The sequence below is a fragment of the Eubalaena glacialis genome, chromosome 12 (assembly GCF_028564815.1).
Source record: "Eubalaena glacialis isolate mEubGla1 chromosome 12, mEubGla1.1.hap2.+ XY, whole genome shotgun sequence".
Taxonomy (NCBI): domain Eukaryota; kingdom Metazoa; phylum Chordata; class Mammalia; order Artiodactyla; family Balaenidae; genus Eubalaena; species Eubalaena glacialis.
Genome location: NC_083727.1, coordinates 16,391,955 through 16,449,949, shown reverse-complemented (window position 1 = coordinate 16,449,949; position 57,995 = coordinate 16,391,955). Strand labels below are relative to the sequence as shown.

Genomic DNA, 57,995 nt, shown 5'->3' with positions numbered 1-57,995 from the left:
CACCAAGTAACAGCTACGAGGAGAGTCCACATTTGTTTTGTGACTTTGCGTTCTGGTATGACAGAAACATGAACATTTTCAAACCGAAAAAACTTGGCCCTTCCACCTGGGGCGGGGGAGAGGGAGCGGGACCCTGACCTTGGCAGCTCCCCACAGAACCCTCAAGTTTCAACAGGGCTCCTTTTCTGAGCAGACTTCTGAAAGGCTGTGTGGGGGACAGGAGGGTTGTTTTTACACGAAATTAACTGAAAGAATTCACCAACTTCAGAGGCTTTTTTCCCCCCCTTGAGACTTTAAAATAACTTCGTTTCCTCATAAAATTTCCAAATAAGGGAGAACACGGGGGTGGGAGGCTGCTCTCCGCAGCCTCAGGTCACAACCCTCCCCCTTCAGCTGTGACGGTCTTTGAGCTGCACCACTGCCAGCAGCTACTTTTTCCTTTCTATTTTTAAGACCTGAAAGTATGAACAATTTCATCTTAGTTTTCTTCCTCAATCTTGACTGGAAGTCACAAACAGCACAGATGATTAGTAACACTTTGAAAATCTTCCCAAGTCTCCTGAGCTCTGACAACGGCCCGTGTGGCACGCTGCTCTGTGCTCAGTGTCAAGGCCGTGGAGGTGGGTTCAGGCCCTGACAGAACAGCAGGAAAGGAAGGGAGGGGCACCTCACAAGTGGAACAGCGGGGGTCAGATCAGGTCTTCTAGAATCAGCCAATCCAGAGGGAGGGGCTCTGGGCCAAAAAGGCTGTAACCTCTGGCTGGAAGAGCCCCCAAGGAAAAAACTAAATGAGAAACAGAAGAATGAGAAAATGAGAGGGTGAGAGCTGTAGAGAAACGGCAGCTCACGTGGGCACTGTGTTTTCTAGTTACCAGTGCCTCCTGGTATGTCACCTTTGGGAAATCCCAAAGCCCCTGGGACGTGGAAAGAGTTCCTCACGTTGCAGGTGACAAGACTGAGGGAAAGAGAAGTTTTGATGGTGTACCCAGGATCCCACAGCTAATGGATGGGAGAGACTAGACTCCCAAGGGCGTCCCAATTCCCGCCAGAGGGTGCAGTCCAGGGCCGCTCGGCGGCCACAGAGCAGGGCCAGCCCTCATTCAACACATGACACTGACCCCCAAGTCCGTTCCTGGGTCGCCTTTGCCAGCTCCTGGGAAACCTACCACAGACACCCATGAGAAGTCGCCCGCCGTGCTGAGGAGAAAGTTCTAAACAGAGTGCCCGCCGAACTCTTCTGGTTCAGCTCAGATCTAGAGGCCCTCAGGGAAGCTGTCAGAGCTTGAAGAAGTCACAGAGAGGCAAAGACTTCAGCCCATGAGATTTGCGGTTTGCGTCTGGCCTTTTTTTTTTTAAACGGAATTATCATTTTTTTAAATTGTGGCAAAATAGTCATAATACAAAATTTACCATTTTCACGATTTTTAAGAGTGCATTTCAGCGGCATTAAGCAACCATCACCACCATCCATCTCCAGAGCTTTTTCATCTTCCAAAATGGAAAGTTTCTCCCCATTAAACACTAAGTCCCCACCCCCTCCCTTAACCCCTGGTAACCACGGTTCTACTTTGTGTCTTTATGAATTTGACCGCTCCAGGTACTTCATATAAGTGGAATCATACAGTATTTGTCCTTCTGTGACTGGCTTATCTCATTTGTCGTAATGCCTTCAAGGTTCATCCATGTTGTAGCAGGTGTCAGAATTTCCTTCCTTTCTAAGGAAGGAAATAATAATACTCCATTGTGCATATATAGCACATTGTGTTTATCCATTCATCCATCCACTCAAGCAACCCAAGTGGCACTTGGGCTGCTGCCACGTTTTGGCTGTTGTGAATAGTATTGGCCTTTTGTTTTCCCCTCGAACGTGTCTCCTGCTCTTGTGTGCTGTTGTAGGTTACTTCGGGTGTACACACAAGTATTTACAGTCCTGATGGGTATCCCAGGGCAACTCTGAAGCAAAGTTTAAAACAGAACCCTCTACTAAATGCCACTCCCAGACGCAAGAGGGAGGGGATATGGGGATATATGTATATGTATAGCTGATTCACTTTGTGATACAGCAGAAGCTAACACAACATTGTAAAGCAATTATACTCCAATAAAGATGTTAAAAAAAAAATGCCACTCCCAACCTATTCACGTGCCAGGTGTTGGCACTCCCATCTTGGCAACGTCTGGCCCTGGAGAAGAGGTCATATCTTAAGGTTCATGGCCAAGCATTCTAATGGCTCCAGGGAACTGGCCAAAATTACATTCACTGCCATCAGGTGAAGACTTATTTCCATGTCCTCATAGGCCTTCTTGAAGCCCACAGGGTCATCCTCTAGAGGAGACGGCATTTGGGGCCACTGCCAAACGTTCCTGATCTGCCAGGAAACTAGACACCTGCCCCAAAACATCTAGTCTAGAAGATACTTTCAAGAGCACAGAGACAGGTTTCAGATGTGCCTGAGAGCTCTAGCCCTTCTGAGTTCATAAAATTAAAACATCTTCAAAGACCACAGCAAGAGTTTTTACTTAAACTGAAGAGTTTCCTCTCATTAATCTTTCTCCCACAAAAGCCCTCTTTTTTAAAATAATAACAGAAATCTTACTGAGAATTTTTTTATGTGCTAGACGTGGTGCTCATGCTTGACAAATTCTCATTCAGTCCTACGACAACCCTTCAAGGGAGGTACACAAAAGCCCTCTTGACATTAACTACAATTTTGCTAGAATGAGCAAGACTTCACCCAAAGGAAATTAAAGATGCTTACCTAATTTTTTTCCACTGAGCTCTCAAAGTAATTGAAGGAGATGATATTGCTAGGATGCCACGCATCCAAGAACTGCCCTCCATCCTGCCCCCCCTTCCCCGTGTGCTCTCTCTCCTCCCACCCCCGGACCCAAGTCTGACAGCGTTCTGTCACACTGAAGGATGGCCAGGGGACATGCACTCACCAGCAGGGCGTGTCGAGGGCCCTCACAGTGGATGCTGTGCTCCCCTCAGCAGTGGTCACACGCTGTCCTCCCAGCTGGCCAGGTGTCCCGGAGGCCCGGGGAACCACTTCAGGCCAAAGCTCCACTTCCTTTCACCAGAGTCACGTTCAGCTGCAAAGGTAGTTTTGCTTTGCACTTAAAAAAAAAAAAAAAAAAAGGAAAGGAAGAAAGCAATCAGATGAGGTAGGGAGATAAAGCCTGCGCCTCAGCATGAGTCACTGAATCAAGGTTCAACAACCACATGCAAAACGCGCTCTGTGAGGGCAGGGCTGGCCACAGACAAAAGCATGAGCTCTCTGGCCTCCGACAGTGGACACAGCTGCTCCCACTCATGCCTCCAGAGGAGAAGAGCATCTGAACCTAGATGCTCCTTAGGAGGGTGGGTGCTCACAACTTCACAAACAAAACTACAGCATGCAGGAGCCAAGAGGGGGCAGGGCAGGGAGAGAACAGACATGGCTGTGGAGACTCGGTGCAGGGGGGTGTGGGCAAGTCCCTGCCATCACAGGGGTCCCAGGCAGGTCACAAAGTCCTTCCAGCTCGAGGATCAGGGCACTGGCCTCTGTTGGGGATTATATGACCCTGGGTTCCCCTCTCTGCAGCCCTGTATGGGGTGTGCAGCCGCTTCTCTCTCACTGTGGCAGGAGGAGCCTGACCCTGGACACTGTGACCCCAGCGTCCTGCAGCCCAGCTTGCTGCAGCCTCAACGGGTACAGGCAATAGACCCCGAGCTCTGTGGTTATTTCCTGCATTGGAGGATGCCCATCAGGGGTCAGAATAAGAGGAAGGAACACAATCAAATCCCACAGCAGCCCACCTGCCAGCAAATTACAATGCCCCTAAAGTGACTTGTCCAGAAATACACAGTCAGCCAGATGGTCAAGCTGAGTTTAGATCCTGGGAGTTGGTGCTGAGGAAATGAAGTCACAAGTTACCAGACTTTTGCTGCTTTTCTTTATTTATTCCCCATCTGTCTCCCACAGAAGATTGGACGCAGTCTGGAATATTAAAGCACCTATAGAATGGATCATCTAAATAAAAAAAAGTACAATCAGAGGAGGGGAGGGATAAATTAGGAGTTTGGGACTAACATCAACACACTACTATATATAAAATAGATAACCAACAAGGACCTACTGTATAGCACAGGGAATATACTCAATATTTTGTAATAACCTGTAAGGGAAAAGAATCTGAAATATATATATATGTGTATATATATATATATATATATATATATATATATATATATATATATATGACCGAGTCACTTCGTTGAACACCTGAAGCTAACACAACATTGTAAATCAACTATACTCCAATTTTTTTTAAATGATGAAAATTCATAAAATAAAAAATAATAAAAAATAAAAGAATAAAAGTACAATCAGAAATCATTCAAAGAAAAAAAGAACATGTACTAGAACCTGGATGAAAATAGTCACTTCATTTGAACACTAATCACAGCTTTGAAATTTTGGGCACAATGGATTTTCTAAAAACAACTGCCATTTGTTCAGCCCCTGCAGTATATTTGCTAACTTTCCATCAAAGTTTCCTAATCCCCACAATAGCTCTACGCATAGGAATTATTATTCCCATTTTTGAGATGAGGTCATCAGAGTTGAGGAAGGGTAACTAAACTGCCCAAGTTCACTCAGTAAGTGGTTGAGTCAGGATTGAAACCCAGGGCCATCAGGCTCCAAAATACACTCTTTCTTTTTTTTTTTTTTAATTTAGGCTGCGCCAGGTCTTAGTTGCAGGATCTTCATTGAGGCATGTTTAGTTGCCGCATGAGGGATCTTTAGTTGGGGCATGCGGACTCTTAGTTGCCACATGTATGTGGTATCTAGTTCCCCAACCAGGGATCGAACCCAGGCCCCCTGCATTGGGAGCGCAGATTCTTACCCACTGGACCACCAGGGAAATCCCCAAAATACACTCTTTACATGGTCATGTGTAGCCTCTCAGCTCCCACACCCCTAGTAAAGCATGCACGGTTTTCAAGAGAAGTAAATATTTTCCTGGTACTAAATTTTAGGAGCAATCTAAGTCCTTATGTTAAGTAACATATCAGACAATATCTTCAGCTCAAGTCCTATAGAAGAGGCATGGGCCGTCAAATGCCCCTTCTTTACTGGAAGCCTCCGTCAAAGCGGAGTTGTCACACCTCAACTCAGGAGAGGGTTTCTGTGGGGAAATGACCTAACGTTGTCCAAGAGCCTTGTTCTCTGACTGTCTAGCCAAATAAAGCTATAGAACTCAGAGCCACACACTGCAAAGGGGCTCCTTGGACCATCTCTCCCAAATACCGGATTCTGAGCCACAATATTTTTACGTACAGGATAGAAACCCATCAAGGAAGGAATTCTCTGCAGAGATTGTCAAGTGCCACCATGCTGTGAACTTAATAAAAGATGAACCTGGGCGGTGAAACTTATGAATCCTGATCTGTAGCAACCCCAGGTGAGTGGCACCTCTGCACAGGACAGGCACCACAGTGGCCAGCAGCAAACAGTTTCGCCAAAAAGATGCCTGAATCTGCTCAACTATCAGACAAGTTAAGTATTTGGCAGAGATCCTAGAATTCTGTGTCTGAAATCTTGGAGATGTTATGTAGACCAGAAAAATTATTACTTATCTGGCTTCCTAAGAAAAGAGCCACCATCTGGTGACTTTACATAACATAATCTGATTTAAAGAAACCTCACCTTGATTCCTCTACAGCTAAAATGACTTTGCTGCCACCACTCTGAGAAGCCAAAAGATTTGCACCACTGTTTAGGTTATTTCTCCCCAGTTGTAACTTGCCAGAGGTTACAATTTTAGGTACTGTATCACTCACCCCAAACTAGACTCTGTCTACGATAGACTGAAAAGAGGACAGCAGCTTCCCACGTGCAGAGGTAACTGGGTCCATGTCTACATGTCTCTAAAGCCATTAGACTTGGAGAACAGTGGCACACTTCCTTCTTCTGCTCTGTTTAAGATTGGCACTGAGTCTGCCCTGAGGCTATTTTTTCTGCACTCTGGCCCTTGTGGTAAGAGGCAGAGGTCTGTACTTTCAGGAAGCAGCCTGGAGGTGTTGAGACAGTGTTCCTAAATGTGGGGTACAGACCCTCCCCAGGGAGGAACACACGAACGTGTGGGCTGATGGCATGGGCTGTTTCAGTGGTTCCCGGACCCTGGGAGCCTGCGGATGGACCCAGGGCAGGACCCCTGGCTTGGCTACCTCCCGTCTATGTACAGCATCAGTGAGCACCAAGAACAGTCTTTTATTGTATGATCTGTTTTCTCTGTGAGCTGCAACAGGGTGCGGCTGTTTGTAGCTAGGGCGCGCAAAGGCTCAGCACCGCGGGAGGTCACCCAGCTTCCTCCCCAGAGACTGCCCTGCTGGCAGCGCGTGGGAGTTCTTGTTTCTCTGTCACCCCACGAACATTTGAGCCTGTGAGACTTTTTGCTTCTTGCCAACCTGATGTGTGAGAAATGGTATGTCACTTCTCATGGTTATTTTAACTTTTATTTCCCTGATTACTAGTGAACTTGAGGATTTTTTCATATGTTCATGGAGAGTACAGTTTTCTTCTTTTTTCCCTCTATTGCCCATTTTCCTACTGTGTAGTCTTTTCCTTATTAATTGGTATTAACCTTCATATATTCTTCCTACTAATCCTTTATCTTTTGTATATGTTTTGTATATGTATATCTTTTGTAACTTTCAGCTCCCAGTCAAATGCTTGTCTTTTTAGCTTTGTTTATGATGTTTTGGGGCCTGCAGATATTTTTCCTTTCATGTAGTCAAATCTACTGGCTTTTCCTTCATCATTTGTGCTTTTTGAATCTTGTTTAAGAAATCCTTCCTTGTCCTGAGATTGTAAAGATATTTTCCTATATTGTCTCTACAGTTGTAAGTTTCTATTTTTTATAATCAGATCTTTTATCATGATCTGGATTTTTTTTTTTTTACAAATTGTATGAGAAAAGGCCTAAGCTTATCAGGATAGGCAGTTTGGTGTCATGAACTTGAAGTCAGGCTGCCCTGCCACTTACTAGCTGTGTGACCTTGAGCAAATTATTCAACCTCCCTGTGCCTCCATTTCCTCATATGTAAAATGGGGATAATAATTACACCTGTCTCACAAGGATATCCTGATAATTAAATTGATTAATGCACATAGAGTGCTTAGAACAGAAGTGCTTAATAGTTAGCTGTTATTATTATGAACACAACTTTTAATGAAGATAGGATTACCAGAACTTAGGATGGCAAAGTCTAGCACCCAGGGGACACCACAAAACTGTCAGAGGGCTACAGAGACAAGCAGAAGAACCCTCTGGGTCATCAACAGGGAAGTGTACGTCCACTATCCACCCAGAAGCAAGTGGGGAAGCTGCTGTCATTGTTCAATTGCTTAGCCAATAATCTAACCTCAGTTGTTATTGGCTTAGCCCAATAATCTAATTTAAAACAATTGTGCATTTAAAACAATTTTTGTTATTAAATAAAATCTATGTGTCACTTTCTTTGAGTTCCACCTGAGATGTTACCATAAACAACTGCAGGGATCAAGGCAATAAAAACACTGCTAAAAAAAAAAAAAATAATTGCTAAATTCATTTCAGTTTCATTTCACACCACGCACCGGGCTGAGAACATAAACACCAACTAAACAGTTTCTGCCCCCTGAGTGACATGCTTGTCAACAAAGAATGACAGAGACACTGTCAATGTTAGTGTGAAGCAGAGTTAGACTAAAGCAACCTCGGCACCATTGATGTCATGGGCTGGATAATTCCTTGCTGTGGGTGCTGCCCTGTGCCGGGTAGGACGTTCATCTGGCCTCTACCCACTAGATACCAGCAGCACAACCCTCCACGTGGTGACAACTCAAAATGGGCCCAGACATTGTCAAGTGTCCCCTGGGGGTAAAACCGCCCCTGATTCAGAACTGCTGGACAAGAGGTTCCATCAAAGAGGAAGTACTGACTGCATGAGGGGCAGAGGAGGCCTTGCGGAGGAGAGGGTGGCTTGCTTGACTTTGAAGGATAGGCCAGAGTGTCCCGAGAGAAGGCTGGGTTCTCTGGGATATTCCAGATGGAGGGAAATCTAGGCAGAGGCTCAGAGGAACAAGAAGCATGACCAGCTCCCTGTGGCCGAGGCTCAGGCTCAAGGGGAAACAACTCAGCTCAGGAAAAACTTAACAAGCTTTTTTTTTTTTTTTTTTAGGAAGCATTTTCATTTTTAAAAATACAATTAATTGAATCATTAATATGTTCTTTCACCCATGGGTTGTTTTGTCGTGATTTCCATTTCTGGGCCGTCATGAAGCTACCAGGTTGGGAAAACCGAGTGTATCAGAGTACTCAAAGTTACCAAGAGAAGAGCCTGGCCTTTCAAAGGTCGTCTAATCTTTGAAGCATCTCAGACCTTCTTACCAACCAGAAGTAAGAAAAGTAACGGTTTTCCAGGGCACTGTCCAACTGACTCTATTCTTTCTCCAACCTTGGTTACCGAATTCGTTGCCCTGTTGTTTAGTGTCTCAGTTGCTGACTGAGTGGCCGAAGGCCTTTGTGTTTGATCCTGGAGACAGTCTCTACTTAGATCGTGAGATTGCATCTATGTAATTATAATAAGTTGGCATTTTGGAAAAGCTCCCTAAAGCTGCTGCAACCACAGTTTCAGTTTCAGTTGACTCTGGGGAACCCACCTTTTCTGGAGTCCGTAGTTCTCTCACAAAAAGCCTTAAGGGAAATATGAGATGGTCTAACACTCTAGCCATTGCAAGGAAGAGAGACCGTGAATCAAAAGGTGTGAGGTCTATGGGAAACAGGTAGAGGAACCCAGGTTAAGGGCATACAATGAGTGATGATACATGTGTTAAGATAAAGCACTACTCTGGGGCTAATGACAGCAGATGTAAGTGGTCACATCTGAACACCTAAAGCACATTCTATGTCTAGACACTTGGGCTCTAAGGCTCAGCTCCGTAGTCTCTTAACAGCATCTTTTCTGGCCTCTGGCCTCTGGCCAAAGTGCTGCAGAGGCTTTTCTTGAACTTTGCAACACCTCACTCCTTGCAGTGGGTTGAATTGTGCCCCCCCAAAAAGATATGTTCAAGTCCTCACTTCCAATATCTGTGAATGTGACTTTACTTGGACATAGGGTCTTTGCAGATGTAATCAAGCTAAGATGCTGTTGCACTGGATTAGGGTGGCCGCTACATCCAATGACTAGTGTCTTTATAAGAGAAAAGATCTGGATACAGAGACACAGAAGAGCTGCAGGGAGGAAGGCCAGGTGAAGAGAAGTAGAGACTGGAGTGATGCAGCTGTACGCACCAGAAGCTAGGAAGAGGCAAGTTAAGATTCTTCCCTAGGTCCTTCAAAGGGAGCATGGCCCTGCTGACACTTTGACTTTGGACTTCTAGCGTCCAGAACTGTGAGAATCAGCCTCTGTTGTTTTAAGCCACCCAGTTGGTGGTAATGTGTAATGGCAGCCCTAGGAAACGAATACACCCCTTAACCCCCAAAACGCCTTCCCTCGGGGCTCTTAGCCGTGGTAACCACCGACTAAGCTAAGCACACCCCTCCTGTGTAGCGGGAAGAGTTGAGCCCTTGTGCCGAAGGGCTGGCTGGCCGGCCGAGGAGCGGCTGTCAGCACGTGATGCAGCACGGCCTGTGCCTACACACGCTGGGGGTGTGCAGCGAGAAGACATCTAGACAAGCCTGAAGATCAAGCAGGTTTTACGGGGAGGCCTGTCACATTCTTTCCCATAAGCATACGCTAGGGGAAAAGGCCATGAATGTGTGTCTTTGGTTAATTTTCAGAGAATGAGTAGTAGATAATTATCAACATAATAATGAAACACCACTTATGATAAAGTTAAAAACACATTACTGCCATCTGCTGAGATCGCGGAATCTGTGGGCTGGTTTCCCACTGAGGTGAGGCACTCTCCTGCGTGTCAGATGTGCAGAGATGAATCTGACAAGGTGCCTGTTCTCAGGACGATTCCAGGCTAGCCCTGCGCACACATCCCACCAACGCAGTACAAAGTGAGCACCCCTCAGCCAGGGGGGTCTCCATTCCGACCCTACACCATCTCAAAGTTTTACTAAAAGCATGTCCATCTACCACCATTCCAAAGATATTTGAATTGTTTTCTATAATGCCCAATGCGTGATTATGTCGCCAAGATAGTATGACTTTTACAAATTTTATTAGGCGGCCCATTGCACAATCTGCACCAACTTGGATATCAAACGCAGAAGGTGTCAGCATATATACATCGTCTCCCCTGGGAAGCCTGCTTTGATGTAAATCTGGATTGGGGGCTGTGTGTCAATAGACGACAAATGAATCATATGCAGTGCCATCTGAGGATATTGGTGCCAACCCTTGAGTAACTATACACAACTCCCAGAGTAACTTTTTCAACTATCCCAGTGTCACTTCCTTTGTTAGGAATATGTTCTACTTTTCCACTGCCTGGCAAATCAAGTCCAAGCTTCCCAGTTTTGCATTCAGCTCACTCCCTTCCCTAATCTCCTCCCGCCTTTCCATGCTCTCTGCTTCACAGTCCTCTGCTTCAGTCAGACCACCATATTACTCTCCCTCCACGTCTTGCCTTTTGACTTGTTTTCTGACTTGGAATCCCAAGCTCTCTCCACCAGATCACACTGCCTGGAGGAAACAAAATTAAACAAAATTTTTCTCTTTTTCAGGAACCAGAGGTCACTGTGGTCTTTTTCTAGATTCACAACAACAAAGAGGCACTTTTCTAACTTCTCATTTTATGTAAGCTCTCTTACTCGTAAGTTACCATATTTTCGATTCTTTATGTATCTTGAGCATCCTAGTGTCCTAGGTAAAATAAATAATAGCAGTACAACCTTGTAATTGCACATAAAACATCTCTCATAAACTCTGCCCATCTGTCCATTCAATGCACAAGGAACAGGAGAGGAAGCAAAGATAAAATTAAACCTAATTAGCAGTCCTGGGTGGGTAAGATAGGGTAAGAACAAAGAGTGTCCCATTAGAAGGAATAATTGAGGTTACCTGCTTTTTAAAAAGGGCAATTTTGAAAACTAAGGGGATCTCCATATTCTATCATTTAACAACAGGAAGCACAAGCTTCTCTAAAATTTCCCATCAAAACATGGTTTCATAGCAACAGCTACTGAAAGGTAAGTCTTCTGTGATTTCGATTTTACTATCTATAATGCATTCTTTGTGACTCCATCTAGGTGGGTAAGAAATGTCAAATTCGAGATTAAAAATGTTTTATGATGAGTGGAAAACATAGGTATGAAATATATCTTTCAGTAATAAAAATCAACCAATTTACTAAAAGGCGTTTGTGAAAGTATGGTCCTATTTAAAGTTTCTCTTCTTTTAGCCTTTAATAGTTCTGATCAAAATCTTTGAAAATTCAACTGGTAAGGGAGATCAAACCTGAAACTTTACAGCAAAGTTATAAGGAATAAGCAATTTTGTCCCAAAATAACTATTTTTTTCCTCTTAAAGATAAAAATATATACTTATGGCTCACTTTTTTTTTTTTTTTTTTAAGCAAAAGTAAGATATTACTGGAGCCTGGTTTTAAGAGTTCACCTAAAACCTAGAGAAGCAAAACAGAAGAAGCAGGAAACATGGTCACTTTACCCTACATGTTAGTAATAGTAACATAGCACCACAGCTGCCCTGTATCTAGTCAAGGAGACTTGATGGACACTGTAATTAGAGGTCATCACCATTAAAAACACTTTCTGATTAATAGGACTCAGTGTTTCCATACATACAACTTTGTTAAAACTAGAGCCTTTCATACCTAAGATATCAGCTATTGCAATTAAGGATAGTTTTTCCTTGAAACAATAGGTTCAGAAATTTTTACTACTTTTATTCTTCCCACTGAACCTATTGAATTCAAGTTTTAATTATCAGTAAGTTATTTCTTCTCATGACTCCTGTCACAGTCAACCATCATTTTTCTCTTGCTCATTCATCTTTCAAACCACATTTTAGAACCTTCTGCGTGGACAATACTTATTTTTCTATATTCAGGGTGATAGTTTCTTATGCAATGGCATTACAGTTTTCTCCTATTGGTGGCTAAGGATTCTGTATGCTAGCGGAGAAACATCTGCGCTTAGCAGTGTGGTGGACTGGATATTCTGAGCTGCAAGCACTCGCATTCCCCTCTCCCTACTACCTGTAAAACAGCCACATGCCAGAGAAATCCAGATAAGTTACAGCAGTCGTACTTTAAACGTGTTGATGAGATTGTAAGACAGTTGGGGAAACTCCTCAAGATCAAAAATATGTGAACAAAATGGTAAGCAAACCACCAGCCCTCAATGTAGAGCTTTGGGGACTAACAGCCTCAGGCCACAGTGATGACAGACATTCATGAAGACTAGGCTTTAGGCTTGAAAGAAAGTTCAGAAACTGAATCTAAGATTTTCACATGAAGCCAGGAGATTAGAAGGGCTCACCATCAGAGAAGGACTAGGCTAGAAAGAAAAAAAAAAAAATCTGCAGGCATCTTCCCAGCTCTGCAATGATGGAGATGGGGAGAGATCCTAATAATAGACTTATCTTCCCTAATATTTTGTAAACTCTCACTATATTCTGTGGTTCAAAAGTACACTATGTATGCACATGGAAATAGTAAGCCAAGAAATTAAAATGGCCCCAGGTGATAGCATCACCTGGAGCCTAAAAAACAATCATAAATCTTCTTTGGAAAAAAGCATCCTCAATTTAGATACCTTGGGAGTCCCAAATTATGTATCCCCCATTTAAAAAAAAATCAGAAACACACGAAATAATCCACTATGCACAAGTTAGCAGAAAAAAACTAAAGATTCAAATTCTCAAAAAATTTAGATATTGGAATTGTCAAAAACACAATATTAAGTAACCATGGAAATAAAACAGAATGGAAATAAATAAGCAAGGAAAGTTTAAAATAACCATACAGGCCTTTCTCACCTTCTGGGATGGCCCACACTCTGTCTGTGGAATGTGTTTCTCTCTAAATAAATCCACTTCTTACCTATCAAAATAAATAAATAAAAATAACCATACAAATTTGAAAAAGAATTAAATGGGACTTCTAAAAATGAATCACTGAAATCAAAAATTCATTGAATGGCTTAAATAGCCGATTAGGTTTATAGGAAGAAAGAAAGAATGAGTGACCTGGAATATAGACCTGAAGAAATTATTCAGAAGACACCATATGGAAAATGAGAGTTAAGATTCAAAGAACCGAATGAGAAGGTTTAACAAAAAACTGATTGGAATTGCAAAAGGAAAGAATAGAATGAATAGAGGAGAGGTAATATTATGGTAGAGAAGTTTCCAGAATGGTGAAAAGTATGAAGCCATCAAACATAGAAATTATATACCAAGAACGATAAATAAAATAAATCCATACCTAGACACATCATAGTGAAACTCTAGAATACCAAAGACAAAGAAAAACCTTTAAAAGCTGCCAGAGCCTTTTCAACAAATCATGCTAGAGTGAGTGGATATCCATAAAAGAACCTCAACCTAAGTATTACATCTTACTCAAAAATTAACTCAAAACGGATCACAGACTTCAATTTTAAAACTACAAAGCTTTTAGAAAAAGAAAGGTAGGAGAAAAACTTCAGGATCCAGGGCTAGACAATTCTTATTCTTGACACCAAAAGCACGGTCCATAAAAGGAAAAATTGATAAACTGAACTTGAATAAAACTAAAATCTTTTGTTCTGCAAAGACCTTGTTAACAGGATGAAAAAACAAGCAATACGCTGGGAGAAAGTATTTGCAAACAACATACCCAACAAAGACCTAGTATCTAGAATATACAAAGAACTCTCAAAACTTAAAAGTAAAAAAATCCAATTAGAAATTGGCAAAAAACCATGAAGAGACATTTCACCAAAGGGGATATATGAAGTTGACAAAATGAGTACATGAAAAGATGTTCAACATCGTTAGCAATTAGGGTAATGCAAATTAAAACCACAGTGAGATATCATTATACATCTACCAGATGGCTAAAATAAAACATAGTGAAAACACCAAATAGGCAATGATGCAGAGAAACTGGATCACCCATACACTGGAAATGTAAAATGGTATGACCACTCTGGAAAACAGTTTAGCAGTTTCTTAAAAATTTATGCAAGCAATTACTATATGATTCAGCAATTGCACTCCTGGGCATTTACCCAAGAGAAATGAAGATTCCTGTTCACACAAAAATCAATAGCAGCTTTATCCATTATAGCCCCAAACTGTGAATAACCTACTGTCCTTCAGTGGGTGAATGGTTAAACTGTGGTACATCCGTAACAGGAAACACTACTGGCCATAAAAACAAATTAACTATTGATACATGCAACAACCTGTAAGAATCTCTGGAGAATTAGGCTGAATGACAAAGAAGCCAATCTCAAAGGGATACACACTATGTAATTCCATTTATGTAAAATTCTTGACATGACAAAATTACAGAAATTGAAAACAGATTAATTGGTTGCCAGAGGTTAAGGAGGTACCAGGAGAGGCAGGGCAGTGGGTGTGGCTATAAAAGGGCAACTGGAGGGACCCTTGTAGTAATGGGAATATTCTGCGTCTTCACTGTGTCAGTGTCGATATCCTGGTTGTGATATTGTACTACAGTTTTTTGGTTTTTTTGTTTGTTTGTTTGTTTTTTGGCTGTGTTGTGAGGCATGTGGGATCTTAGTTCCCTGACCAGGGATCGAACCTGTGCCCCCTGCAGTGGAACCACGGAGTCTTAACGACTGGACTGTCGGGGAAGTCCGTGTACTACAGGTTTACAAGATGTTACCATTGGGAGAAACTGAGTGAAGGGTACAAGCGTCTCTGTTTATTTCTTACAATTGCATGTGACTCTACAACATGAAAAGTTTAATAACAACAAATATAACAATGTTAAAGCATTTCTTTAGAAATGGTTGAATATGCTTCTTAAATGTGATTATAGACCACTATAATTGTTGACATTCTTTTTAGAAGTCGTGAAATGTTACAACTTATGCTTATGTAGATGCAATCTTCTCAGTGCAGTTCAATAGACTATTTATACTAACTATAACAACAACAACAATAGCAACAAAAGCAACCAGAAAGAAAAGACACATTACCTCCAAAGTAATGACATTAGGAATAATAATGGGCTTCTCCACAGCAATAACGAAAGATAGTAGAACATCTTCAAAGTGCTGAGAAAAAAATAACTGTCCACTTAAAATTGTGTATGTAGAAAATCAACTTTAAAGAACAAAGGTGAACTAAAAACATATTTGATAAGCAGAAACTAAGGGTTCACCATCAACAGACTGTCACTGAAGAAATATCAAATGTCATGTTTCAGAAAGAAGGAAAATTACATCCTATGTGGAAGATCTGAGATGCAAGAATTGTGAGTAAAGAAATGATTAACACATGGGTAAATCTAACAATTACCTGTATAAAAAGAGTAATAACAATAAGGTCTAATTTCTAAGCTTAAAAATCACAAGCTTAGACTAAAATACTGGAGGATTATAGCACAAAAGTTGGAAGAGGGGTGATTGTAACAAAGATTTCTAAGATCTTCAATTAGAGAGGAAGGTGAAGATATTACCATTACATTTTAAGTATGGATGGTAAATTCAGAAGCAATTTCCCAAAACAAAGAAGATGAGGGGGAGGAGGGTAGATTTTATTTATTTATTTATTTATTTCTGGCTGCTTTGGGTCTTCATTGCTGCACGTGGGCTGTCTCTAGTTGCGGCGAGCAGTGGCTACGCTTCATTATGGTGTGCAGGCTTCTCATTGCGGTGGCTTCTCTTGTTGCAGAGCACGGGCTCTAGGCGCGCGGGCTTCAGTAGTTGTGGCTCCCGGGCTCTAGAGCACAGGCTCAGTAGTTGTGACGCACGGGCTTAGTTGCTCCGCGGAATGTGGGATCTTTCCGGACCGGGGCTCGAACCCATGTCCCCTGCATTGGCAGGCAGATTCTTAACCACTGCGCCACCAGGAAGTCCCTAGATTTTCTTTTTTTAATGTTTTAAATTAATCCAAAGGAAAATGAAGGGAAAACAAAAACCAAAAAAAAAAAAAGCACAAAATAAGGTGATAGGAATAAATCCAAATATATCAGTAAATAATCAGGACTAAACTCATCAGTTAAGGTTAAGATTAAATTAAATATAATCCAATTTGCTATATGCTGTTTCTGGGACACACTAAAACATCAGGACCAAGTAAGACAAAATTAAAAGGGTAGTAAAAAATCTACTAGGTGTACTGTGAGCATCTTCATGTTAATAAATTTAAAACTTCAATGAAAATGACAAATTCACAGAAAGATGTAGTAACAAAAATGACTGAACTTTTTAAAAAAATTTTTTATACAGCAGGTTATTAGTTATCTATTTTATACATATTAGTGTATATATTTCAATCCCAATCTGACTAAACTCTTGAGAGAAATAGAAAGGCTAACAATTCTATAATCATTGAAATCTAATCATCAGTTAAATTTTCTCACAAAAGAAATACAAATGTCAGACAATTTTATAGGCACCCTCTATCCAGTATTCAAGGAAGAGATATTTAAATCTTTCTCTTCTATTTCAATAGAAAAAAAAAAAGAGAGAACAGTCACTAACTTATTCTATAACATGGACATCAAATCCAGACAAGAGCAACACAAAAAAGGAAGATTATAGGCCAATTTTATCACGGTACTAGAAATTTTAGCCAGCAAGCACTATAAGAACACCACTATCACTTATTGTCCACATAAAAGACCCAAGAGGACTTCCCTGGTGGTCCAGTGGTTAAGACTCCGTGCTTCCAATGCAGGGGGTGGGTGCAGGTTCCCTCCCTGGTCAGGGAACTAAGATCCCACATGCCACAAGGCCAAAAAAACAAGAAAACCCTATAAATTTTAAATATAAGACTTTTAGCAAAACGGCTGGATATAAGAGAAGTAGTCAAAAATAAAACTTCTTAGGTCAGGAAACAGAAAAAAAATGTTTTAAGGTATCATTTGTAATAGAACATAAAAGATAAAGAAGCTAGGACATCCCTGGTGGCGCAGTGGTTAAGAATCCGTCTGCCAACGCAGGGGCCATGGGTTCGAGCCCTGGTCCGGGAAGATCCCACATGCCTCGGAGCAGCTAAGCCCGTGTGCCACAACTACTGAGCCTGCACTCTAGAGCCCACGAGCCACAACTATTGAAGCCCACACGCCCGTGCTCCGCAGCAAAGAGAAGCCACCGCAATGAGAAGCCCGCGCACCGCATGGAAGAAAAGCCCCCACTCGCCGCAACTAGAGAAAGCCCACGTGCAGCAACGAAGACCCAACACAGCCAAAAATAGATAAATACATGAAAAAGTAAATACATAAATAAACAAGATAAATAAAATAACTCTTCCAAAAAAAAAAGGATAAAGAAGCTAGGAGTAAATCTAACAAAAGATGCTCAAAAGCTTTAAAAGGAAACTTCTAAGAACTAAATGGAGGGGTATGCTATCTTTATGAATAGGAAGTTTATGAAGATGTTTCCACAAACTAATCTACTGTTTGATTGCAAATGCAGCTGAAGTCCCAACAGAATTTTTTGGGAAACCTAACAAGTTGGTTCCAAAATTGCACAGAAAAAAAGAGCCATGGTATTCCTAATGAAACAGATGGGGGAGGGGGGTTACTTAAATATCAAGACTTCCTATAAAGCCACAGAAATGTAGATGTTTAGTATTAGTGCTGGAATAAACAATGAACCAATGGAGTAGAGAGCCCATGAAACAAAACCCACATATATATAGAAACTTATATGACAGATCAATGGGGAATAGATGAACCATTCATAATAGATTTTGGACAGTTGGTTATATCCCTAAGTGGAAAAAAAAAGTGAATTTTAATTCCTATTATCACACCATACACATACACACATACAATTCAATATGGATTAAAGTCAAATGTAAAAAACAAACCTTTATAACCTTTAGAATATGGGAGAGTATCTTTATTAAGGACTTCTTAAAATACAAAAAGCACAAAACACACAGGGAAAGACTAATACATTTGACATTAAACTTAAAAATTTCTGTCTAAAATGCATAACCTAATTTCAATCAAACATCAAGACTTAACTTACAGTTTACAGAAAGTAGAGAGGATGGAGGACACCATGAAGATACTGTCGAATAATTCCAGAATGTGGAATATTCTACAAAGCAACTGGCCTGAACTCTTCAAAAAGTCAATGTCATAAAAAAAATTAAAAAAAACATGTGGTTGGGGTGGATGGATGGGTAGGAAACTCTTTTAGATTAAGAGAATAAAATGACAAACACAACGTGCAGTGCATGAAGCTTGGTTGAGTCCGGGTTTAAAAACAAACCAACATATAAAAATGACATCCTTGGGACAATGGGAGAAATTTGAGTATATACTATATATTACATATTATGAGATTACCGTTTAATTTTTTTCAGTGTGATAATAGTATTGTGGTGATATAGGACACTTGCTTTTTAGAAAATGCATGGTGAAATACTGAAAGGTGAAATATCATGTTTTCAATTTACTTTCAAATTGTTCAACAACAAAATGTTACTGTTTAATTTGGATGGAATATATATGGATGTTCGTTATGTTTCTGTGTTGCTACCCATGTATGAAACTTTTCATATTAAAAAGTTGAGGGAAAAAAGTTGGGGGGAATTTACAACTTGTGCCCTCCCAAGGGCATCAATAGATGAAAAAATAACCACAAACTGAGAGAAAATGTTTACAACATATAATAGTAAAAATGGACTAGTACCCACAATCTATTTTTTTTAACTCCTTAAAGAAATATATAAGAAAAAGGCAACAACATAATATAAAATGGGCAAAAGACATGAAATAAGCTTTTCACAGAGAGCAATCAGGAATGAATATAATATACGTGAAAAGCAGCTCAACCTTGTTAGAATTTAGGAAATGCACATTCAAACAATGAGACTCCCAGTCTGGCCAAAATGGAGTAACGGACAGGATTTCCCTACCCCATATTAAACAACAAAACACCCGTACAAAATATGTAAAGTTTTTCAGACATTGGACAACTGTGCAGGACAGTGGCTCTTGAGACGAGAACAAACAGGGAAAGTCCTACCACTGCCCAAGCTTAATGCAGGGAGAGCCGGGCATGTCCCTGGATAGAGCATTTAGGGGAGCCAAGGTAAAATCTGTAGGGTAGAGTATTGGAGAGAGGAGCTACAGAGGAAGGATTCCAGATCTACAGAGAGTTCCCCTGAGGCTTTGGCTAATCAGTGTATGCACTTCAGAAAACTACCCCAAGGTGGGAAAGAACCAGAAAAGAATAAGTGGCAAAATTCAAGTTCATACAGGGCTCAGAACAGTTCTCGTTCTCAATAGCCAGAGTGGAGAAATCTCATAGCAAACCATGCATAAGGAAGATTATTCAGAAGGGTATTATCTCAGTAGTGAGCCAAATTAGCCTAGATTAAAGGCTGTTCTGGTCCTATCTCATTAAGTATAAAAGCAAGCTATGAAAGGATCAAATTATTTCTAAATAACTATGTCCCAGAACAAAACTCAACATATTTAAAGGAATACAAAAAGCTCCAGCACCCAACAGTGTAAAATCCAAAAATTAGCAGGCGTGCAAATTAGGAAATTACAACCCAATAATGAGGGGGAAAAAAATCAATCAATAGCAACAGACAAGAAATGACAGATGACAGAATGGTCAAGTACATTAAAACAGTAATTATAAATATACATCAGATGTTCCAAAAAATAGAGGAAAGCAGGAGTCTGGAAGGAGAGACATGGAAGATATAAAAAAGACCCAAATGGAACTTCTAAAGATTAAAAGTATAATGTATGAGGTAAAAAATACACTGGACGGGATTAACAAGAGATTAGATACTTCAGGACAAAAGATTAATGAACTTGAGGACACAGCAATGGAAACCAATCTGGAACACAGAAAAATAAATAAATTAATTAAAAGACTTAAAGAAAAAATAAAACAAAACAGAGCATCAGAGTGCTCAGAGACAGTTTCAAGTAGCCTAACATACAATTATAGAGTCCCAGAGGGAAAGAAATGAAGGACAGAGACAGAAAAAAAAATGAAAAAGCCTCTAAAATTCCAAATTTGATGAAAACCATAAATCTACAGGTAAAGAGCCCCAGCAGAAGAAACATGAAGGGGGGAAAAAAACTACACCAAGCACATCATAATCAAAGTGCTTAACAGCGGTGATCAAGAAAAACCTTAAAAGCAACTAAAGAAAAAGAAAAAGAAAAGAAAAGTTTCATACAGAAGAACAAATGTAAGAGTAATAGAAGTCTTCTTGCTGCAAACTACAATAATATACCACTTAACAGCCACTGGATTGGCAAAATTAAAAAGTCTGAAATTAAGAAATATTAGAAATGCTGTGAAACAAAGGTAATTCATATAGTGCTGGTAGGGATATGATTGGTACAGCCACTGCAGAATATAACTTGGCATTATCTTATAAAGATGAAGATATCCATATCACATGACCAAGCAAATCACTCCTAGATAAAGAATGTTCATAGCAGCATTGTTTGCAATAGCAGAAACAAAAACAAACCCCAAACATCCATCAACAGAAGAATGGATAAATTATGGTCTATTCATATAATATAATATAGCAATAAAAATGAATGACTTTCAAAAAACACTAAGCTGAAAAAAGCAAGTCACAGAAGTAAACGTACTTTATACCATTTATATAAAATTCAAAAAACACACAAAACTCAACATTTCGTTTAAGGATACATACATATGTTGTAAAACTATAATAACAAGCAAGAGAATGACAAACACAAAATACAGAATAATAATTATTTGAGAAGGAGAGGGCACTTTTAAAATGCCAGTAATATTCATTTCCTAAGCTGGCCAGTGGGTACACGGCAGGTATTTATTATTCTTTATACCTTATATATACACGTTTGTGTATTTTTGTAGGCATGAAATACTCTATTAAAAATAAAGACTGAAAAATATGAAAGACTTTAAAAATGAAGACTACTATTTATGTATAACAATAAAATTAGTGTAAAAAAGTATACAAAGAAAATGTTCAATTCTTTATTTCTTTCAGTGCCCTGTACAATCAGTATTAATCTAAAAGGGCCATAATCCTACTGTGAAAAAAAAATAACAGGCAGTGTCTTTAACTGCTTTGACACAAAATCTGAACATCTGGTACTCGAAGTTATACAAGAGCAAATATGTTAGCCACTCATGTCTGATTCTTCAACTTTCATCTGTACTTAGATTTTTCTTTATCTTTGGATTTCTTGGGACTCCTGCTTCGTTCTCTCTTTTTACTCCTTTCTCTTTCATAGGGATCTGTCTGGTATTTGGATTTGTGACTATTACTATAGTGGCCATCCCTTTCTCGAGATCGGCTACGACTTCGGTTTTGAGGTCGGTCTCTCTTTTCACTCTTTTGCTTCTCCCAACAACTTTCTTCTTCTTCATAGTGACCAAAGCCCATTTCCCTGTAGATATCCTGTCAAAGGAATAAAGAGAGAGGTATAAGTGAATCAGTAAAATAATCATTTTGTACACACTATCAACAAAACTTAGACAAGTCCTCCATTAGCAAGCAGTTTTAACAGCTCAAATTTGAACGCTACCACTAAGGCCAAGAATCTTGTAAGTTAAAAAGCAAAAATAATTCAGAAAAAGACTTAACCATTTTCTCATCGATCTCATTATTCTGTACTTACTATTTCAGCTGAACTGAAAGATCAGATCCAAAAACAAGGAACTGAAATAGCCCAACTGAAATAAGAAGTCTTTAGGGTGAAATTGCAATACCAAGAATTCTGGTTATGTGCGGTCACATTTCCACCTCCCCCCTCTCCACTCCCCCAAAATGTGGTTCCATCGCTGATCTACAATGAAACTACTAAAATCCCCATAAGAATCCTATAAAGAAGACATCATTTAAATAACATAGCCAGAAGACGTTTTAGACAGGTCAGTCAGCCTAAAGAGGAGAGGAAACAGATTCTGAATACTTGGGTCTGAGCAATTACTATGATTATTTTTTCATTTATTTATTTATTTTTGGCTGTGTTGGGTCTTCGTTTCTGTGCGAGGGCTTTCTCCAGTTGCGGCGAGCGGGGGCCACTCTTCATCGCGGTGCGCGGGCCTCTCACTATCGCGGCCTCTCCTGTTGCGGAGCACAGGCTCCAGACGCGCAGGCTCAGTAATTATTTTTCAAGTATTTTTTGGTAACAGCTCCTCTCTAAATCTCTAAATAAATTTTCTGGTTTAGACTAAGCTGATAAATGTTTTTATTAAAATCATTATTGACATATTTCTTTAAAATGAGTTAACAAACACTGAAATAATTCATTGCCCCAAAGACAACAAAGTGGGTACATTTAGTTCTATTCTCAATAACTAAGGAGCAGTAGTAACGTTTCCATACAAAAAAGGGCTAGTTACAACACAACAATTCTATCTCTGCTCGTGTCTTATCCCTGATTAAAATGAGTACCTCCGCAAGGGGCTGAAATCTAAAGACACCAGAGCCAATGCTCTTTCAAGAATAGTTCATAAAATTCAACTTTCTTAAAAGATTTCTCAACAGAAAGGCAAAATTCTAAGGACTGAACTCCCAAGTGCCCAACTCTATCACCTTAGACATTATTATAGTAGATGTAAATATCAAGGTTTAAAATCCAAGTGATGAATACCCACGGTTAAGGACTGGGTTTTAAGCAAATGATTCGCAATTACTCCATATACTATCTAGATACTGTACGTTATGCCTGGCATAGAGATTGCAGTATGTGAAAACAGACCTAACATGATTGTTATGCTCCACAGTGTTTGTGGAACACCTCACTATAAACTGACTCATCATTTCCCACACAAGACCAATAGTTCTTGTCATTCTGTAAGAGTCCTGGAGGTAGAAAATGAGTAGGTAGTTCAGCTTAACCTTTTATCAACTATTTTTGAGCAAAATGTGACATCCCTAGATAAAAGAATTTTTTGTGCTTCCTGTAACATACACAAAATGTAAATATCTATGTACTATTCTGACTGTACACCTAGTACTTATTTCTGTACTGGTTGAGGCAATAAACTTTTTAAATGGAGAGACTGTTTTAGCTGATGCATAATCCTATAAAGTCTTCAGCACATTATTATACAAACAGGCACTTAAATGCTTTGAGTGTTTAAAATAAGAGACAGAGAGAAAAGATTATGCAGTATTTAATTCTTTGAAAAAATTGAGTAAGCTGAAAATCTGAAATGGACTGAAACCTTAAAAACCTCTCCTACTTGGCACAGTTTTCAAAGCTACACAAGCTTTGAAGTCGGGCAGCTCTAGGTTCAAATGGTCTTTGCCATTTAGGAGATGTGTCAAACAAGAAATGCTCTTGAGGTTAGATTGATCAGTGAAGGTTTCATAGAGAAGTTATAACGGACTTGAGATGAGCCTCAAAGGATGAGTGGGTTAGGGCTTGGAATGGCTTCAAGAAGGCTAATGCAAGGAGTGTAAGTGAAAACTGAAAAGCAAGGAAGAATGAGTACTGTATGTATGAAGGAGAAAAGTTTAGGCAGCTGGATGAAGCCATACTAGAACAGATCTAAGTATGTGCTTGCACGGTGCTAAGTGCTTTTGGAGTACAATATTATCCTCCTTCCAGATATAAGGAAACTGAGACTCAGGAGATCCCCATAGGTTGGAGATAATTATTTCATTGATCAGTAACTCTACATATAAAATTGAAAAGGGGGTGGTATAGAGTAATGAAAAAAATAATACCACATCCAACTGAATTAAAATAAATGTTAAACTTCCAGTCCTCCCACTAAACTATAAGGCCCATGGGCTTGTGGGGTCAGGATCTTCATATCTAAGGTGAGGGAAACGAATCACATGAGCTCTAAGTCCTTTCCAGTATGGACTTTTAAAAGTTCTATTTGTTCTACACATTTAAGACATAAGACAAGATGATTAAACAAACAAGCAGCTGAAAAAAAAAAAAAGAAAGAAAAAAAGAAAAAGAACACCATAAAATGGCCAGTTTAAGGCACTCAACTTAACCGAGCCAATAATTTCATGTTTAGTAGTCAAAAAATTAAAAAATCAACCAAAAACTGTCCTTGCTGAGGTCTCTGGGAGTAAATCAGAGGTTTAGTTACATCTAAATCACTAAAATAATATTAAATGATTAAAATGACAACAAGAACAGAGTCCCAAATTATAAGAATACTGAACACCTACGAAAACCATAGAGGAGGACAGGCAAGTAGTCTTGAGGACTCCTCAGCCAGGCAGCCCACGGCTGAGTACTCATTTCCTGTAACCCCAGTAAAACTCAAACCTCAAGAACACAGTAACCATCTCTGGAATTAAGACATGTGGTGGAAAAATTAAACAGAGATTTCGAATTGAACAGTAAGGCTGTCATTCAATAAAAAACAAAGCACTTGAAGAAGTAAGTTAAAACATTCTTAGGAAACTAAGCTCACCAAGCAAAACACCACCAAACAGGAAAATTTGAGCTATACCTGAAAATTACCTAGCACTGAAAATTCCCTTTAACGATTACATTTTTGAGATTAAAATCAAAAGGATAAAAAGCAGAATAACAGAGAAAAACCGGGCCCACTGAAATCTTAAAAATGGATGCTATTTTATTAGAAAGAAGAGAAAATTAGTACAGCTATATTATTAAATCAAAGTACAAAATCAGAAACAATTGCTTTAATACACTTCGAAGGGAGAGATAAACTTAGAATATTATTGCAGAAAGAGAAAGATATCTGCTACTGCTACTGTAAAGTTTTAAGTAATCAAACAGCAAGATAAAAAAGATTCACAAAAAGGCAGGGGTGCAATGGTGGGAACCACAGACTTAAAATGCAGCCAGTCTTTGGAGTTTTTTAAGACGTCTGATCATCTCAAACACACCAATGTGGGTTTCAGGCCTAAACTCATCGAGGAATCCATGTACAAGCGCAGGCTGAGGAGCTGTAGCTAACTGGGGGGATTAAGGGGTTTTAGTGGGAAACCTGCTAAATATTCACAGAAGTGTGGTACAGCCACCATTAAAAAAGATGTTGGGGTGATCTTCGGCTAAGTTAATAGAGTATAAAAACTAAGAGGGAGATGCTCCTATTGGATGACACTGGAATATTACACTATGAGACAAATTATATTAGAATTAACAACTGGAGTTAGGAAGGAAAACTGCTGACAGGAATATATTCCAGGTAAGAAGATTTAGAAAAGAAACTGACAGAAATATATTCCAAGTAAGAGGAACAGTAGTAAGGGTACAAGTTCAAATTTAAATTGTAGTTCCATTACTTATTAGCTGTGTAAAACCACTGGCAAGTGGCTGAACCTCTTTATTCTTTACTTTCTTTGCTGTGAATGGAGACAATAGTATCCACCTCGCATTATAAGGACACCAGAGATGTTACTATTACTGATTCATGTGAGGACTACTTGAAGGATTGACAAGGATGTAACTTAAAAACTGAGGGCAGGGCATAAATGATGGGAATCTTTAAGTAGTAAAAGGGCTATGGAAAGAAGAGATTAGATCTCTGCTGGATGACAGCAAGGAGTAGGAAGATCGGCTGTCTAGAAAATAGGGTGCTAAGAATATATATAAAATATGCATTTGCTGAAAATTTTTTAAATGAAGAATAAACCATAAAACACATAAAACGGTTACCTTTGGGGAAAAAAGAAAAGGGGGAAAGGACAAGGACGGAAGCTAGGTTGTCTCTATGTACCATTTTGTAGATTTTACTTTGGAATACAATTAATTTTTAAAATTATGAAACAAAAGAAAAAATTTTAAGCCATCCTTAAACATCAAAAAGAACAACTGAAATATGAATCCAGTTAATGGCCTTACCAGAGAGAAATTATTCCAAGTGATTTAAAACACGATTTGACTGTAAAAATAATAGTAAGAGCCAGTGTAGAAAATGTGTGCACACACATTTTTTTTTTTTTCACTTAATCTTAACATGCCTGGACAATAAATATTATCTCAATTTCACAGAGGAGGAAACTGTGGCTCAAGAAAGTTAAATAATTTGATGAGGTCACATCAATGATTAGCAATGTAGAAATCTAAACCTAGCTTTTCTGAGAGCAAATCCTTTACTTTGCCAATCACACTACATCTCTCCATCCCAGTGTCTTTGCTTAACATTCTCACCGTCTTGAGTCCCCTCTGCCAACTGAAAGCCTCCTCGTCTACCAGGGCCCAGGTTCAAATGTCCTTACGTGGCAAAAACCATAGCAAGGGAATGTAACGTAATCTGCTTTTCATTTAACTGAGAGCCAAAATGCAGGCTGGAAATGATTTCTTCTCTTTAATTTTCTTTGGGGAATTTTTATTATCATTGTATTAGAAAATGTATTGTTCAGGAAAGCTTTGGGGATGATCAAGCTAATTATTAGTGCTGCTTTTATTTCATATATACCATATGGAAGGGCATAAACGTTTTTCAGGTCCTAAAACCTCAAGAGCTGTAAGTGCTGTACATAACACTTGGTGATAAATTAACACGATACATTAGAAGAACTTTTTTACCATAACCACACTTGTTTTTGATGGGAATAAGTGAGTGTCCACAGGTATGACAATCACTCTTGCTTCACAATGTGGAACTATATGATATATTAAGTTATTTCAAAAACAATCTTTTATAATCTGTTATATATATTCTTGAAAATTAAAGTCCATTACCCTAGTGAAGCCATTCTACATCTTAAGAGTTAGCAACACATCCATCCCTGATCAGGACTATACCCTTATCTCCTAAATTAAAATGTAATTTACGAATGGATGAAATATTTATTTCTCTACAGCTAAGTCTGAACATCAGTCAGTACCTGATTTGTATTTTTGACTGGCATATAGTCCTCATCTTCTTTTTCTTCAGAGCAGTGGCGGGTTTTCTTCTTGTGTTTTTTACTTGTGTGTGAGTAACTTGACTTTGAGTCTTCTGCCTGCTCATCTAGTATAAGATCATATTTTGCACTGCAGCAGCTAGTTAAGGACAAACGTGAGACCTGACACCGGTAATACATCAAAACATAAGAATCTGGTAAACAAAGGAGGCCATGAGGTTAAAGATAACTTTTTAAAGCAAGAAGCATCTCAGAAGCATAGAGTATATTTCTAAAACAAAACTAATTCACATTTTACTTCATTACAGAGTCAGGAAAAATGGAAAGAACACTTGTCTTAAATAAACGGTTATAAATTGGTAAGTGGGCCAAAAATATAGAGAGTAAAAAAAAAAAATGAAAAATATAAGTAGCATAAAAAATAAGGAAGCATATCTGTCAATAATGAAAAACTTAAACTTAGAAAATGAGGCACATTTTTAACTAGAAAAAATTAAGACATTATAAACCCCAATGCCAGAGAAGCTGTATATATGAAAAAGACACTCGTGTGACTCTTCTTTTGAGTGTAAATTAGTTCAGTCCTATAGGAGAAAATTTAGCAATGCATATCAATAGTTATCATGTTTAAATTCAAATAAGAATTTATAAAAAATAAAATAACAGTAAGTTAAATGAACACAAGCACAGCTGTCCCTCATTATCCACAAGGGATTTGTTCCAGGATCCCCTGAGGATACCAAAAGCTGCAGATGCTCAAGTCCTTTATATAAATGGCATGGTGTTTGCATATAACCTACGCACATCCTCCTTCATACTTCAAATCATCTCATTACTTAAAAACCTAACACAATGTAAATGCTATGTAAACAGTTGTAAATACAACATAAATGCTAGTAAATAGCTGCCTGCATGGCAAATTGAAGTTTTGCTTTTTGGAACTTTCTGGAATATTTTTCCTGAATATTTTCCATCTACATGGATGCAGAACCTGCAGATACAGAGGGCCTATTGTATACATAACAGGATTATTTTTTTTTTTAGGATTATTTTTAATAACAGAAACTAAGAACAATAAACAGCCTAGTAATAAAGATATACTTAAATACATCAGGGTATTTCAACTGATATATTACTATAAAGGAAGTTATTAACAATGACAAATGAATGCTATTAAATAACCTGGAATGGTGTTTATAAAAAATTAAAAGTGGAAAAAGCTTGAAGCAAAAACTGTATATACCACACAGTGATTATAACTTTATAAAGCTTTATAAAAGATCAAGGCTTGAGAGGAACAAGGAGAAATAAAAAGTATCATTTGCCTAGGTGGCAGAACTATGAGTGAATCATTTTTAAATTTCACATAAATGTTATAAAAATTGTAATAATATATGTTTTAATTCAGAAATAAGTGTTTAATATACTATGTCTTAGAATAAGAAAAAATGTAAGACTATTAGACCCTCTTCTAAAAATAATCTTAAACTCTAAAACAGATTCTGAGGAAGGCTGACATGGACTAGAATAGTGGTTTTCAAAAGAAAGACCAGGAGGAAGCCCAAAACGCAGAGCTATTTTAGTGGCGTGTGGGACTAGAGTAACAGTAGACACACTTCCCTCAGGACTAGGGTTTCACATGCCACAGCTCTATGCTTCCTCAGCGATGTCTCATGCAGTAGGAAAACACTGCAACTTCTGGCTTTTCACAAGACAGCTAACGACAGCTAATCAGCCTGTACCATCCTATTATTACTCCATTATCTCCAACTTCTTTTCTCCTTTATACCATGTTGCAATGTTCCCACAGTACCTTCTGGATGGTCTCCTTCTCCAGATACAAATTCAACAGTCCTTGCCTATGATTTCACCTCAGTGTTTGCTCTACACATGCTGCTCCCTGTCCAAAGTGCTCCAGGGTGGGTTTCCCTGGTGGCGCAGTGGTTAAGAATCCGCGTGCCAATGCACGGGACACGGGTTCGAGCCCTGGTCTGGGAAGATCCCACATGCCGCGGAGCAACTAAGCCCATGTGCCACAACTACTGAGCCTGCGCTCTAGAGCCTGTGAGGCACAACTACTGAGACCGTGTGCCACAACTACTGAAGTCCACGCGCCTAGAGCCCGCACTCCACAACAAGAGATGCCACCGCGATGAGAAGCCCGCGCACCGCAACGAAGAGTAGCCCCTGCTCGCTGCAACTAGAGAAAGCCCGCACACAGCAACAAAGACCCAATGCAGCCAAAAATAAATAAATAAATAAATAAATATTTAAAATACTAATAAACTATTTTTAAAAAGTGCTTCGGAGCTTCAGAGTGTTTCAAACTACTGATCATAATCCATCAATGGGGTGTAAAATCCAGTTAGTGGGTCACCAAAAGCCAGCATTTTAAAATAACATAGACTAGAAAATAAGAGTACATGGCATCTAATGAAAATATTATTTTATAACACTGTTGTTTCAATTATGTGTGTGTGTGTGTGTGTGTGTGTGAGAATGATTATACTTGGACTGTACTGAGTCAAGATGTAAACTGTATTTAATGGATCACAGATAAAGAAAATATTGATAGTATCCCACCTCAGCCCTCCTCTCCCCCCATATTCAAGCTGTAGCTTTAATGTCACTACTTATAGTATTACTTGAGGATCCTCTGACCCCTTACCTCTATTATGAGTCCCATATCCCACAAATGCACTTCTCTGCAACACTCTAGACATATTTAATTAATGGTGATTATTTAATGTCTGTTCTTAATGTCTTTAAGGTCCAGGGGCTACATTTCATTGCGAAACTTCACTGGGCATGTAACAGATGCCAAATAAGTATCGGCTGATTACTTGTAATACCACCAAGACACTTGTGGTATCTCTTCCTTCCTTGCTCATCCACTATCTTCTACTCACCACTACAATCAAGACTTTTAGAAGATGTCAAATCTCTCCAAAATCCTACTTTGTGATCTCCCTGTCCTCTTTTCCCCAATTACTTCCCTGAGGTCTAGTGCAGCCAAGTTAAACTTCTCTCTTCTACTTCTATTTTTGAATCTTCTTATTAATGGTTTAACAGCACCTTCTCTCTCATGACCTATAAAGTACATCCCATGTCTTTCTAATTGACTTATCTGTACTTAGATTATCATCAGAATCCCCTTTCTTCACCATGGTAATAATGTATGTGAAAATATATATATATGTGCTACATATGAAGACATATGTTCTGTCCCTCTATAATTGTACCTATAATTTGTAGATTACAAATGACTTGCTAAAATGAAACCTATCAATTACCAGGAATGTAAAGATCATCCTACTGGGTCAGATTCATGAATTCCTTTCTCTTGTTCAGTATGCTGTTTGTGAATAATGAATAGTGGTTTGCACCAGGACATGCCTGTCTTCTCCATCAACTTCAAAAGGTTAAAAGCAGCACTGTTCAATACTAGCCATGGGTAGTGGTTTAAATTTAAATTAATTAAAATTAAACAAGTTTTAAAATCCAGTTCCTCAGTCCATTTCACACGCTCGATAACCACATGTGGTTAGCAGCCATACTGGACAGTGGAGATACAGCACATTTCTATCACTGCAGTAAGTCCCCTTAGACAGCACTGGCCTAGAGACTGATTCTCAAACACACTGAGTTCCTTTCTTAACTCTCAGTAATCTATCATCTTGAATTTAAAACACTTTAATACTAGGTATCCTTCCTTTTCAGCCTGAACACCCGCTATGCGGGGAAGATGCCTCCTTCTACTTTATACTCCACAGCTGACCTTCCATTCATTTGTCCTACACACTTCCCTTCTTCCAGCTGCAGTTTCTAGTGGTTGGCCTCAATTTAATTTCAAAGATTTGGTGAATAAATCTCAAGTGTATTCCATCCACACCTTTTATGATTCTAAGATTTCAATCATACCCCCTCTAATGTCCATGCTTTCAGACCAATCTTAGTTTACTGTTTGGTTTGTCTGTATGTGAAAGCCTGTTTTCATGCTGATTATGTCAGTATACTCCAGACTTGATCCAACTCTAACACCTTACAATGCTTTGTGCATTAGACAGCCAATACAATAAAAAATATTTAACAGGTCAACCTGATATTCATCTTTCCTGATGAATACTTGGAAAAAAAATGTCTATATAGTATGGGCAAACAGAATCCCTAAAACACCAACAGAAACTACGAAACAAAGAAACTACTTATGAGAAAGAATCACAAAAGAAATAACCTTTGCCATGTATGGAGTGATAGGTTTATAATGAGAATATCAATGAACAAACTAAAATGACATAATATGAAAAGTATGTTTCATTGCTTCTTATTTGTCTCAGCCTAAAACTTGAAAGAATCTATAAACTAAAGGGTCAAGTCAATGGATTTCTTTTTAATCCTATAAAAGTCAACTCTTGTACACAATAGGAGCCCAATAAATATTTGCTGCTAGACTGACAATGTATTATGCAGAAAGAAGCAATCTAATAATGTAAAACAACAACAGGATTTTGTTATCTACATATTCACCAACTCCAAAGAAGTTAAACATGTAAGAAGGGTTAACACAAAGCATTTAGCTTAGCTATAACAAAGAAATTTCTGACTATGAGAAATTTAAAACATTAAGATTATATATAGAAAATACAACTCTTACCTGCAGATCTTCTGAGAATAAGCGATAACCTTAACCTAAGTGTAGGGAGGTAAAAGAATTAAGCTCAAAACTTTTCAACCTTAACTTTCTCCATACAATAGAGAATACACTGAAAAAGCAAAGTATACATATGTAAAATGGTGAAAAGAGGTAACAATAAACTAAGTGATTTCTTCACAAACCATCTGGATTCAGGAACTTGTCTTCTATAGCCTTTTTATAAGGTATCACACTCTACTCTCCAGATTGGATGGTCAATACATATTGACCAACTGGTTCTTGTGAAGGATACTCCTGTTTGGGCTTTACTTTATCTTTCAGAACCAGATTAGATGTTTTATCCTGTTCCTTTTCATACTCCTTGAAATCACTCTTGGTGTATTTCCCACCTATTTAAAAAAAGAAGAAACAGCCTAGTAAGAAAATCACCTGATTCATCAAGAACAATAATTATTTTATGAGGTATAATATATAAGAACTATTTTATAAGTGGCATATATATCAGGGGATAGAAAAAGGCTGAGAAGAAAACAAAAGAATCATCGTAATTCATTCTCCACCACTATTTTAACTGAAATCAGATATCCATTTTGCTAGGTAGCCAGATGCTGCCCCCTAATGACATACATGAATATTACAACACCAAACTTGCAAATCCTAAATTACGCAGTGAATACAATCACTGGAAAATAATTCAGGGTTCAAGTAGAGCCATTAAGTCTATGAGAACATTAGGCCCAAAGGAAATTGAGGGCTTGGGACCTGTGTCTGAGATCTGAGAGGCTTATAAGCATCAAAGACAAGATGAATCTATTTGGCAATTCCAGAAGCTCTGTAAAGGAAAAGGGCCAGTAGGCAAAGTTTCATATAAATGTGAAACAGACAATTGTAAGAGTTAAAATACTGGTAACTGTAACAAACAGGCACCATTTCATCACTGAAAAATATGTGCCATGTGCCTGCCATTAGAAGTCTCACTATGGATGAAGCCGTTATGGTATATAGTCGAAGGAGCAACAGATCAAAGCGAGTTTTGGATTCAAATCTTGACTCTAGTGGGAGGCCCTAGGTAGGACACTTCAATTCTCTGAAAGTCATTCTCTTCATTTAGGAACTGAAAATAATATCAACATTTCGCAATGCTGTTGGAATCATTAAACAAGGCTATAAGGAAAAGTACTTAGCACTGTGAATGGTACACAAGATATGTTCAATTTTTTTAAATGTTAATCCATAATATACAGAATTATCTCAGGAACTTCCTTGGTGGCACAGTGGTTAAGAATCCACCTGCCGGGCTTCCCTGGTGGTGCAGTGGTTAAGAATCTGCCTGCCAATGCAGAGGACACGGGTTCAAGCCCTGGTCTGGGAAGTTTCCACATGCCGCGGAGCAACTAAGCCCATGCGCCTCAACTACTGAGCATGTGCTCTAGATCCCGCGAGCCACAACTACTGCGCCCGCGTGCCACAGCTACTGAAGCCCGTGCGCCTAGAGCCCATGCGCAACAAGAGAAGCCACTGCAATGAGAAGCCCACGCACCGCATCAAAGAGTAGCCCCCGCTCTCCGCAACTAGAGAAAAGCCCGCGCACAACAAGACCCAATGCAGCCAAATAAATAAATAAATTTATAAAAAATAAATAAATAAAAACACTGCATCAGCAATCAAAAACCCGTAGTATTTCAGTATACACAGATTCAACCTTAAGTTTGTTATGCTACCACTAGCAGAAATTTATTTGACATATATATGCATATGTGGGATATGTCATATGTGTAGGGATAGGACCTAGTACACAGATCTTTTCAATTTTGTACCATATGACAACTAAAACAAACAAACTTTATAAAAAAGAATTTTTTTTTTTTTTAATTTATTTGTTTTTGGCTGCGTTGGGTCTTTGTTAATGTGCACAGGCTTTCTCTAGTTATGGCGAGCGGGAGCTACTCTTTGTTGCGGTGCGCGGGCTTCTCATCCCAGTGGCTTCTCTTGTTGCGGAGCACGGGCTCCAGGCACGCGGGCTTCAGTAGTTGTGGCACACGGGCTCAGCTGCTCCGCAGCATGTGGGATCTTCCCAGACCACGGCTCAAACCCATGTCCCCTGCACTGGCAGGTGGATTCTTAACCACTGTGCCACCAGGGAAGCCCCAGAAAAAAGAATTTTTAAGAGTTTTGCATCTAGAAGAGCCAAACCACCAAATGATAATTACTTTGGAAACATGTTATGTCTGCAATGGGTAATTATAAGCGATTTATAATACAAACATAGAAAATATATTCTTCATCAGTTTAAAATACACATATACATCAGATAGAGAAGGACAAATATCATATGATATCACTTATATGTGGAATCTAAAAAAATAGTACAAATGAACTTATTTACAAAATAGAAATAGAGTTACAGATGCAGAAAACAATCTTATTTAACAGGAGGATGGGGGAGTGAGATAAATGGGGAGATTGGGCTTGACATATACACACTACTATATATAAAATAGATAACTAATAAGGACCTACTATATAGCACAGGGAACACTACTCAATACTCTGTAATGACCTACATGGGAAAAGAATCTAAAAAAGAATAGATATATGTATATGTATAACTGAATCCCTTTGCTGTGCACCTGAAACTAACACAACATTGTAAATCAATTATACTTCAGTAAAAATTAAAAAATAAAAAAAAATACAAATATACACACTCACACACACATATCCCCATCTTATATACTAGATAGCAGCTAGGTAAAATCAAATAGCAGGAGTTACATCACTGAACATTTCTAATTAACACCACTGTCAAAAGAGACACACACACACACACACACACACACACGATGCAAAGCAGAACAGAAACAAAGGAAGACGAACCAACATACCTTTTCCTTTCCATTTAACCTTTGCAACAGACTGGCTAAAGTCCACATGTATTCTTCTGTCATCTATAAGTACATTGTCCATTTTGAAGAACGCTTTCTCACAATCTTCTTCCTGATAGTAATTATAAAAACTCAAGCATAAATCTTTATGGAAAAGATTTCTGCAGCTAGAACAAATACTGAAAATACAAAAAGTTTCTTGTTACTAAAACTAAAATTTGAATACTTACTATGCACCAACTGCTGTTAAATGCTTTGCATCTATTATCTCAATTAACTCTGATAACAACCCTATGAGGTATTACCTATTATTACTTCCATTTTCTCAAAGAGAAAACAGAGGTTTAGAGAGGTATAGAAGTTGCTAAAGGGCACACAGTTGGCAAGGGCGAGAGCCAGGATTTGAACCGAGGCAGTCTGATTGCAGTGCACATACATATACTTACCAACTGTGTTATACAAATCCATAATCCCTTTTACTCAAAACCCAAAAATATCCTGAAAACTGTTTTTATAAATTTGGTGTTAAAATCCATGTGACAGCAAAACCTAATGGAAGGATAAACCTTAACTTATTCTACTTAGTATGAATATTCATTTGTTTTCACAGCAGAAGTATTTCTGTGATTATGGAATGCTGACCCAGAAGTGTGCCACGTAATCCAGAGATATGTGTGTTGCGCACACACACACACAAACACACAGTATTACATTTCTAAATTCTGAAAAAGTCTGAAATGGGAACAGCTATTCCCAAGGGTTTTGGATAATGGATTGTGGGCCTATGATACCAAGGTCTATGTTACATAAGAATTCTTGTCAGTAACTTCGCAAGCCCTACACCCCCATTTCTGACATCTGAAGACTAGAAATGACACATTTCAATCCAGCACTGATCAATTTTCTCCTAGGTCCCTGGAAACTTATTTTTTGGTCTGTTCACAACTCAACTAGAAACAATCCAAAGAAAAGCAGATAAAAGAACTAGTTATAATCATATTTATTTACAATGTATGTCAAGAATTAAATGGAATATAAACTCCAAGGGACAAAACTTTATTCATCTTTGAATCTACATCATTTAGACCATCATCTGGCACATGGTAGGCAATCAGTGCATGTTTGATAAATCTGACTGATGACCTTTAGGCAGGCATAATTCCATCACTGTGCCATTTCCCCAAAGAGAAAGTTCTCAGATACTTTTTTTCAGGAGGATAATATTTGCAAATACTCAATTTACTTATACCTAAACAATAGTTAAGGAATCTCTTCAAAATTTAGATTAAACACAACATTGTAAATCAACTACACTTCAATTAAAAATTATAAAAAACACATATGGAAATGCATGCAAAGGACAAAAATATCCAAGAAAATCTTTAAGAAGAACAAAGTTGGAGGACTCACACTACCAGATATCAAGACATTATAAAGCTATAGTAATTCACACAATTTGAGAGTGGTGCAAGGACAGACAAATAGACCAGTGCAACAGTGCAGCATCCAGAAACAGACTTTACACAAGTGGACACCTGATTCATGACAAAGTTGGTACTGAAGAGCTAGGCGAATGGGTCAACCTTTTTAACGAATTTTGCTGGGTCACCTGGCTATCTTATGCAAGAAAAATGAAATTTAACACGACACACATAATATACAAAAATCAAATTTCAGATCTAAACGGGAAAGATAATTTCACAACAAAGCTTCTAAAGATAGCATAGAGAATATTTTCATGACGTCAGGTAGGCAAACATCTTTAAAAATCGGCAATAAGGAAGAAAAGCTGACAAACTGAACTAAAAATTAGAAATTTCTGCTTATCAAAAGACACCATTAAGAAAGGGAAAAAAGTAATCCACTGAGCAGCAGATACTTGCAACACATACAACCAAAAAAGAGTTTGTACCCAGAAAGTACAAAGAATTCTTACAAATCAATAAAAAGGCACAAACACCCAATCCCAAAGTGGCCAAGTCTTGAACAGGTACTTCATTTTTATAAAGGACGTTTAAATGGCAATAAACATATGAAAAGGGGCTCAATCAGGAAAATGCAAAATAAAACCACAATAAGATACCACTACACACCCACCAGAGTGGATAAAATTTAAAAGACAGACCATACCAAGAGTTGGTAAAGCTACAGAATAATAGGGACTCCCATACATTGCTAGTGGAAGTGAAAATTAGGATAATCCCTTTGGAAAGCTGACTGGAATTATCTCCTGAAGCTACACCTACCCTATGACCCAGCAATTCCCTCTAGGATATATACCCAACAAAAATGCATAATTTGTACACTGAAAGACATGACAGAAATGGTTTAGAGCAGCACCATTCATAGTAGCCAAAACTGGGAAAGACCCAAATGTCCATCAACAGCAGACTGGAAATCTAAATAATGTTATATACACGCAATGAAATACCATATGGCAATGAAAATTTACATACACACAATAAAATACTATATGTCAGTGAAAACTTACATACACACATAAAATACCGTACTTCCAATGAAAATTAACAAAAAAGTTAAAAGCTACATGCAGTAACGAACAAATCTTACAAATGTTAACACTGAGCAAAAGAAGCTAGACACCAAAAACACACATTGTGTTTACACTGATATGAAGTTTAAAATTAGACAAAATCTATGATATCAGAAGTTAGCACCAATGGGGAAGTTTGTGGAAGGGGACACAGGTGGGGCCTCTGGGATTCCGGTAATTTTTTTTTTTCTGCTGGCGTTTTATTTCTTGACCTGGGTGGTGATTTACATGGGTGTATTAACCGTGATTAATTCATCAAGCTGTTCACTCATGAACTGCACGTTTTCGGCATGTATTTCATTCCTCAGTTTTAAAAAAATTTTGATCAGATTATCCAAAGCATAGAGAACTTGCATAACATGCAAAAAAGACTCAGCAATGGACACTACAAAGAGGCTACCACTCATGAGAATTATGAAGCAGAATAATGTAGCTTAATCTAATTTTCAAGAAAAGAGAAAGGCTACAAAAGATTCACCTCAGGGACTTCCCCGGTGGCACGGTGGTTAAGAATATGCCTGCCAATGCAGGGGACACGGGTTTGATCCCTGGTCCGGGAAGATCCCACATGCCGCGGAGCAACTAAGCCTGTGCGCCACAACTACAGAGCCCGTGTGCCACAACAACTGAAGCCCGCGTGCCTAGAGCCCGTGCTCCGCAACGAGAAGCCACCGCAATGAGAAGCCCGTGCACCACAACGAAGAGTAGCCCCCGCTCGCCGCAATTAGAGAAAGCCCGCGCTCAGCAACTGAGACCCAACGCAGCCAAAAATAAATAAATAAATAAAAGATTCACTTCAAAAACTGAAATGTTGAATCATGATAAAGAATCCATAGATTCTAGAACCACTCTATGCTCTAAAGTTGACCTGAACTATGTATTCATGGCAAATGGTATACCTGCAGAAGATATTAGTCTATCTGCCATAAACAAAATGAAATTATGTTTGTAAGCAAATAAACAATATAATCTATGCTCAGTGATGGAATAACACTGTCAAGTTGACAAAAAGTATTCATAGCAAACTAAAGGTAGAGATCTCCTTTCTGCTGACACCAATGTACCTTGTAAATATTATTTCTGGTACACCTGACACAGTGTCTAGGTATAAAGTGTTATGTGTCTGTCTTCCTCAACCCTCCATTATTCATCTTGTACCCCTAGGGCCTACTGCAGTGCCTGAAATATAAAAGGTGTTCGGGGGCTTCCCCAGTGGCGCAGTGGTTGAGAATCTGCCTGCCAATGCAGGGGACACGGGTTCGAGCCCTGGTCTGGGAAGATCCCACATGCCGTGGAGCAGCTGGGCCCGTGAGCCACAATTACTGAGCCTGCGTGTCTGGAGCCTGTGCTCCACAACAAGAGAGGCCGCGATAGTGAGAGGCCCACGCACCACGATGAAGAGTGGCCCCCACTTGCCGCAACTAGAGAAAGCCCTCGCACAGAAACGAAGACCCAACACAGCCATAAATTAAAAAAATAAATAAATAAAAGGTGTTCGACAAGTACTTTGGAATAACTATAACTTAGAATGAGCTACTATTGGACATACTTCAGTCCAAAGCTGCAAAAAGAAATAACGTAGCCTAGCAAAATGGCTAAAAACATTGGCAACAGCATCAGACATATCTAAGTTCAAATCCTAAGAGCAAATACAAGCTTTTGTATTTATTTATCAGATGAAGAAAAGTGCAAAGAAGAAATAGAATTAATACAAATGTTCCTAGTCATTGTATAAGTCACATTTAAATTTGATGGTTTTTTTTTTAAAGAATTACACTAAATTTTTGAGTATTAACAACATTTTAAATCTGAACAATTTTATAAATATGGGTGGTAGTTAATATTTGTTATATAAAATGTTAATTGAGTTATTAACTATTTCTTTGAAAATAATACAGCAGGACAGAAGGCTATGACATTCACTAGGTACATGATTTTAAACAAGTCACGCTACCACTGTGTGTCTCAGTTTACTTATTTGGAGAAGGAGGACAGTACCTATCTCAGAGTTGTGAGGATTAAATGCAGGTCAAATAGCATAATGCTTGCTTAAAGAAAATTACTTGAGTAACATAAGCTATCATTCCTATTATAGATCTAGAAAGTACCATCTAATCTAATACTCAAGTTTTACCTATAAGGAAGATAATGCCTAGAAAGAAGAATTCTAAATAAACTGCCAAATATCATTGAATAGTTGGTCAGTGACAGAGCTGAAATTAATATCTAGATCATAACACCCAGATTGGTTCTCTTTCTATTACTCAATTATTATATCTACCTAAATAGCACTGAAAAATTATTTACAGAATGTGAAGAACTTTACCTAAAACTTTAAAATTTTAAAGATACATTCACGTAGGTTGAAACTGAACCTAAAGTAAAGATACATACATTAACATTGATAGATGTTAAATTTATCCCCTATTTGAATATAACGAAGTTATTTTTCTTGGGTGCCTAAAGAAAGGGCAAACTAATTTTCTAATCTTAGAGACTAGAAAAAGTTCTATACATTTTCACACTTTAATACCATAGAACAAAAAAAAATACAAATTTAATATATCTATATTATGACCTACTTTTTCAAATTCAATAAAAGCATAACACAGGGATTCTCCAGTCTTCCAATCCCGGATAACTTCACAACTGAAACAAAGTTTGGAAAAAAGTGACTTTAAAGAAAAAGCATTCACTCTTACTCTTCAAAAGTAAAAAAACAAAATAAGCCGAAGTTAAATTCACAGAACTATATTTCTTCAAATTTCTTCAATAATAATTATTTTTTAAAAAATAGTTCACCAGTCTAGAAACTAAATTATCTAGATTCTACTATAAATGCCCTATCTAGGCCTATAATCCTAAATTCCCAAAACACTGAAGAAAGAATAGATAAAAATATTTAATTTTCCTTTGGCAAAGGGAAATTACTGCTAAAAATCCTTTTAAATTGTAATTTATTTCTAGTCCAAATACAGATGAATTACAGATTATCTAATGTCACTGTAGAATAATGCACACACATTCGTACATATACACATGTTTAGTAAACTTATGATTTGGGGTTTTTGAATTTTAATATAAACCAAGCTCAAATGTAATAGCATAAGTCTAGCTATTATAAGAACTAATCCATCTTAACCAAGTGAAAGGGCCAATAAGGTGGAATTTAAAGCACCTGGCTTAATCCTTTTTCCTCATGTATCTCAAGTCTCATTTTAAACACATGAAATGAAACAGGGATATAAAACATTGTGAGAGAAAGGAAAAGTAATCACATTATAGCATATGGTTCAGCTGTTACAATATTTAAGTATACATTAAAATGTAAATATTGAACAAAGATCTAACCAAAATTATGATACAACCAAAGTAGTAAGCAGGGAGAATGAAGAGGGCAGGATAGAAATAGAGGTGAATCCTCATCTTCCTTAGCAAGAAGTTAGAATATAATGTCTCCAATTTAAAAATAAGAAGTAGCAGTATAGGAAATATTTTTATAAAGATGATATATTATAAGTGAGTAGAGGAATAAAGTCAGGTAGTCTTTTATAGAAAGATTTTTCTTTCAATAGGAAGAATAAAGAATGGCTTCATAGAAGAAAAAACATGAAATGAAAGGAAATTCTAAACTTAAAATATTTTTTAATCAATTACAAAATATTCCCCTTTCTCACAGAAACACTAGCTTCATAAACTTTTGCATTAATAGTACAAGGAAAATTAACCAAAAGAAAAATTTTAGAAAACTTAGATTCAAATTAATTTTGACATAGGTTGCTGGTAATTCTAGGGAGAATTTAAATGAGATAGATATTTAAAATATTAAAGAAGAATACTACAGAACTAGACTTAAACTGTTCCATTCAGTTCCTGTTTTAGAGTTGAAAATGTCTGTGCTGGGAGTGAGAGAATCACTCAATGTATAATGCATACACACACATTACAATATATACACACACATATATCTACGCATACACATTTACGTACATGTTTTTCTTCCCTACTGTCCAAGAGATTCATCTGTAAAAGTCACCCGTATAAAATTCACCTAGAGTTCACAGACTCATCAAAAATGTTATTAGAAAACCACCAACTAATACCTAGTTTTTCTAAATCTTTCACTAATTCTAGAGACTACCTTCTTATTGGCCCAAATCTTGAGAATATTATCTCCAGATCTTCATCTGTGGTCACTGGATTCAATTTACACACAAAGAGCACATTTTCTGGAGGTTTAATATCTGCATCAGGTAGGTCTCCCACCTAAATGATAAATAAATAAGAATATAAATCAACTCCTTTATTTAATTCGCATTCTAAACATCCCGTATTTAGCCCACAATGCTGATTCCCTGAAATATCTAAATTTACATTATAAACTACAGGCTCAGGAAAAGAAATCTTAAAGATTCCAAAATTCAAAACTCCGTGCTTCCTGGCAATAACAATATTAATAGCCAAAATATTTACCCGACCCCTACTTTGTGTGAAGACCATGTTTGGCACTTCATATACATTACTGCCAATTCTTAAAACAACCATGCAATTTCCATTTTACTTTTCCATGAGTAAAGTAAAATTCAAAAAGGTTAAATAACTAACTTGCCCAGGGCCACACAGTTGTAAGCAACAGAGTTGGGATTTGAACCCAGGTCTACCTGGCTTCAAAGTCCCAATTTTATCTCCGCTTTTTCTTTCTTCAAGTATTTAATATATTTTTGAAAGAATTGATGTAAAGTATATCTAAGTTATGAAGCATGAAAATAAAAACACCCATGATGCCACCAACTAGCTTAAGAACTAAAATGTCCCCTGATTCCATTATCCCTCTGCCTCTCTCACCACAAATGAGTTTTTTGGTTTTCCTTTCTGGCCATTCCCTTACAGATCTTTATAGAGTTTTGCCACATAAGTATATACCCCTAAGTAACATATTGTTTAGTTTTACTTGTTTTTAAACTTTTGAAAAATACTGTCATGCTGAATCTAGCCTTCGTCAATAAGTAATGCCCAATTCTTCTCCACATTATTGCTCAGTATGGAACACCAACAATTCCTGGATAGTGTTTCTAGCTTTTTAATCTCACCCTCACTATCATCTTCTACTTCAGTCAAACCAAAGTCAACTTCATGGTCAACTACTGTGCTGAGCTGAGCCTACCACTTCCTACTAAAGAACTAGAGAAGATGACAGTAAGAGAAAACCATGATATGATGATGGTGTTGTTTTCCTTGTGGGAAAAGTATGTTTACCATGAGCCTTTAGATGGGGAAACAATATTCCTTCATACATATATTCAAAAACTCTCAGAGATGATTTCAGGTAAGATTACCATATAAAGTGTTTCCTCTTGGATAAACACATTAAAAAAGAGAGAGAGAAGTCTTGGAAATCATAAACAGTAAGAAGCAACTGAGCCAGTAAGATCTGCTCAGTGTCTCTGAAGTCTATCAAAAGATAGCAATAACCTATGCCCAATAAGCAGCATTACAACATAGATGGGGAAGAGCAAATCAGTAAAAATCCCAAAAGGCACCTATAATAGCAGAAATACATCTAAAGGAAGCACAAATGAGAAAAAAAGTTAATGAGTTAAAAAAGAACTTGTTATACTACTTAGTCAAGGATAACTTAAAAATACTACAAGGAAATTTAAAATATTCATAACAGCTATGAAGGTCAAAACAATATTGCAAAACACTAGCTGAATTACCATTACATTATACACAAATAAAGAAAAACTGATGTTCTTAAAAAATAGAGGAAACTTGTTAATTGTGAGAATTGAAAGGACACAGGATCACCTAATGGAACAGCTAAAATCCAAAACACTGACAACACCAAGTGCTGACAAGGATGTAGGACAACAGGAAGTCTCATTCTTGCTGGTGTGAATGCAAAATGGTAATTCAATTTGGAAGAGAATTTGGCCGTTTCTTACAAAGCTAAACCATAAAATCCAGCAATTGTGCTCCTAGGTATTTACTCAAATGAGTTAAAAATTATGTCCACACGAAATTCTACACACAAATGTGTATAGCAGCTTTATTCATATTTGCCAAAACTTGGAAGCAACCAAGATATTTAATAGGTGAATAAACAAACTGTGGTAGACCCATGTGAAATATTATGTAACAATCAAGAGAAATGAGCTATCAAGCCATGAAAAGACATGGAGGAACCTTAAGTATACACTGCTAAGTGAAAGAAGCCAATCTGAAAAGGCTACACACTGTATGACTCCAATTATATGACATTCTGGAAAAGGCAAAACTATGCAGACAGTAAAAAAAGATACTGGTTGCCAAGAGTTAGGGGGATGAACAGGTGGAGCACAGAAGACTTTCAAGGCAGTGAAACTATTCTGGACAATACATGGCATTTGTCAACACAAAGAGTGAATCCTAATGTAAATTATGGATTTTAGTTAATAATAATTTATCAATATTGGCTCACCAATTGTAACAAACGTACCACACTAATGCAAGATGCTAATTAAAAAGGTAAACTGTTGGGGAGGGTGAAGGGAGTATATAGGAACTCTCTGTACTTCTTGTTCAATTTTTCTGTAAATCTAAAACTACTCTATAAAATAAGTTCTATTTATTAGAAACAAAACAAGAAAAGGAATCCACAAGTCCATATTGATAATGAATATATGATAAGTAGTGATAATAAAGGAGTGCTCTTCCTTACAACAGAAGGCAGGCTGACAAGTGTGGAAAAAATGGCGGAGTTGGGAAATCACCACTTTGCAACCATCAGAGTCAAGATTGGTTCAAGCAATAGTCATGGATGGCTAAGAAATCCAGAGGGACAGTTTGACAAGGAATAAGATATCTGAAGGTCTCCAAGTGCCTTGCTACAGATGGCTTATTAGTTGCAAGGGGAAAACAGAAACTATGCAGTGGAGACCCCAGACAATGGATTACCTTGACCAAGTGATCAAAATGAACAGCTCCCAATGAGAGGCAGATGGATATTATCCACCTCCAGATGTGACATCTGAGAAGGATACAATGTCACCTATGTAGTACTCTGGCTATGGGTGTATAACCTGAACCTTAATCACAAGGCAACAGCAGATAAACCTAAATTGAAGAATATTCTACAAAATAAATGACCTGTATTCTTCAAAAATGTTAATGTAATGAAAAACAAGGCAAGTTAAGGAATTCTTCCAGATTAAAGAGATTAGAGCAACATGACAACTAAATGCAACAGACGATTGATCATGAGCTGGATTCTAGACTGGCAGGAAAAAAAAAGCTATAAAGGATATTACTGAAGTAACTGACAAAACTGGAATGTAGACTGTAATTTCTATCAATTTTAAAGTTCATGATTTTGATATCTATACTGTGAATATGTAGGATAATATTGCTGCTCTTAGGAAATACACACTAATGAAAGAGAAAAGATATCTGCACCGCAATTTCAAATGGTCCCCCCAAAATAGTATGTGTGTATGTGCATGTATAATCAGAGACAGAGAGGGAGAGGAGAGAGAGAGAGGGTGAATGATCAAAGCAGATGTGGCAAAATGTTAAAAATGGGTGAATCTGGGTAAAAGGTATATAGAAGTTGTCTGTGTTATTATTTGTAATTTTTCTGTAAATTTGAAATTATCTGAAAATAAAAAGTTTAGAGAATGTTAACCCCTCTTATTCTGGCATAAACTTTCTATACTTTGTTGATGAAAGCTCTGATGATAAGCTAATGTTCTTTCCCTTATAAGTCACTTACTCTTGCTGCCCAGGTGCTCAAAGGATTTTTCTTTTAAGTCCAGTAATTTTCTTAGAATTTGTCTTGGTGTTGGCTATTCTGGGTCAATATTCTCAGATAACACAGTGTGCTCATTAAACTGTGCATTTTTAATTTTTTTTTAATTCAGTAAAGTTTTCTTGAATTATAGTTTTTAGTATTTGTTCCTTCAGACTAGTGATGCTAATACGAATTTTAAAACAGGTAATGAACCTGAAAGCTCTACTATATAAAATAATGATAGTAATAAAAACTTAATTACTATCTATCCATTCCAATATTATTGATAACCTACTACGTGAAAGGTATACCTATTCCACAAAAATAAGAAATGGAAAAAATGCCTAGTAGGTCAACTAATCATGTACTGAATAACTGTTCCCCAAACGACTTCATATTGCTAGTAATACAGAAAAGAGTATACTTTAGAGTGTTCAATTTCTGCCCAGGTTTTATCCTGTACTTAGTATTCTACTATTTAATCTCAATACTTGAGATGTACAAAGAATTATTCTCTAATATACTTAAAATTCAGTCCAAGAAACTCTTTAAAAATGAGATGAGTATAAACAACTGAAATCCAATTAATATTTGTAAGCTGGATATCCACTTCCCATTTTTTTAAAAATGGCACTATATTAATAGTGGAATCAAATTTGTTTACTTTCATATGTGTTATTATGTCATACAAAATTTAATCCAGAAAAAAACTCTTAGCTAAATTTTTTAATATTTTAAAGACTATCAAAAAGTCAGAAATAAACTCACAATGAGTATGTATTAAATATACTGCTGAACAACTATTTGAAAAAAGTAATTATCTTACCATTTCCAGTAGAATAGCTTGAGTTTTGGCCTCTTTTTCTGCCTTTATTTCTTCTACTTCTTCAGCCGATCTTCCTTTGAAATCATCAATTTCTTCATCTGCTCCTATTCGACCACTCTGTAAGGCAGAAGTTACTCATATATATACTTAAAGAATAGAAAAATCTAAGAAACATGAGAGACATTATGCTTTATTCTTAGTTCCATCAAATGTGTTAGAACATTTGTTTCACAAATGTGAAACAAACTTACCTCTGAAAATTGATTTAGATGAATTCAATAATACTACCCAGACTAGGCATCTAATTTATTTTTAAATCAAAATAAACATTTATATAGGAACTATCTGGTATCCAACTAAGTGCTGAATACAGAAGATAAATGGTCTTAGAAATTAAGCATTAAATCCCGACTATAAAGATAAATTCAGCTTTGAGGAAGCCTCATACGCAGAAATTTTTACCTTAAAAGATCTGAGGGAAAAAGTCTCCATTATGCCACAGAAATTTCTGGGTTCTAGCCTGGCTCAAAAGTACCCCCAGTTGAAAAGTTCCTTCACAAGCTGATAATTTAATTCAGCCTTAAAGCTACACTCCTATCTAGAGTTAAGATATAAGAGAAATATTTCCCCAAGGTATTCATATAAGCTTCCAGAGCTAAGGAAAGAATATTAGGGAAATAAAAAGATAGGTAGAAAAATGAGTATCTCCCTGGAAGAGAAAAAGGATTCTAAACTTGTCCTAGTATTATTGATCAAGCAAGATAATCATTCTGAAGAAATAAGTTTTAATAAGGTAAAAAGCAAATTTTATGCAAAACATTAATATGTATGTACATTCAATCACAAGAAGACTCTACTTACATCTAGTTGTTCCCTTGTAGGTTCTGGTGATCGATCAGGAATTAATAGATCAGGAGGATCATCAAATGGATCATCTAAAATCACTGTATGATTTATCCTTACAAAATAAATCCAAGTCAAATGTTACATTTATGTCATTTCAGAATCCATGTTTTACTTTTTATAAAAATTATAACAAATATCTTAAGTACCTCTAACACCAAAAAAAACCATAAGCTCTTAAATTTTATTGCACAAGGATATTACTAGTGTATACTTTCACAATTAGTGTTACTGTTTTTGATTGTTTGATATTACATATTATATTTATTACTCTGCATTACGCTAAGATGTAATATAAATGACTAAATCTTAGTAATTTTGTCATATCTCTCAATAATCTGTATTTTTTAAAAGCTAAAGGATTAATAATTCCTCCCAACATAAGCATTTATAATTAGTACAAGTATTTTTTTAAATAAAGGTCTTCTCTATTATAAAGATTCTTATAGTCACATTTTAGAATTATCCAAAAACCAGTCCTACGTATGCCATCCCCATTACCTGTCAAACATCACATATAAAACATTCTAGTACATTTCAATAGTAAACTGTAACCATACCTGATATCTTGATATGGTACAAAGTCCTTATCAACAAAGGTCTCATTAATTTTCTTAATTATGTCCATGCCTTCTGTCACCTCACCAAACACTGTATGAACACCATCAAGGTAATCTAGATTATCTCCTGTTGTAATAAGAAACTATACAGAAAGACATAGAATAAATACAAATACATATATAATTCAAACTGAAATCAGTTACAAAAGACTACATTAATTGCATGAATTCTCACCTACTTGTCACTACTACTAAGTATAAGGCACAAAGCTTAAACATAAAATATCAATAAATACAGATGCTCTGATTGTTTAAAATACTTGAACAAACCAAATCTCAGTTTTTTCACACGTAAACTGTGAGGGAAAAAAAGCATCTACTCCAATGGGGCTGTTGTGACAATGAATGAAAGGTGCTCAACATGACCTGTTTTGAAATAAGTAATAAACACTGAAAGGAAACGGGTCACACTGTGAACAGTGATATTCCATGAATGGTGGGATTGTAGGTAATGTTATTTTCACCTTTGTGCTTTTCTGTATTTCCTAAATTCCTCCCAATGGACATGTTTTACTTTTAAAGGAACAAAATAATAAGGATTTTTTTAACATAGGAAAAAATAGTGTCATTTTTTTCTTCTAACAAATATCTTTGATTGAAATTCTCTCATCACTAGATAGCTTACAAAGATAATTTTGTGGGTTCCCTCCAGCAAAACTCATCTCCTCACCCATTTCCTAACCTGAGATCCATGCTGATCACTGCCATTGTTCACCATGGACACAGTGCCCTTCTTCCTGTGCTTAATTCTTGGCACTTTTTCAGCATCGAAAAAGCTTGCTTGATCACCATACAGTTGACTAAAAATACATATAATAAGGTTATAAAATATAAGTATACTCAACATGAAATATAAAACTACTAGGGTTACATATAGGGCGCTAGGGTTAACATATAAGGTTACCATTTGTTTTTGGTTTTTTTCGGCTGTGCGCATGGCTTGCGGGATGGAACCCGTGCCGCCTGCAGTGGAAGGGCAGAGTCTTAACCACTGGACCGCCAGGGAAGTCCCAGGTTACCATTTCTTTATAGAAATGCCACTATGATTCAACATATTCCTTTTATTTGCTATAAACATTTATGGAACTTGGGAAAAATCTGTATTTGAACCATATTTTAAAATGCAGACTGAAATATGCTACTTAACATTGTGAAGAGGCAATTCTATTTTTACTCATTTGAAAATAAAAGAACTTACCCAAAAACTGACTCTCCTCCACGGCCAGTCCCTGTAGGATCACCAGTCTGTATGATAAAATCCCTCTATAATATATAGGATACTTTGTTAATTCAGAGAGCTTGCTAGATAGTTCCAATAACAAAGAACATGACTAATATCCACCAACTCACCTGTACATTGTGAATAAGGCAATAATTGTAATATTTTATTTTGCACAACTTCAGGAAATTCAAGCAAGCTGAAAGAAAGTAAATAGTAAATTTATCACAGTAGTTCACAAATATATTTTTAACCACGTAAAAGCACAGTTAGTATAGTTTAATTTCTAAACTACCATACAGAAACTTCCTCCCCAAATGGTCAAATGTCCAAAGCCATTGAAAAAGGTAGTAATCCTAGAAAAAGGCAATATGTTTTAAATTATCACCTTATTCTCTTTTTCTTTTGATTTCTTGGGCATCTGAACTATATAGAAAACTGAAACTTATCTGGGATAAGCAATCATTTGTTGATGAATTGATTTTTTGTAAGAGAAAAAAAAAAAACTAAAGAGGACACTATGATTGGAAAGGATCTAGCAGAGTATCTGAAAATGGGTACAGATTATTTATATTAGAGAAAACAAAATATCTGGGACCATTTTTTTCACAATGATTAAATAGCCCTTTACAAAAATCCATATACTTATCATGTACCATGTTTTTTAAATAAATTCACTCATTTATCCAATAAACACTGACTGAGAATCTTCTAAGTACCTGTCACTGTTGTTAGGTCAAATGCCATTAAATCTTGATCTCTGCCCTTAACAAGTTTATAGACTAGTTGTAGAGAAACATGCTAACAACTTCTCAAGGCACTAAGCTAGAAACCAAACAGACAGAAAGACATATGAGGCGGTCCCTGCCCTCAAGGAGCTTACACTAAACTAGGGTCCTTACACCTGAACACAAATAGTTACAATAGTGGGCACACCTGATAATACCATCTGTGCACTTAAATGGTACAAAGTTTAAAAGTGGTTTTAAATATGCCACACGAGTTGAAAAGAGATTGCTTCTGGCTGGGGAAATGAGAAGACCTCCTGGAGGCTTAAGGGAGCATTAAAAGAACTGGATTGGCAGAGAGTAGAGAGTGGGCATTTCAAGCTGGGAAGACATTATGAAATACCCTGGAAGTGGGAATTTAAATGTTTTGGGGAGGGTCCAGGAGACTAGTCTAACTTCTATAACTTCTCCAGTGACACAGAGGAATAGAGGATTAAAAAGCTGGAGAGGTAAGATGGAGCCAAGTTATTGGAGGGTCTTGAATATCAGGCTTTTGATCATTTTTCTAGAAAAAAAAAATGTATTCCTGAAGTTACTGTTAAACATATAGGAATAGTCCTTTAACTAGAAAACAAAAATAATGAATCTAAGTAGTGATCAACAATGGTTGCCAAAATCTTTAGGTGAAAAGCTAATGGGAACACTATAACAGATATATCAGGTAGACAGGCCTGAACCACTAACCAATTTTAACAACACAACAAGATCGAACCAGACATCAAGTGCCTCCTGAATGTGATGCAGTTGGAAGTACAGTCTACCTGATATGAAATATTCTTGCCAAAAACATTAAACCTGAATCTGATCAAGGCTCTGGATCTAAGTAGAAATTCATGAGAAATAGAAGGGATAGAAGAATTATTAAAAGATACAACAGGGATAAAATCAGTCAAATCCAAAATGAGAAAAATTCTACAAATGACCCAGATTCTTTCTCAAAAATTTTTCAGGGAAAAAAGGGGGGCGGGGGGAACTTACAGATTAAAAGATATTTAAGAGATGTATCAACCAATATAATATATGGACCTTCTTACAAGACTAGACTAAACACACTCTTATCATACAATCCAGCAATCATATTCCTTTGCATTTACCCAAAGGATTTGGAAACAGGTCTATGCAAAAACTTGCACACGGATGTTTATAGCAGCTTTATTCATAACTGCCAAAATTTGGAAGCAATCAAGATGTCCTCCAGTAAGTGAATGGATAAATAATCTGTGGTACAACCAGACAATGAAATATTATTCAAGGCAAAAAGAATTGAGATATCAAGCCATGAAAAGACGGGGGAGCCTAAAATGCATTACTCAGTGAAAGAAGTCAATCTGAAAAGGCTACATACTGTATGGTTCCATCTGTGTAACATTCTGGAAAAAGCAAAACTATGGAGACAATAAAAGATAAGCGGTTGCCAGGAGATGTGGGGGAGGGGAATGAACAGGCAGAGCACAGAGGATTTTTAGGGCAGTGAAATTACCCTGTATGATACTGTAATGGTGGATACATGTCACTATACATTTGTCCAAAGCCACAGAATGCACACCACCAAGAGTGTACCCTAACATAAATAATGGACTTTGGGTGATAATGATGTGTCAATATAGGTTCATCAAATGTACCACTGTAGTAATAAATGTAAAGTATGTACAATGTTACATGGTAGAAACATTACAAATGTATTACAAATGTACCATTCTGGTGGGAGGTACTGACAATGGCAGAGGCCTGTGCACTGGGGGTAGGGGGGAATGTGGGAAATCTCTGTACCTTCACCTCAGTTTTGCTATGAACCTTAAAGTGCTTTAAAAAAATAAAGTCTTAATTTTAAAATGGGGTGGGGGAGAACCTATAGATTAAAAGATATTTAAGAGGGACTTCCCTGGCGGTCCAGTGGTTAAGACTCCGCGCTTCCAATGCAGGGGGTGCGGGTTCCATCCCTGGCGGGGGAACTAAGATCCCGCAAGCCGTGGGGTGTGACCAAAAAAAAAAAAAAATTTAAACATCCAGTGGAGTGGGGCTATAAATGAAACATTTCACAACTGTTAAACGAAGCTGATCATCAGCACATGAGGGTTCATTTACATGATTCTACTTCTGTATATGTTTCAAGTTTTCTATAATAAAAAGTTTTTTAAAAAAAGAAAGAAAAAGAAGGGAGAGAAGGAGGGAGGAAAAAAGAAAAATAAGTCTGGATATATTTACTATAAATTGATAAGTAGTTACATATAGAAGTAGATATCCAATCACATGCTTACAAATATATACAAATAGGGTGGACTTATGTTTTTAGTGTCCCAAGCTATCTTTGCAGAAACACTGCTTGTCCATTTTGTCTGTGTTAATTAGGTGAGATAACCCTACCTCCCCTTTAGTCTCTCATAGTTCTACGGAAAAAGGCCCACTCACTTGCCAGGTGCTGCTCCACATGGAGAGTGTCAAACTCAAAGGAAAGCAAATCCAAGAGATGAAAAATACAATTCCCTATAAAACCCTGTGTACCCCCTGGTCCTGCCATCCTTAAAGCTTACCCCTGTAACATGAGGCAATCAACTGTTTTCTTTAAGCCAGTTTGTGCTGAGTTTCTATCACTTGCACAAAGAGTCCTAATACAACACATATATTTGCATTACTCAATATAATGAACCTTTGGTTGTATGCCCTCAAAGTGTCAGGCACTGCACTAGGTGCTCAGGATATAGAGATAATTAAGGCACAGTCCCTATTCTCTTAGAGTTTACATTCTTGAGAGGAGACCAAGACTTGCAAATAATTCCAGGCAAATAGGTAAATCTATAACAAAATATGTACTGTGATTTATAAAAGACCTGAGACAGAACACAAGAAACCAATCGAACTCTGCTTAGGGACACTGGAGAGTTTCACAGAAGAGATCATGCTTGATCTGAAAGTTGAATAATAAGCAGGAACTTTGCCAAAAGGACAACAGTGGAGAGAAATGTGGGGTAGAGGCAACAGTATGAGAAAGGCATAGAGGTATGGTTGAGTGTTGAGGGGTGGCGATAAGTGAGCGTGGGATAAAGTGTAGCACGTCAGGAGGCACTCATGGTACCATATTGCAGCTTGTTTCATCTTCTTTCATAGACTGCATTCCACGGGGGCAGGACCCTGGTTGTAACGAAACTCTCCTGGTCTCCAGCTTCTCCCCACTCTGAAACATTCTCCACACTGCTACTTATTACCGTCCTAAAACAAGAAGTTTGCCATGCCTCCATCCTGCTCTTAAACCCTTCAAAGGCTCTGGGCTTCAGTAGGGTACACAAGGCTATTCACGACCTGACCTAACCTAAAAACGTATACAACCAGACTCGCAGTCTGCCATTCCACGGCCAAGCCACGCGGATCTACTTGCTATTTCCAGAAAATTCCAAGCAAACAAGAAAACCCTCGCTGCCACTCATCTTTCAAAGAGCTAGTTCAAGTGCTCTCAATTCTTTGCTAGCTTTGCTTCTCCCCGCCCCCTGCCAAAATTACACCCTCCTCTGGTTTCCATGGCAACTTACACATTCTTCCACTACAACGCTTAAGAAATTAAATGGGTTGCAGCGCCTGTTTCCCCCAATGGAAAATTAGACCCTCAAGGACAAGAAGCCCATCCCACGGCTTGGCACAAAGTCTCGCATAGTGAGCAATCAATGAGTGTTTGCTAAGGTTGGGTGCACACCTCCGGACAGCCCTTCCTCCAACCACGAGGGATGCCCACACTCGCGGCTCCAAGCCCATCCTCCCTGCTTTCATCAGGATATACTGATTGCACACCAAGGAGTACTGCTCGCGTTCCTCTGACTAGTGAAAAGCAGTAAAGCCGCAAAAGCTATGGGCATTGTATATGCTGCATTACACACACACACACACGCATTTAATAACCACAAGCACCCGCCACCCGGACCCAGCACCAGATGCGGAGAAGGGCTGCTCCTCAAAAAAACTTTTCAACCAAGGCCCGCTAATAAAACAGCGCAGTCGCGGGCACCATCAGCCCAGAAGCTCCAACCAGTCCACGCGGACCGGGCAGAAAAGGCAAAGTGGGGAAAGCAGATAGCTGCCCGGCAGAGAGGTGAGCGGGGCCCGGGCCTCACCGCGCGGCCGCTCCTCCGTGTACAAGTCGATGACGACGTCGCCCAAGGTGGTCTCCAGCAGAACCGCCATGGCGCCCGCTCCTCCTCTGCAACAAGCCCCAGGGGTGACAGGCGCAGCCGACGTCAACTACGCCAGGCGTCACCCTCGGCGCGACGCCTTTTACGTCATCCCTCCGGCGACAACGCCCCCTTCCGGGAGGCTCCTTTGGGCGGATCTGGTCGGTGCCCCGCCTCGCCCGGCTGTCGGGCGGTGCCGTGGGTCCCGCCCATGGCGCGGCCCTTTTGAAAATCGTCCTTAGCCCTTGGCGACTGGCGCGGAAGCCTGTCACTCAAAGGGGCTTCTGTGAAGGATTTGTGCCCCTTTTGTGTCCATCCCAAGAATGGGGGGCTTCCCTGGGGCGCAGCGGTTGAGAGTCCGCCTGCCAATGTAGGGAGTACGGGTTCGAGCCCTGGTCTGGGAGGATCCCACATGCCGCGGAGCAACTAGGCTCGTGCGCCACAGCTGCTGGACCTGTGCTTTAGAGCCCGTGAGCCACAACTACTGAGGCCCGCGTGCCTGGAGCCCGTGCTCCGCAACGGAAGAGGCCGCCGCATTGAGAAGACCACGCACAGCAATGAAGAGTGGCCCCTGCTCGCCACAACTGGAGAAAGCCCGCGCGCAGCAACAAAGACACAATGCAGCCAAAAATAAATAAATAAAATAAATAAATTTATTTTTTTAAAAATGGGGCGCTCTTGCACTGTTGGTGGGAATGTAAACTGATACAGCCACTATGGAGAACAGTATGGAGGTGCCTTAAAAAACTAAAAATAGAGTTACCATACCACCCAGCAATCCCACTACTGGGCATATATCCTGAGAAAACCATAATTCAAAGAGAGTCATGTACCACAATGTTCATTGCAGCTCTATTTACAATAGCCAGGACATGGAAGAAACCTAAGTGTCCATCAACAGACGAATGGATAGAGAAGATCTGGCACATACATACAATGGAATATTAGCCATAAAAAGGAACGAAATGGAGTTATGTGTAGTGAGGTGGATGGACCTAGAGTCTGTCATACAAAGTGAAGTAAGTCAGAAAGAGAAAAACAAATACCATATGCTAACACATATATATGGAATCTAAAAAAAAAAAAAGGTTCTGAAGAACCTCGGTGCAGGACAGGAATAAAGACGCGCAGACGTAGCGTAGAGAATGGATTTGAGGACACGGGGAGGGGGGAAGGGTAAGCTGAGACGAAGTGAGAGAGTGGCATGGACATATAGACACTACCAAATAGATAGGTAGCGGGAAGCAGCTGCATAGCACAGGGAGATCAGCTCGGTGCTTTGTGTCCCCCTAGAGTGGTGGGATAGGGAGGGTGGGAGGGAGACGCAAGAGGAAGGGGATATGGGGATATATGTATATGTATAGCTGATTCACTTTGTTATACAGCAGCAACTAACACAACAATGTAAAGCAATTATACTCCAATAAAGATGTTAAAAAAAAAAAAAAAAGAATGGGGCAGACCTTCCTTTAATGCTCCTCAGGGCCCCCCTTCGCTGCAGGGGGGGCGGGGGGTGGGGCGACCGCGGCGCCACCTTCCCCTGCCCTGTTGGGACAACTACTCGGAGTTTCCTAGTTGGTCTCTTTTTATCTCCCAGAATCAGAAACTTTAGGCCTTAAAGGTAGAATCTGCTACCCAGAAAGATGGTTAACAGGGAGTTCTTTCCTGGCTAATTGTGTCTAGGAAAAAGACTATACCTGTTACAGCAGCAGATGGTGGGTGGGTCCTTAGTGCAACAAGCTAAAGATGGTAGGCTTCAGCCTGTATCTCTACTGGTTTTATCAGTACTCTTGATGAAATAAGAGAAAACAATTTTAAGGCAAGACAAAGAAGTTCAAGATCAATGATTGTTACAGTGTAACTCTAAATGTGAGAAGCAACAAGAGGGAACATTTCCTGGACCATAACGGACTAGTAAGACAGGCGGTCTCGAGGCTTTGGGCTACTGTTAACAGGGTCTAGTACAGTAATAGCACATTGAGTGGCCTATCAACGAAATCCTCGCCTGACCTGGGAATGAGCATTCCTAGCACCCCGAGATAAATTGGTCATGAAATGCCTCACAAACCTTGGTTGAAATTAAGACCTAAAGGGAAGGGATTGTAAAATAAAAAATGTTGCCCACCATCGAGTTCTACAAGAATCAAGTCATTAGCCGCTGCAGTCACTGGCCTATAATACACCTTGAAAGGAATTCAGGGCGAAGATCAGGATGAGGCATTTTGTGCTCTGGGAAAACTGACAGAACTGGCCCTCAGTTAGATATTTTCAGGAGAAAATTTCATGAACCTGGTTTCTTGCATCTTCTCACACTTAGAAAAGCACTAAAACCGTTAACTAAGATATTTGTTCCTCTCGAATAGCAGTAACCTACTAAGGTGATTGATTTCATGTACCCCTTCACCAAAATCACATATATACTGGCCTCCGCCTTTACCTCTTCAGAACAGTTCTCAGAGCTCTCTGAGAGACTATCTCCCAGGTTATAATCCTCAGGTTGGCTCAAATAAAATTTTCCATTTATTTCATAGGTTGACTATTAATTTTTTCATTGACACTCTAACTTAGAAGACTTATGAAACTACTTTTGTCTTCCTTTGAGGGTTTCCATGAAAAGTTTATTCCCCAAACTCTCCTGGTCAAGCTGACCACTCTTTTTTATGTCATTTTATACACACTTATAACCTCTAGTAACTTCATTTCTTTTTTTTTTTTTTTTTTTTTTAATTTTTTTTTTTAATGGCTGTGTTGGGTCTTCGTTTCTGTGCGAGGGCTTTCTCTAGTTGTGGCAAGCGGGGGCCACTCTTCATCGCGGCGCGCGGGCCTCTCACTATCGCGGCCTCTCTTGTTGCGGAGCACAGGCTCCAGACGCGCAGGCTCAGTAGTTGTGGCTCATGGGCCCAGTTGCTCCGCGACATGTGGGATCTTCCCAGACCAGGGCTCGAACCCGTGTCCCCTGCATTAGCAGGCAGACTCTCAACCACTGCGCCACCAGGGAAGCCCTCCAGTAACTTCATTTCTGACTAAAAACCAAAGTTTCTATAGTCTACAAGGCCTTACATGATATTCTGCCCCCCTCTTCCCGTCTTCTCTCTTAGTCCCATGAGGTCACACTAGCCTTTGCTATTCTTTGAACAATATGGGGCAGGGGGTGGGGTGAGGGGTTCTGCCTGAGGCCCTTTGCATTGCTGTCCCATCTGGTTGGAACCCTCTTTCTCCAGTTACTTGCATAGCTCTCTTTCACCTCCTTTAGGTGCCTTGCTCATATGTCACCTCTCAGTGAGCCCTTCCCTGACCACTATAATTAAAGCTAACCTGGGACTTCCCTGACGGTCCAGTGGTTAAGACTCTGCACTTCCACTGCAGGGGACATGGGTTCGATCCCTGATCGGGGAAGCTAAGATCCCACATGCCTCCTGGTGCGGCCAAAAAAAAAAAGTTAACCCCACATACATACACTTTTATTTTTCTACATAGTGCTTTTTACCATCTAACATGCTAGTTAGGAATTTGTTTATATTTGTATGTTGTTACTAGAATGTCAGCTCTAGAGGGAGAGCCAATTTTGTCTGTTTTGTTTACTGCTCTATCCTTAGTGCCTATGACAGCCTGCCACATAATAGGTGAATAATTATTTATTGAATGAATGAATATTGGCAATTAATTAAAGAAATGCAAATTAAAATAACAATGAAATTGTTGATGGAAATGTAAAATAGTACAGCCACTTTGGAAGAGAGTTTGGCATTTTCTTACAAAGCAAAATATTACCTTACCATGAATTCAAGCAATCACTCACCTAGGTATTTACCCAAATAAGTGGAGTCTTATATCCACACAAAAACCTGCACACAAATGTTTATAGCAGCTTAATTCATACCTGCCAAAATTCAGGAGCAACTGAGACATTTTTTTAATAGGTGAATGAATAAACAAACTGGTTTAACAAGGTGGAATAAACATCCATACAATGGAATATTATTTAAAGATCAAAAGAAATGAGCTAGCAAGCCATGAAAAGACATGGCAGACCTTAAATACATATTGGTAAGTGAAAGAAGCCAGTGTGAAAAAGCTACATACTGTGTAATTCCAACTATATGACAACTATTCCTTTTCTGATAAAGGAAAACTATGTAAACAGTAGAAAGATCAGTGGTTGCCAAGTTTCTGGCAGAATGAGGGAGAGATGAGTAGTTGAAACACAGGGATTTTTAGGGCAGTGAAACTATTTTGTATGATGCTATAATGGTGGATATTATGTATTTGCCAAACCCCGAATAACTGTACGACACAAAGAGTGAACCCTATTATAAACTATGGACTTTAGTTAATAATAGTGTATGAATATTGGTTTATCAGTTGTAACAAATGTACCAGACTAATCCAATATGTTAATAATAGGGGAAACTGGGAGATGGAGGAGAGGGTATATAGGAACTCCCCATAATTTCTCCTCAATTGTTCTTTAAACCTTAAGTTGCTCTAAAAAAAAGTGTGTATACAGAAAAAGAGATTTACCATTTTTCAACTTTTACTTAAGTGATTCAAAAGATAAACAGTCCTAAATATTAAATTTTACATATATACCACTTAACATATTTTATGGTTTTATGGTTACATTTTCCATGATTATCTCTAAATAGTGAG

The 57,995-nt window shown here is 38.3% G+C and overlaps 1 protein-coding gene across 1 annotated transcript; it reads right to left on the bottom strand.

Moving 5' to 3' along the window:
* Positions 1-21,133: 21,133 nt before the first annotated feature.
* Positions 21,134-53,386, bottom strand: PPIL4 (peptidylprolyl isomerase like 4). Its single transcript, XM_061207049.1, has 13 exons — positions 53,289-53,386; positions 48,532-48,599; positions 48,380-48,444; positions 47,864-47,981; positions 47,122-47,264; positions 46,520-46,616; positions 45,659-45,775; positions 41,206-41,330; positions 39,647-39,713; positions 34,511-34,622; positions 31,918-32,014; positions 26,954-27,101; positions 21,134-21,574 (listed from the first exon to the last, which is right to left on the bottom strand). The coding sequence occupies exons 1-13, from the start codon at positions 53,356-53,358 to the stop codon at positions 21,323-21,325; spliced, it is 1,479 nt and encodes a 492-aa protein (XP_061063032.1). The 5' UTR covers positions 53,359-53,386; the 3' UTR covers positions 21,134-21,322.
* Positions 53,387-57,995: the final 4,609 nt, after the last annotated feature.

What these genes read in the sequence shown, in the direction of transcription:
- PPIL4 (XM_061207049.1), bottom strand. Translation starts at nt 53,358, where the DNA reads ATGGCGGTTCTGCTGGAGACCACCTTGGGCGACGTCGTCATCGACTTG. An exon ending in CACGGAGGAGCGGCCGCGCG is followed by an intron (nt 48,600 to 53,288) that starts GTGAGGCCCGGG and finishes ACTTTCTTTCAG; the next exon opens with CTTGCTTGAATTTCCTGAAG. An exon ending in GCCTTATTCACAATGTACAG is followed by an intron (nt 48,445 to 48,531) that starts GTGAGTTGGTGG and finishes TATATATTATAG; the next exon opens with AGGGATTTTATCATACAGAC.